Source organism: Lytechinus pictus, unplaced genomic scaffold (assembly GCF_037042905.1).
Source record: "Lytechinus pictus isolate F3 Inbred unplaced genomic scaffold, Lp3.0 scaffold_19, whole genome shotgun sequence".
Taxonomy (NCBI): Eukaryota; Metazoa; Echinodermata; class Echinoidea; order Temnopleuroida; family Toxopneustidae; genus Lytechinus; species Lytechinus pictus.
In genome coordinates, this window is record NW_026974140.1 from 10410061 (window position 1) to 10467747 (window position 57687).

A 57687-nucleotide genomic window follows, 5' to 3' on the forward strand; every position below is an offset into this window, starting at 1 on the left:
AGCTCTTTTGAATAGTTACATTATAGTTTCTTACTCTACTTTCCTCCCATATCTCATACAAGCTCAGCTCCAATTTTTCCTTCCTTATTCAGGCGATATAATAATTATTATATATATATATATATATATATTTGTTTTTTCTCCACTCACCTCTTTTAGATTTACCACATTTGCTTATTTACATGTATACTATGGTTTCTTCATAATACACCCCCTCTCTTCTATATTTGCTTTTACCTTTTTAGGCAATTTGCTTCCTCTTTTTCACATATACAAGTTTTTTTTCTTTCCTGCTATATAGTCTTATGTTTTTTCCCGTCACACCTAGCGGATTACCTTATCAGTTACACCATATGTGTATTTATTTATATATTTTTTCATATACATTTTTTTTTTGGATATATTTATATACATATCACTTATAGATACATATTTACACTTACCTTCTTCTCTTAGTTTGTTTAATGCTTTATCATATATACCTATATGCAGTGGCGTACCTAGGATTTTCCACAGGGGGGGCAAAACCGTCCGCCAAAAAATTTGACAAGCAAAAAAAAAAAAAAAAAAAAAGGTCTTCGAACACAAATAGAGGATTTCGTACCAGAAAAAAATTGACAAGCCAAAAAAAAAAAACAAAAAACAAAAAAAAAAAAGCCCGTCAGGGGGGGCAAGGGGGCAAAAAAGGTTTTTCAAGCCCGTCAGGGGGGCAAGGATACGTTTTGGCATGGGTTGTGACTCGTCAGGGGGGGCAGAGTGCCCCCCCTGCCCCCCCCCCGTAGGTACGCTAGTGCCTATATGTCTTTTGCACATTATCAGTTGTTCCCCATTCTTTTTCTTCTTTTTTTTTTTTTTTTTTCCCCCACTCTTATGCACCAGTTTATTAAGCCTTTCTTTGTAACCTGTTTGACCCACCTCTCACTAATTCTCTAGTTATTCATCCCTCTATCACTGTTTTGTTCCAGATCCTGTTTGATGTTGCCTGCCTCATTATCTTAATCCCTCTTGGCCTTACTTACACTAACTTCCCTTTGTGTCTGCCTACTCCTTTTCTTTCATCCCCTTCACTAACCTGATTGGTCTTCTCTACTCACTAATGCCCCTTTTGTCTCCTTGTTTCTAGTGTTGCTGTAGCTTGTTTGTGGTCTATATTATGGTTGTTCCACTTTATATGTTTGTCACTTTGCCTCCGACGAAGATTCTGCTAGGATCGAAAGCTTAGGCCCCTTTTTGACTTTATAATTTACTCCATTGGCTCTCTTTTATTAGATAAGCAGTTTTCAGCAGCTTCTTTTTGCCACTTATGAAAATGATAAGAAATGTTGTGATTTGCGACGGCACGCAAGAGAATTATATCGAAACTGCATTGTGAAATGACTGGGATGGAATAACACTTGTCATAAGAGCCTTGCACGTAAACTTTAATGTTGACCTGAAAATGACCTTTGACCTTACCATGTGACCTCCGACTGCAGCATAACATGCAGGTCCCCCAAGTCCATCTACCATTTAAGTTTTGTTGAAAGGTGACTTACGGTTGCGGAGTTAGGTGTCATAAGAGTCTTGCATGTAAACTTTAACGTTGACCTGAAAATGACCTTTGACCTTATCATGTGACCTCCGAATTCAGCATAACATGCAGGTCCCCCAAGTCCATCTACCATTTAAGTTTTGTTGAAAGGTGACTTACGGTTGCGGAGTTAGGTGTCATAAGAGTCTTGCATGTAAACTTTAATGTTGACCTTTGACCTTACCATGTGACCTCTGACTGCAGCATAACATGTAGGTCCCCCAAGTCCATCTACCATCCAAGTTTGGTTGAAAAGCGACTTACGGTTGCGGAGTTAGGTGTCATAAGAGAGTCTTGCATGTAAACTTTAACGTTGACCTGAAAATGACCTTTGACCTTACCATGTGACCTCCGACTGCAGCATAACATGCAGGTCCCCCAAGTCCATCTACCATCCAAGTTTGGTTGAAAAGCGACTTACGGTTGCGGAGTTAGGTGTCATAAGAGAGTCTTGCATGTAAACTTTAACGTTGACCTGAAAATGACCTTTGACCTTACCATGTGACCTCCGACTGCAGCATAACATGCAGGTCCCCCAAGTCCATCTACCATCCAAGTTTGGTTGAAAAGCAACTTACGATTGCGGAGTTAGGTGTCATAAGAGAGTCTTGCATGTAAACTTTAACGTTGACCTGAAAATGACCTTTGACCTTACCATGTGACCTCCGACTGCAGCATAACATGCAGGTCCCCCAAGTCCATCTACCATCCAAGTTTGGTTGAAAAGCAACTTACGGTTGTGGAGTTATGTGTCATTAGGTTTGTGACGGACGGACGACGGACGACAGACGACGGACGGACGACATTTGGATCCATAAGTCTCGCCTTCACCTTCGGTGGGCGAGACAAAAAAGTTAAAAATGTGAACAAAAATATGCAAATATTGCATAGTCAGACAGTTAAAGAGATTATGAAATTCAAATTGCAAGATATACCTCAAGAATGAAAGGAGTGAAATCTACATATTTTCCCACCCATTCCCCTTAAAATGCAATCAATTCAATGACATGAAAAGTATTCAAGTTTACTTATTGAGCCGCAGATCCAGTACTTTTTTAAGGGGATACATTTCCCCTAAATATTCAATAAGCAAGCCCCTCCCCCCAAGAAAATTTTTACAAAAATTACGGAGTGCAACCGCACCTTCTGCCCCCAATTCCCCCCCCCCCCCTTGACCTCCGCCAGTTCATTATGAGGGTGTAGGGAGAAGGGGATCAGAAAGGGTACTAAAACACTGCCTTTAAATTGTTCATTTGCTCATCTCAAACTGAGGTCAATTTAGGACTTCAGCGCATTGAATCCTGTGTAGCTGACCTCCAGGAATGGCTGTCTAATAACTATCTTAAGATGAATAAGGACAAGACGGAATTCCTTATTGTGGGATCTCGTCAACAACGAGCCAAAGTTACAATAAACCATCTAAGAATTGGCAACTCTTTAATCAAGCCTTCTGATCAAGTGAGAAACCTTGGAGTAGTGTTTGATTCCTCACTTACAATGGAGCAGCATGTCACAGGCACTTCCAAGGCTGCCTGTATCTCTATCCGTAATCTTGGAAGGATCCGCAAGCATGTAACTAAGAAAGTTGCTGAACTCCTTGTTCATGCCTTTGTAACAACCCGACTGGACATTTGCAACTCAATTTTGACTGGTTTGACTCAACATCAACTGCACAGACTTCAGCGTCTGCAGAACATGGCCGCACGTCTTGTATCCCTTCAAAGAAAGAGAGTCCACATTACTCCAATTCTGCGTGACCTACATTGGCTGCCTGTCAACCAGAGAATATCATATAAACTTGGGGTCCTCGTATTTAAAGCGCTTAACGATAAATCTCCACCCTACATATCAGAGCTCTTATCTCAGCATATACCAACACGCAGTCTCAGATCAGCAGATCAAGCATTGCTGACAGAATCTCTCAGCCACACAACTTGGGGTGACAGAGCCTTCTACATCTCTGGACCAAAGCTGTGGAATAGCCTTCCTCAATTTATCAGGAGAGCAGAGACCCAATCAACTTTTGAGTCTTACCTGAAGACTTTTCTGTTCCCCACTCCAACATTATTGCAAGAATAACTCAATTGTAGCATTACTAGGACAGTACTTGAACTGAATGATGATCCTAAGCCAGCGGCGTAACAGGGGTCGGTGGCCAGGGGGCAACCGCGTAGCCAGGATTTCATTTTGGAGGGGGCGGTAAATGCACGCGAAGCGTGCCAACACTTACAGAGCGCGCGAAGCGCGCTCCCTAGGGGGTGGGTGCAGGGAGGGGGAGTTTCCCCCTCCCTTGCGAAGCGCGAAGCTTTTGGTGTTTCATAAATTAAAATGAAAAGGAGCCGTCTCTCTTGTCTCTAGTACGTATATCAGCTCCAATTCAGTTGACTTTATTGTGATTTTGAACCTTGTTTGCAAAAGTGATTGTGAACGCACAAAAAGGAATACAATGGAGGAAGTTAAAATCATAATAACCCCGCGCGAAGCGCGGAAGCTAAAGCGTTTTATCAATTTTTTTGCCATGAAAAGGGTCCCGAGAAAAGGGTATTCTCAAAGATATATTGAATACTTCCCTTGGAAATATTAGATTTGATTACAAACAATTTAGCGACAGTGCATATCTTTAACTCGCAAAATAGAGGAGAAGAAGTGTTTATGCCGGGAGGAAGATATTCCTCCCCGCGCAGATCAATAAAACTCTGAAATTTCAAAGGGCGGACGTTTCATCAAATGCAGATATATCTAATACCCCATCGGCTCTAATTCAATTGATTTCCTAAGATTATTGAACTTCATTACAAGAAAAATAGTGCGCAAAAAGTTGAAACTTCTGTGATTTATTAAGATTATATAAAAAAGGATGCCTAATTTCTTTGACTTGTCCTGAAGCGCTTCATTTTGAATTATAAAGAAACCTAAGTGTCATTCAAAATTTAAAACTGAGGGCGCAAAACAGGACAGGAGATGAATGTGCAGGGAAATAACATGAAGATTGATAGAATTTGAAAAAAAATATTGTACTTTTTTATTTAATACGACACGAATTTTATACATTCCTCTTTTTAAATTAGGAACCTGTTTGCCCCAAATTATGGTTGTTTAGTAATGACCTGAAAAGCGGGAGAAGTTGACTTTATGGAGGCGACGGCAGAAATTGATATAAAGATTTTACCCGCCCGGAGCCGACCCGACCAGAAGTTGCGCGATCAATAAAAAAAAAGATAACTTCATATACTTCGGCCTAACCTTACTCTAATTCCATGCCCTAATCTATACATTTGAACTTTAACTGGCAAGAAACACATATAGCTGAGGTGGAAAAGCAGGGTTAGAGAAAGGGTGGGGGAAACAATTGAGAACTTCAATATTGTCATTTAACCGCGCGCAGCGCGGAAGCAAAATTCATATATAAATTTAAAGCAAGAGTGAAGGAGTTTCTCTTTTGAGAAAAAAAAACAAGAATACAAAGAAAAAAAACCCGACAAAGCTACCTTTCTTCCCTTTCCTCCCTTCCCTTTTCCTTTTTTCCTCCCTTTTTTCCCTTCTTTTTTTTTCTTTTTGGGGACGTTTTGGGGGGGGGCGACCGCCCCCACCGCCCCCCCCCCCCTGGCTACGCACCTGCCAGGGGGGGCAAGAGCCAAAAATTTCCCGGTCATATCATGGTATGAGCAGGTGTAATGAGGTGACTATTTTGAGAAGGCCAGATATTGCGTATCAGGCAGAATTAATTTTTTTTTAAAGTTGCGAGCGAGCGAAGCGAGCGAGCAAAAATTTTGACCTTTTTAATACAAAAATCAAATTTTGTGATATATTTTGACATGATATCCAGAGAATAATATATTTCACTCTTCTCTCTTTAGATTCCTTTTTTGTGGTCTGTACGCCACTGTGAACAGGATTCTTTGCGGCAGTAGCGTGAAGAGTAAAAAAAAAAACCCGAAGGGCGCAGTATAGCACATGTGCTAAAAAGCTGCTTTATATAAGTCCCGAGCGAGCGAAGCGAGCGAGAAAAAATCACCTTTTCCTGAGAATCTAACTTTGAGTTGTTTTTTATTCAGTAAATAAAATCATATCCTACACTGTTCCTTTGCTTTTCTTTTCTCCTTTTTTTGTTGCTCTTGTTTGTAGAACTTTTTGAAGCCATGGCCCAACCCTTCCATACGCTGTGCTGTGCGGTTGGGGTCCGGGGCGGAGCCCCCGGAACTGCTTGATATCAAAGCCATTTAAACCTCGCAGATTGCCGCTATTTTAATCAAATCGCGGGCATATACAGAATGTAGCTTTATTTTACACAACACATTTATTCAACCCAGTTGCGTAATGAACCAAATATTTTGAGGGAGCAAAACATTGCAATGTGGGAAAAATTTGTAAAAAAGTCGCCAGCGTGCAAAGCGAGCTGGAAAAAAAAATGCCTATTGTAATTAAATTCTAATTATGTGATAGATTTTTCCATTATGTTCAGCAAATAACACCTTTTATTGTTTCCATTCATTTCATTATACGTTGTCTCCTATAATTTATTTTATTTCCTTTTGGGTGTGGAACCAAGACTCCCCCCCCCCCCCCCCCCGCCTGTCTGCCAGTGATTGAACGGGGGGCGTTATAGATGAATGTTATAAATGTAGAGCCCCTACTGCGTGGGGTCTGGGGCAAAGCCCCGGTAGCTTATTTGCATAACATTTAGCAAGCTTAAAGCACAATGTTGTATGCAGTCCATTAGCTTTTGACTAATTACATTCTACCTTGTTTCCCGCAATTGTTTTCCATTTTGTCATCTTTTAATTTATTTCCCACTCTGCTATTGCATTACATAGGCCTATTTCGGAATGATTTGCTCTTTCTCATATGTTTTTCTTTCGTACATTTTTCCGCTTTCCTTCCTTTTCCATTTAAAAAAAGTTTTTTTCTTCGTTTTCTTTTCACTTTTCCCTTTCCTTTTCCTCCTTTCCTTTTCCCCTTTCCTTCCCCTTTCCCTTTCTTTCTCCCTCTTTTTTTTTCTTTTTCCCGTTTTTCTTTTATTTTCCCGGTGAAATCCGCCAGGGGGGGCAACTTGCCCCCCCTGCCCCCCCGCCTGTTACGCCACTGTCCTAAGCACTGTTTAAAAACATTGAAATTTGTGAGATATTTCCTATTTTTGAGCAAGCGCCATGAGCGCCCAGCTGAGGCGGATACCGGCGCTATACAAGAACCCATCATCATCATCATTTATTTCAACTAATTTCTGCCATCCATTAACATTTTCAAACTTCCATTACCAAACTTTCACTCCAACCCATTTAATTTCATTTTAATTCATTTTTTCAATTTATCACTAGAGTCATCTAATAACAAATTACTAATGAATTTAATAAGCCAGTTCGTAGTTCCTTTCTGCGCATGATCAAAAGATTCCACGCATGATCAGAGAAAGGTCATTTGTACTAAAGTGATATGGTGGTTTAAAATCTAATGAGATAAGCACCAACTTTGATGTCTTGATTATTCATATATTCTTTTGAATTGTGGTTTTCATTTACATCCACAAAGAACAACAATGCGTCCACGAACGACTGGTATTTCACAATTTGCCAAGTACACTGTGCAACATGCTATGATATGTATTCAAAGTAGGAATGCAACAAATACCTTCATTGGTGTGCTATTCTAGTCACCTGGTCTATTCAATTTCTTCATCCTGCTATGTAAGGCAAGCTTACGTAATATCTTGCTTTGAAATTTGCCTATCATAATGAAAGAAATGAAAGGTCACTTGACCAAAATTGTCCGAGAATTAACTACGAACTGGTCTATTGAACCAAGTATGTATCAATCTATTCATCCTTTAAGGCGACCGCACACCTTACGATTGGTCTGCGACTCAAATTTAGAATAAAACGTAGTAGAATTTGATGCTAATATTGAGACTTGGAATATCTTACTGTGAAATGTTCGAAATCATTGTACAAATACCTATGTTCAAATTTGTGACTATGCTATCATCCTTCTTAGAATAAAAGCTAATTTGATATCTAGTCGTAATGACGTCATAGCAGTCATACCATTGGCTACGATTTGAAACTAATTTGGCCTTCACTCCAAAATAAAGGCTTGCAATCTTTTAAAATGGTTATATTAGTATTCTTTCAATTTTAGCCTCAAATAAAATAATATGTTCCATTCACATTTTCAGAAAATGAGCAAAATGCGATTTGTTCCAAAATAAGATCGCGAACAGTCGTAAGGTGTGCGGTAGCCTTTAGTCATGTATTGTAACATATAAACACTAATAATCTACTTTATATTCATTCCATTATTTCAGAAGATATGTCAGAGTATATACATTTACCAATACAAAGAGGTCTTCCATGGGGCCCAAACTCAGAGTAAGGTAAATAATTAATATGTACTTTATACCATCAGATCTGACTGTCAAACTTCAAATTACTGTAAAGATTGAGAATAATGTAAATGACATTCAATATTTCAATAGAGATGCACTAATATTTCAAAATTCTATAAAACTATGCCACACAGATATTAAAGTCTATTTTTTATTGATATACATGGTAAGTTCAGAGAGTAGAAAAATGATTTGCATTGCTAATTCAGTGATTGTCTTTCACTTTGAACCCCCCCCCCCGGAAAAACAAATAAACATAAATACATGTAAAATGTGAATAAATGTACTGTACATGTGCTCAAAATAATGGGTAAAATAGTTCTCAAATGTGACAGTATTTCCTGAAAATTCCAATAATAAATCCATCCATTTAGATGTATATTTTTAAGTCATTATGCGTTGAGCAGCAAACATTAAAAATAAATAATCAATTATTTCATATAACTTTACTTTAAAGATGGCACCAGATATAACAATTACGCATAGTTACAACATGGTATCGTAGATTGCCTTTCTGCTAATATATAATCAACGTCTGTCTAAATGCATAGAAATGTAATTGAAAATCAAATACAATCATGATTACTTTCAATACGTCAAATAATTTTCCAGAACAGATTATGAAATGCATTCATTTCTTCTAAGTCAAACTTTTCTTTAATAAGTCAAAGAATTCTGATAAAAAACTTCATAATTAGGCAATTCCATAAAATATGTACGTCCGACCCCCTCTATGTGGGACCTTCATGAAATTTTTTGTCTCTGATTTCTTGTTCTTTTGAAAGTCTGTAAAGTTCTCAAAGGACCACAACTTGGTCAGTTTATGAAGTGAAGTAAGACTTGATAAATATGGGGGTCGGACGTACAAAAAGGTTGATCATTTTATGGAATTGCCCAATTGTGTTTGTGACCTGCCAGCTCAAACCCAAATATAAGTCACCAGGGAAGATTCTGTGTAAATAGCCAAAAAAGTAATATGGTCTTCGAGAAACAAAAATTAGAAAATCAGCTTTTATCTGAAGGATTATTATTGTTCTATATACTGACCAATTCAAAGTTGTAAAATTGAATAAAAAAGAAAAAGAAAAGACCTTCTTTGACACCATTTTTCGGACTGTTTGAAAGTTTTGTCTGAACTTGCATAGTGTGCACATCTCATGTTGGAGTGAACCTAAACTGCAAAACTTCTTTTCTCCTTATTTTTTTGAAGCTCTTGCTGAAATTCTTCTGCATTCAATCAGGTACTTATGAGAGTTACTATTGGTCAATTTTGATGTGTTATATATAAGATTGGGATGTGCTTTTTGAAGTTCAATGATAATCTCAACATTCATTTTTGCGACTAATAGTACCTTGGTCACATTTTGCTCTACGGCGACCGTACAGCGATTTGAAAACAGACGTTTTAACATTTTCTGTACCAGCTAAATATTAGGTGGTTTGGATAAAAATGAATAAAACGGCTGTTTTCGACTTGCCGTACGGCCGCCGTAGGGCAAATGTGACTGAGGTATTACTGCTGGTTTTGGAGTGGCTGGTCACATTTGATAAAAAAACTGTGAGAAAGGGGATTTGACTCTGAACTCATCTATGTGTAAAACCAAGGTTAAAGTTTAAAATCAATACATGTATGTTAGTGATACATATCAAAGGCAAATATTGCAACATGGAATGTTTGTAAAAGCAATCATAAAGACTGCAGGGCAAGCTGAACTTTTAAAAAATTTTCTTACTGCTAGACAGGTATCGGTAAATTTACTTGTAAAAATACATATCAGTATGCATACTAAGTAAAAAGTCATAATTACAAGCAACTCTACGAAAGACTGGTGATCATATCTTGTAGTAAACGATAAACACCACATTTTCATTGACATTGATTTAGCACCAAAGAAAGGATCACCAGTCGTTTGTAAAGTCGCTCATAACTATACAAAAAAAAATTAAAGTCAGTTTGTTTGAAGATTTCACACACTTTCTTAACTACATTATGTTCAGATGGCTGCATTTCCAAATCCATTCAGAATTCTTACTAAAAATTTTATTTCTAGTAATTTTAAGTACATGTACATATTGTACACAATTTAATCATCAATCTGCATATGCAAGCTATACAAAGTAATCGGTTGCCCTTTCAGCCAACTTCTAATAGACCACTTGAAAAGAAAAAAACAGAGAGTATAAAGACAACTTTTGAAATTGGTACAGAAAACTTTGTTTGAGGGTGATCATATAAGTGGAATTTTTAGGATTTTACCAACCTTCAATTTTGAGACAATAAAAACAGATCAGAGCCCAATTTTATCAAGAGTTACGATTGATCTGATCAACCTCAAGTATACGGAAATCCATCAACATCATAATTTTTCCTTCAGGAAATTTGCACAATATACTTTGTAAACAAAGAGAAGCACACTGACTTTTCAAGAAATTATGATGTATGAATATAAATTATATAGTAAATATTCAAATTTGAACAAACACGCGATTTAGATGCTGATGTTGCTGGCTTTCCATAGTTGTGGTCGATTGAATCAATCGAAACTCTTGGTAGACAGGGGTCTGATAACAAGTCTGAATCCTGTATCCATGGCGATAAAATGCTATGCAGAGCAATTCAATGTGGGGTTTATTTCTACAAGTGATGGTGTCACAAATCAATGTATTATTGGCCTGGTTCTAAATGTTAGGAACCAGGACAAAATACAAGTTGACTTCAATGGGGCTAATTATGTATTCATGAGGTCTATTTAAGTCCCCCATGGACTTTTTGGAAGTGGGCAGTTTTCATCATGCCCTGCCAAGGTATGGTATAAAAAAAAAAACGCTGAAATGCAAAAAAAAAAAGATTTTTGTGACGTTTTCTCTTCGGTACTCTATTGTATACAATTAATCATAAAGATCTGCCCCATAATCAAGCGCTAATTATCAGTTGATAAAAGCTTGCCAATAAGGTTCGTACTTGGAAAAAAGATATAAAGAAATAAATTTTTAAAATTAGTGATTTGTGCACCGAGCAGAACAGAAGTGGTGCATTCAAACAAGAAAATATAGAACACATCAACATGAGGCAATTCGATTCCCCATAAAACTTCCTCTGGTGGGTGTTTCATAAAGCTGTTTGTTAGTTAAGATCGACTTTAAGAACGACTGGTGATCCTTTCTTGTAGTAAGTGGTATATTTATTGGCAATGGTTAAGCGCGTAAGAAAGGTTCACCAGTCGTTCTTGAAGTCGCTCTTAACTTACCACAAGCTTTATGAAACGGCCCCCTGGATATATTTCTACACATCATGAATTGACTGTGATAAATAAACTTGTAGTACATTTTCAACAGTAAAAATACAAATTCATCTTCAAATGAATAATCATAAATTCATTGTTCATTTCATTTGAGATACTGGATATGGAACAATAAGAATACTTCATTCTTTGGATAAGCCTAGAGTATGAAAAGCTAGAAAACACATAAAAATATAAGCACAGCAAGCACCAGTATTTAACAATCCTTAAGTTTATGCAATAATACTATACTGCATAGACACTAAAAAAAAACTCTACTCATTTACAAAACACACTACATAAACTTTTACAAAACAAAGGTATTTTCCACACAGATATCAGTTAGAAATTGATTTTTAAAAGTAGAAAAATAAGCTAGAATGTCCCTGTTTTGCTTTTTAAAAAATTAAGTAGAAATGTCACAAAAAGTAGGAGTAACTTTTGGTTGAAAAGAGCCGTCCACATTATAAAAAAAACAAGGTAGATTAAAAATTGCAGCAGTTTACACTAAACAATAAGTTAGACTTCTATAAAACCAAATGTACAAATAAAACAATTCTACAAGGTCTATAAACAAAATGACAGATGACAGAAATGAGCATTTTCACTCTCTGAAAAAAGGCTAAATTACAGTAAATCCTTCTTTAGCCAACTTTCATTTAAGTCAAATAACCACTTCGGAGCAATTTGCCCAAATCACATACTGCACCCCCCCCCCCCCCTTAATAGTATGTTATGTTACCAGTACCAGAGTTATCTTTAAGGTACTCCATAATTCCTTACAAAAGAGATTCATCTAAACCATTTAGATCCAAATTACCCTTTAAATGTACAACTATTCAACAAGAATGGGTGTCTGCTAATTGAAGTAAAGATGCATTCACATTCATCAATAGGCATGTCCACACAGGTAGGAATCATAACTATTATACATAGTCTCCAAGGTGGTATCATACCCTACACTCTGTTCTACCATAGCATTATGCTCCATGACACCTGTAGACATTGTGTGAATGCAGTTTTCATTCAATCTTACAGCAGGTCTATCATCGTTTTCTGAATGTCCATTCATACCATGACCGTTACGGTATTCGCTAGATTCCTCAGTGACCATTTCTATGGAGCTAGATTCATCATATCCTGATTGCATAGGCTTTCTAGAGTACACGGGTTGGCAGCACGGTACCACGGTACCATAGTCCTGTGCCAGTTCCTGGTCCAGCTCTTTAGATCCGTTCATGGAACCACCATTAGAATAGGTACCGTTCACACCATTTTGTATATGATGTCCTGCAACAGTACTACAGGTTCCCACTCCAAGGCTTGTCATAGGGTTACACATAAGGGATGACGGTGGATGTTCATGCTCTGTGCAAACAAATATCACAAGACATGGGAAAAACAAACCACAGACCAGTTCAAATAACATAACAAGAATGACATGCAAATCACAGGAATTACAAGACAATAAAACATGCATGCACAAAAATGGGCAATAAATATTACTTAAAAAACAGAACGGTACAACTTTTTGAGGTCTAGAGTTCATATTAATTAGTATCAAGGTTGTACATCAAAGGCAAGTAGGCAACAGGGGGAAAAATTAACGGGAATCAGGGTGGTTTTGTTCTAGAAATGCTAAAAGAGCCCTTGTCATATAAATACTGTACATTCGGCGTGTTTCTACAGAGAATCATTATAAAAAGTGGTTTATCTTTGGAAAAACTGTATCACCCTTTATAAACCAACCTGTTTCTACAGAGCGAATAATCCAATTAACTCCCATTTCGTGTCGCAAATACCGCATCAATAGGAAATCTGGAAATTCAACCTATGACCTCGCAATGCATTGGGGTAAGTCAGCTGGCGAGATCGAAAAAGCCAAATACACCACGAAATTGCACTTTTAGGTTCACGGAATTGCACTTTTAGGTTCACGCACTTCTGCCAGACACGATACGCTTTTTCGCTGTGTGTTTCTATAGAAAATTTCAACACGGCAAGGTGGTTATGAGAAACCGTATTTTCCACTCGTCAGTGGAAGTGCCCCCCCCCCCCCTTCCCGGGTTTTAATTCTACAATGCATGGTGGGTGGGCTTAAAATTGAGGGGGACAGCATAAGGGAAATCTACACCCCAATTCCCATTTTCCTACATCTTAATTTTATATTTTACTTTATGATTCTTTTTCTAACTCAAGAAATTTGATAAACAAACAAACCCACAGTAATGAGGGGCAGTGGGTGTCCAAATGAACAGAATACTTTGTCACACACTACCAACACTTTGCACACTGTTGCAGAAATCTAAGAGCACTCCATTTTTGGAAAACATACAAATGTCAGGTACAGAAAATTATTCCATGACATTTGCTTCCGCGATACTGTACCTTTATAAATTCCACACACTTATCAAAACCCTGGATTTACTACATTACATACCCTACCCTAAAACTACCCTACTGCAACCCTAACCCTACATCTTAGACAAAATAAAGCCAGGAGCAATTTGTCACAGGAGCAAATATCATGTCACCTATCAAAATGAATGAACATTAAAATAATAATGGAATATTTTACAGGTCCTAGAATTGCTGACAATCTATTGTAATCTTAATATACATTTGAAACTGTATTTAACAGGGAAAACATTGAGATTGAATCAGAAATAGAATTTTCAAATAAAGAAGTAATTAACTTTAAAGAATCTAGGAGTACAGTTTGTTAGAGATAGTGGCCATTAAGAGCCCTACACTTCAGAACCGGTGTTGGTACATAGCATTCCATCCAATAATCCCTAGTCCTGTTATCTGGATGACTTGTTGGAGTAATGCTTGAATCACTGCCACAAGATTTGACAGGAAGTTGATGACCAAGTGTTTGCTGACCTCCAACCGCTTCAGAACACATGTTCTCAGTATGTTCATCTGACTTATCTCTTATTACAGACTGGGTACCCTGAAGACAACAAGATGGAAGGCTGGAGTCCTTTTCAATCGCCATGTCTTCACTGGTTTCAGGATGACTAGAATAACTGTTCATATGATGGTGTAAAGTTGATGATCCCACTGCTGCCACCTGGGTGATGTCAGGACCGTCGGTGCCCATCACCTGGTCTAGTTGTTTTGCAGAATGGTTGCTTCCGGCATGTGATACTCCTGTGAGAGTACATTGGAAACTAAGTATAAAAAACGTCTTCTGTCAAAGTCAGAGACTAGTCGGCTTTCATAGACGATTCAACACCATCCGGGTGTCTATATATAACAGGTGTTGTAAATCAGCCAGAATGGAATACTTTTAAGACCACATACGAAGTTTGCATATTCCCCCTCTCAAGTGGTACAGGCATTATTTCATTTCCATAGCAGAGTAAACCAAAGAATGTCTCTAAGTTGGGTAACTGTGGAAGTTATTCAGCTGTGTTCCAGAGTGTATGCACATGAAAAAAACAAAGGTTTTTCAGTGCTTTTCACTAATCTAGAATTATAATCTACTCTTCATGGAAAGAATGATAATCATAATAAGTGAATTGATTTTTTACTTATATGGTGCGGTCTTTGCCGAACATAATTTCAGCATATATGGTGTGTAAAACATGCAAGCCCAGTAAAATTTCCAAACTGCATTATTACTTGTACATGGACAGTTGGACACACTTCAAGAAAATACATCTAGATTGTACATGTACGACCCTCACCACAAGTGTAGTGGTGAGGGTCATTACACTCAAGTATGGTTAAAAACAGAATGGCAGTATTTTAATTTACATGTACATCTCAAACATCATATCCCTGGCTGGCTCTTTATGAATCTGAACACGAAAACAAATACATCCTGACAACAATAAGACTTCTGCATTCATGTGACAATATACAGACCATGTTTCTATTTAAAATGACATGAGAAGAATACACTCTATTAAATTATATGGACAATCAGGTGGCCTTAAACCAAGAATAATGTTTAAAGCCAAAATGCAAGAGGCACTTAAAGAATTTAATAATTCATTTCAGGGCTAGGCTACCCTTTGTCCAAAGGTTTGGAATTCATGCCAACTCTGTTAAAATAGCTGGGAAAATTCAAGGAATCTTCATTTGCACAAGAACACATTCCAAGTGTTCATAACTCATGCATAGACAGCTTTATGAAACAGACAAATGGAGAATCAATATCAACTCATCAAGTACATGTAGCTGTGCACAGCTGTAAAAAGACAAATTTGAGCATTCATCACTGCAATAATAACCTTCACCTATACTTATGAGCAAATACAGATGGAGTATATTAGAAATAGCTAAACAAATACACACTGTTTGCATGCAATTGATGATAATGATGAATTGGGTCAACACAGAAGATTCAATGTTAAATTAGATACTAGCTAGCTGGTATTTGGTGGTTTCAAGTTGACCTTTCATTATTCTCGTTGGACCAATTTTTTATCAGCACAGCATCAAAACAAAAATAAGGCTGGTGTAGGGACAAAGACAAGTCCCACTTGTACTGTCTTCACAGTGGTTTTCAAATTTATCCCAGTGCTGTCGTGAGATGGCGTCACCGCCATAAACCAGCTATTTTATAAATGCAGTCACATTAAGAGTTCAAAAAAAATACATGCAGCAGGATTGTGACCCAGTGATTGAACCGGATATAACCAGAAACCACTGGGCCCAAGCATCCATACTGAGGGCAACACTGATAGTCTTGGGACAGTCCCGGGACTAAAGCGGTGTTATAGGCCACTGTGAAGACGGTATTGATGTCAAGCAATCAATATTCTGATTTGGAATATTCTTTGAACTCAGATTAGGTGCTGGAAGGAAATAAAAGATGTGATTCCAAATCCAGCATCAGCACTGGCTAAGCCAACATCAGTCTTGAAATCACACATTGTGGCATGCTGGATAGAAATTCCTTAATCAAGATGCATGTTGGTCCTCTAGATGAGCTGCGAGAAGCAGCGAGATGTGCAATTGTTTTACAGTGTAAGTAGGTGAAAGGTTCATATACACACCAAGTATGTGAATTGTGCATTGCAATTATAAAATCCAGACAACTGAACCCTAATGTTGCCATACATGTACATCACATTCAGGCACATTCAAATAATTGGAATATAAATTTCATATAAATCAAATAATACTGTCAACAAGTGCCAACAACACATGACTATTGGTGTAATACTCAAAAAATAAATACGCATAACACACTTCAAATAAAAAACATACAAAATTTAGTACAGATATTGCACAAGTTGTGATGAGCAGTGTCAGTATTATAGAAAAAGAAACAAGGAATGTGTGAGATAGAAAGAAAGATAGATTATAATTTACAAGTGCAGTTGATAGAAATCATACAGGAAAATCATGGCAGGGTTGATTGACAAAAAAATATATTAGTGTTAAGACTTAACTTAAGTGTTTGTACAATTCTTAATCTTTTCCTTGAAGAATTGCTTGGAGTCCTATAAGACTTCTGATTTAAATGAGTAAAATAAGCCTGTTCACAGTAGTAAACTGTACAGGAACAGTAAAATGTCATTTGAGATAAACCATGAAGGTGGTTCTCAAATTCACTGACATAGGCATTTGTGAATTCACGATTATTCATGTAGGCCTACTCCTAACAAAATATTGTTTTCATCACATCCAAGCTGAAGAGTAAAAAAATCTTCATAATCCCTGTATTTGGCAGTAGCCCAAACAACAGTGTAATGTGCCACAAGCAGACAATAAAACAAACAGATTTCCAATTTTTTCTTAGAATTTGGCTTATAAAACACTGTTAACTTGTTATGTGAAAGTGAATACAAAATCTTTCATACACATACAGTATGTCTATGGCTGCATGATCTAAACGTAGATTTGACTACTAAACAGCTGCAAAATATAGTGCATAGCTGTGCATTATCTCTTTGGAATCTTGGTGCCATGAGAACATATTTAGTTTATAAAATGCAGTAAATAAAGTTTGATTCTCTATTAAATAAATTCCTGGAATTATTTCACTTTCGTTCAGAATGTAGACAAAATGAGAAGAAGGAATATAGTAAAAATAATAGGGAGGAAAATGAGAATACGAATAAAAGAATGGAGGAGTAGAAGATAAATAGTAGAAAGTGAAGATGAAAAGGAGGAGACAGTCTTATTTGCTGATCACTTGCTAAAACAAAATCGAGTTTAATGATCATTGCTCTCATGATCAATTTGATCACATTTATAAGTGACAACTTTACATGTGTGTTCCATTCCAGAGGGGATGTGCGGATAAACAATAAAAAACATTCCTGCCCACACACAGTCATATACAGAATGGTTGAAACTTCCAGTGGTCTTCTTTGGGGATTCTTTTTGGAAGTACAGCAACAGAGGGCAGCAGAGCTTTATCTTCGGCCATCCCACATGAAGCAAACTTGCTCACGTCTTCTGCTTCCATCTCATCTTCTTCCAGTGTTTTGATAGCAAGACTTTCATCGCCATGAAGCTTGGTCAGATCAGGTGCAGGTAGGGTTTGAGTTGGATCATACTGCATTAAGGGTGCTGTGACGTCGCCGTGTAACTGGGCAGCTGTGTCCATAGTTGACAGGCAGATTGAACAAATAAGGGAGGAGCAAGATTGAACCTTTAACTCCTTTGCAAATGTAATATTGCAGAACTCCAATGTGCTGTTCATACAGGAACAGTCAACCCTACTCATAAACTCGTCTGCACTTAAAAAAAAAACACTTTCATTCATCTGAAAAATCTAAATCTGAATTACTGTCTTTTCTTACTTTCGAACACTGTCTCTAAGAAAAGATAAAACACACTACACATTTCCCTATTCACATTTCAAAAAGAGAAAAATTACAAGATTTTTTTTACTTCCGCAAGATAAAACAACTACATGTACAACAGAGAGAGCGGGTGGTGGAGGTCATCTGGATCTCTAAATAGTTTGTAAATCAAGTTTAACTTGTCAGTATAACAGGCTAAACAAAGTGTTATTTCTTATCCGAAATACTCCACAGTCTAATAGTGATCCAAACAGCAGCTCAAGGGCCCTAATCGGAGTCAAGGGGACAGAGACCCCCCCCTCTTATTTCAAATATGAGACCCTTTCATAATTAATCCCTAAACTGCTATTACTTATGAAAACAATCAATTTACAATTTGTAAACAAATTTTTGGCATTACTCCTATGTGTTTAAGATCGCATGCTCCATCTGTAATGAAAATCATAAGTCAGAAAAAAATTGGAACCAGTGGGATTCGAACCTGCCATCTACTGCTTCCCAGGCAGTGAAAAATCAATGAACCGGAAAGCAGTAGATGGCAGGTTCGAATCCCACTGGTTCCAATTTTTTTTTCTGACTTTATGATTTTCATTACAGATCGAGCATGCAATCTTAAACACACAGGAGTAATGCCGAATTTTTTTTACAAATTATAATTTCCTCCTATTAAAGCCTCTTTATTTACAATCAAATTACAATAAGTATATATTTACATTACAAAGCTATTCCTCTGAGTCTGATCTAATAGTTTCAAATCATACCTAAACCATATAGTTTTTAATAGATGCTGGCATGCACCACTTTGTCTCCATCTAATTACACGTATATTTCATGACAAGACTGAACACAGTAACTGATAGGTTTCCTAACACTTTGAACCCTGAATTCTTTGGGACGGTCGTGACCCTCACCCTGAATTATTTACAGATGTCAAGCTAATCGGCAAAATGAAAAAATACTTGACATTTGAAATAAATGGTCTCCTATTCTCATGATTTGAGCCCAGCCATTCAAGCGGCACCTTAGGCCGCTGGTACCCGGCCTGCCTTGGCTGATGTTGTGTAGCTTCCTGAACTAGCGATTATCTCAAATTTTGTCTCAAAATCACTGCTTTGTTGGAAGTTAAATTCACCAATAGTTTACGCATAGTCCGTATATGACTCGCAGTGTATTATCGCATGAGCCTCCTTGGATGAGTAGTATATTTTGCCCATTATCTAAGGCTAAAACCTCACAACTGAAAGCCATTTATCAAAGAAATTATAAACCGAAGTTATCAACCAAATATCTCCAAGATAGTGTCATTCTTAAAAGGTCACCCGACATCCAAAACCCTAGCTTTTTCGAGTCACATAATTTGAAGCCAGAACTCCGGCTTTTAGGGTTCAAAGGGTTAAAAGGGATGTTGTCGAGGACTACCTTGTCCCAAGTCATGTGTAAAAACGTCTATGGGAGAAAGTTTTCTTAAGCAGCTACATGACTCGATACCATCCGGCCTCGACTACATCTCGTTTCTGAATGCATATATACCCACCATTTTCAACCTTCGGTCTCTTGGCTGAGTCCGGCTCCGATTCCTCACCGGGTTGCATTCTCTTACGTCTTCCATTCATACAGGTTATGTGATCAGTCATATGATTGGTCAGGTGACTGTCACCACCAGCCCTGAAGTACTCTATACACCGAGATTGCTGATTCTGAATGGCTAGGTCCATGACGGTAGCTCCTATACTACTTCGAAGACTTCACAAACAATATAGAGAAAAAAAGAAAATAGGACCACTTTGTCATTTCACCATTTATCAATAGATGTATATTTTGAGCTGGAAGAAATGTATAACATATAGAATCCATCAAATCAGATCTATTCAATCCAGGGGAAAAATTACATGAGATCTGGGTGATTTTGCAACCAAATTGCTAAAAAAAAAAGCCCTAAAAAATCTCCTATCACTGCAATTTTAAAGCTTTTAAGCCGTCGGTCCTCTGGTTGCTTGCTTACAAGCATTCATGCTTTCTTAGCAATCAGGTAAAAAAATCACCACCAATCAATCCACGCTTATCATACAAATTCATACAGGTTTTGAAAAGTAGTCCCCAAAAAATAAGAAAACTAACATTATTTTGGCCTGATGCACTAAATTGAAAGACACAAATCCAGTCAATAGTACTTAGAAAAGTGTAAATTTAGATCAAATTGATGAGTTCAACATATGGCTAGCATATTTGTTCGCATGAAAATGTAGATTTCTTGTGGAATTATTGGATCAATATTGCTGAATGTGCTTGCCTTCTGAAATCATGTTGCATCTTCCATCAAAGTCCGAAATTCAAATTTGAACTGTATCATAGTTACACCCACATAGAAAAGTGTTACAATTAACTGAATCAATAAAAAAAAATGGGGGGTAGGGATTGTGCAGAAAACCAATACAGAAAAATAATGGAAAGGCAAACAGTTAGAGGCAAAAGATGCTACCTTCATATTCTTATGGGTGGGGCTTAAAAGCTTACTTGTTGTTTCTACTTCTACTCCTTACTCCTTTATAAAACTACTTCTACTACAAGTACTAATACATGTATTATTACTACTACTACTACTGCTGCTGCTGCTGCTGCTGCTGCTGCTTCTGCTGCTGCTGCTGCTGCTACTACTACTACTACTACTACTACTACTACTACTACTACTACTACTATTACTACTACTACTACTACTACTACTACTACTACTACTACTACTACTACTACTACTACTACTACTACTACTACTACTACTGCTACTACTACTACTACTACTACTACTACTACTACTACTTCTACTCCTACTACTGCTACTATTACTACAACTACTACTACTACTACTACTACTACTACTACTACTACTACTACTACTACTACTACTACTACTACTACTACTACTACTACTACTACTACTACTACTACTACTACTACTACTACTACTACTACTACTACTACTACTACTACTACTACTACTACTACTACTACTACTACTACTACTACTACTACTTTTACTACTACTACTACTTCTACTCCTACTACTGCTACTATTACTACAACTACTACTAGTACTACTACTACTACTACTTCTGCTACAACTACTACTACTACTACTACTACTACTACTACTACTACTACTACTATTACTACTACTACTGCTGCTGCTGCTGCTGCTGCTGCTTCTACTACTTATATTGATGCAATTCCTAAAACTCCTACTTATATTTCTAATTTTGACAGCTGCTAAGAATGCTAGAGAAATTTTGTACATTTATATTGCACAATTTCTATTTGTACATACTCAACTGCGCATTACAATTAAAAAAAAAGATAAACTAGTTAAGATAAATACATGTATGATTAAGTTCCAATAATTAGTGGAAAAGGGAAGCCTACTATCTCTACAAAGTATACAACAAAAAAGTGACTTATTTGATACTCTCTTGAAAAAGGTAGATTTTAGTTTAGTTTTGAAGAAGGTCTTTACTAAGTAACTTGCATGAGGTATAATCATGTTCAGTATCAGCTCACACAATCAGATAAAAGAAGGGATTAGAGCCTTAGAGGAAGATTGTAATTACCTTAAATCAGCACCATGTTGCCTGAGTATATGTAGACATTCAACACTACCACATCGTACAGCCTTATGAGCTGCTGTCTCTCCCATATGATCCTATATCAAACAAAACAAAACTTAAAATTCTTCCACAAACCATCATGTTTTTCTTGAACACTAAATCATTCCTCAAAACATGTCTTTCACTACATTTCAAAACCTCCAAGCAAAATCCTTGAAATAAAATTCCTATTGAAACTTTCAACTGAAACATATATCAATTGTATTCTTCATTTTTTTACTCCTAATCTCCTATAGATAGTGTAATATTTTTCATAATGAATCAAAGGACATAATGCTTTAATCCTTAAATTCATCAATAATATAAAATGTATTCTACAAACATTTAAAGGCCAAGTACAGCTTCACTTAAAGTAAACTTACTAAAAGTCTTTATCAATTGTAAATCTTGACAGCACTCACTTTGTAAATCAAGACAAATTACCTAAAATGTACTTTAACAAAACTAATTTCAAAATAGCTAGCTACATAATATTAAATTCATTGTTAGCCAACAGCATTCAACTGGTTGGCAGGGAGTTATACCTGTGCATTGATGGAGACGTCATTTTGAGTGAGCCATGTCAGGCAAGCCATCTGTCCCTCTAAAGCCGCTACATGAGCTAGAGTTAGCCCTGTTCCATGGGTAGCAATATCACATGGTAGACCAGCTTTCACCAACATCTCTAAACACTCGACCTAAAACAATAAGTAGCAAGGAAATGTACCGTTATTGTCAATATTGTTTAGTTGTGTGAGAGACGAGAGTTGACATAAAAACAGTGGATGTATACTGAATGTACATTAGACAATACTTGATAGATCAGGGCCCGTCTTACAAAGAGTTATGATTGATCCAATCAATCGTGTCTCTATGGAAATCCATCAGTGTCATAATTTTTTCTACAGTAAATTTGCAAAATGTCCTTTGTAAACAAAGGAGAACACACCAAATTGTTAAGAAATTGATGAATTTTTACGAATACACATCATATCTACATGTATGTAGAAAAAAAATTGAACATGCATTTTAGATGTAGACATTGCTGGCTTTCCATAATTGTGATTGATCGGATCAACCTCAACTTGATGGAAATCCATCAATGTCATTATTTTTTGTACAGGAAATTTGCACAAAGTCCTTTTCAAACATAGAGAGCACACTTATTATTTTCAAGAAGAATATGGATGTATGAATATATAGCATCTAGGCTCTATCTAGAAAATATTTTGAACAAACATGCAGTTAAGATGTTCACGTTGTTGGCTGTCCATAGTTGTGGTTGATTTGGTCAATCGCAACTCTGTATAAAGACGGGTCCCTCATAATAGTCCACTTCATCAGATGAAACTTGCACACTCTGTCAACCACACATCTCTCTTCACTCTTACTTTAGGTTCAGTAATAGCAACACTGTAACACACATGCAAAGGTCAGGGTTGGGCTCAATTACAAGGTAATTAATCAATTATGTAATTAATTAAATTTTTTTACTTTTAATCACATTCAATTACTTTACAATAAACTTATTTAATTTATTATTCAATTTCATGACCTTTTTCATGTCAACTGCTTCAGCATCAAAGAGTGTAATGGGCAGAATCCATGCTCTAACTAAACCTTCATCTTGTCAGTTTCTCTGTAACTTAGAATTATGTTGAAATAGAAGGTGCGCAGACAAGGGGGAATGCGCAAACTTGGGGGGACTTGCCATATATCTACATCTAAATTCATTAATTTTCTCTCTTCTCTACTATTGTGCACAAAAAAATACTGAATGCAAATTTGTGACGTCGAGCAGTATGACCAGATTTCACAAAATGAAATACAGGACAATCGACAAAAAGATCAACAAAGAAGGCTACACAGTGTTAGACTTGTGAAAAAAAATATAAAGAATTGGAAGGGAGGGTGAACGAAATAATGAAGGAGAGAAAGAAAAGACAAAAGAAAAGAGATGAATTCAGAAGAAAGAAAGAAAAAGGGGAAAATGAAGGAAAAAATAAACAAAGAATAAAAGAAAGTAAGAAAAAAGGAGGAAAGAAAGATGAAGGAAAGAAAAATGTTTCTTTCATTCTTTGAAAGAAACAAAGAAAGCGGAAAAATAGGGAGGGGAGGAAGGAAGGAAGGATGGACGGAAGGAAAGAATAAGGGAAAAGAATAAGAAGGAAAAATAAAATAAAGAATGAAAGAAGGGATAAAAGATCGAGAGGGAGGAAAGAATGAAAAAAAAATAATAATGGAAGGAGAGAAATAACAAACAAGAGGAAGGGAGAAGGAAGCAAAGAAAAGTTTAAGGAAAGAAAGCATGAAGGAAATAAAAAAAGGAGATTTGACAAAGAAGATCTAACATTGATCCCATTAAGTAAGAGTCTACATGCAAAAGCCAAAAGATATGATAAAATTTATGAGTCATGACATGGGTCTAAGTCTAACATTAGGCTCTAGTCTAATTGATCTAAGTTGGCAGTCATATTAAATTTTGTCATATCTTTTAGCCTGTAGGTAGACTCAACTTCAATTACCGGTACTTCTTTTTTGTTTAGTTTCATCTCTTTATGCATTCCCATATAGTTATATGGCAAGTTCCCCCAAGTCTTCGCAGTCCCCCTTGCATTGTCTCTGCACACGCGTATCTGCGCGATTCTAGTAAAAAGAAGATACGCAACGAACACAAACTTTACACATGCAACACATAGACAGATATTCATTGAAAAGTCTGACTCAAAATGGAGGAAAAATAATAAATTTGGGGCATTTCATGTGACGGCCTCAAAATGCAGCCTTTCTCATCAAAATATCCGAATCATGTGCAAAGTGAATGGGTGCCACAGCGCAGACGTGGGGTACCATTTTTTTTTCAATCTGAAAATGACTGCCCGATGTTTTTTCAAAGAAAATCCTTCATTTCTTTCACATTTTTATGAGATATTTGGTACACTTTCTCATAGTCATAATAATATAAGGAACATTATCAAATGAAAGATTTTGTGAAATGAAAAGAAATTCATGTTAAATCTTAACTCAAATCGTTAGGTGCGCAGATATGGGGACCACCATCATTAAAGACATTATTTATGGATTTAGATCTATTCAATAAAACAATAATTAATTAATCTAAGTTATTCTAACGCGTTAGATCTAGTATTCTATTTCTAGATCTAGACTAGACAGCTGGCAGCCGTCTGTTTCGAGTTTTTTAACATTTTTTTATTTTTTAAATTTTTCCTCATACACATTTGGTGAGTGAAGCCAACGGAGTTCAGCTGAACAACCAACATAAGTCATACTCATAACATAACAACAGGACCGAAGCTTTTGGTCTAGATCTAGACTAGAGTAGACCCTATCCTATAATCCTGCCTATCGATCCCGATATTATCAGCATGTTTATTTTAATTTGATATCACCATCAGATCGTTGTGTAATTGATGCAGTTGAATTGAATTTCCATTCCTTTGTTTAATGCCAAACGATCATTCGTACCTTTCCGTTGTGAGCAGCCCAGTGTGCGGGTGTCCAACCGAAGAGAGGATCCTGAATGGAAGCATCGCACACAGACATCACTGCCTCGCCGAGCAGGCCCGCCAGAGAACAGAGATCCCCATCACGACATGCACGGTGAAGAGGAAACGATTGAAGCAGATCTTCAGCGCCACATAAATCTCTCTTGAATTCGGTCTCCATCACCTTCGTCGCAAGATTATTCTAGCTTATTCAAAAGAATGGATGTTGGCCTTTCTCCTTTCTCCGTGCTAATCTTGACTTGAGTTGAGGACTCAAAGTCAAAGAGGCATCTTCTGAAGTGAAAAGATGGTTTCAGTCCAGGGTATTCCCCTTGTCTCTCACGCCTGGCATCCTTTGTTGTTTTGTAAATAAAATTGAGAGCGCGCCAACTTACAATTACAGAACGCAGATGGCGCCAAGCATGATTTTGAAGTCGAGCTGTGATCCTCAGAAAAATCGGATTTGAATCAATAAAGAAAAATCAGACAAGCATAATGCTGAAAATTTCATCAAAATCGGATGTAAAATAAGAAAGTTATGAAATTTTTAAGTTTTGCATTTTTCACAAAAAAGTTTTATGCACAATTTAGTCACATGCAAATAAGAAAATCGATGATGTCCCTCACTCACTCTTGTTTTTTATTGTTTGAATCATACAATATTTCAATTTTTACAGATTTGACAATAAGGACCAACTTGACTGAGCCATAAAATGTTAAACAATTGTGATTCCACATGTTCAGCGAAATAAAACTTTGTTTCACATGATATTGAGGAGAAAAATAGAATATTTCATGTAATAAGATACAAAAGAAATAGTGAGTGAATGATGTCATCAGTTCCCTCATTTGCATACCGACCAGGAAGTGCATAATAACTATTTTTTGAAATTACATCCGATTTTGATGAAATTTTCAGTGTTGTGTTTGTTGAATGTTTCTCTTTTTATTCAAATAAACTTTTTGTTGGGGTGGACTTTACCTTTAATGATGCCTTCATCACCGTAAAAAATACAGGGGCCTGTGGACCCCCCCCCCCCCCTGCCCCACTTTTCAATAAACGTGTACAAACACTTTAAAAATGAAAACCCAAGGCCTTTGGCATGTAGGGGAGAGCGGGGCGAATCCGCACCCTTTTTTCGCGCTCTTCTAGAATCGTCATTTCTTTAGAAGGAAGGTCGTGCTTTAGGATGTATAAACATGATAAAGATATTTTCGGCGAGGACATGCATACGGTTTTGGCAAAAATGGGCTGTAAAGAAAATTTTCGCTGCAGGGCGAACCTGCCCCACCCTGGGGCAAGTTCGCCCATAGGGAAAAAACAGTGATATATGAAACAAAATGATGTGTTCAAAGACACCAAACATTTTTTTCATATTGGAACAACAACGACTTCTAGTTCGATAATCTATTAAAAGTAATCATGATTGAGCACATATACCGTAGTTGCATGTCATTTTTATAAGGATATTTTTGTAGGCCTATGGGTCTATATGTAGATAAAAGTGGGGCGGACCTCAATGGTGTAACTACGGGGGGCATGGGGGCACGTGTCCCCCCCCCCCTATCGGCTGGCATAAAAAACGGAGAAAAGGGAGAAAAAGAGGGAGAAGGGAAGAGAAACGTAGTGGGAAAGAAGAAATTATTGTATATTATAATATTATATTATATATATTATGTTATATTACTTAAGAAATTGTTTTTTTTTCATAACTTTATATAATTTGCTCAGGGCCTATGTGTTTATCATTCCTGGTGCTCGCATTGTCTGAGCGAGAAATATAATCTTGTTGTACTAAAAACATCCTGTTTTCAAGTCATTATACTGACATCAAATATATTTCCTCGCACTTCGAGTTATTATTGTTTTATGTAGTGACAGATGCTTCTGTTTCATGACTACGTAAAGTGTTTGCCCCATTTTAAGGTCTGCATATAAAAAATGTCCTGTTTGTGCTAACGTTCGCATTAGTGGATTGGTGATATATGTCTGCTCTTTATGAATTTCTAAAATCAGTCTTTAAAATGTCTCCTTTTCTGAGTCTAAATATTATATAAAATCAGCTCGCGCTTGCATCGTTTAGTTATTTGATTAGTGAGATGCATATGATAATCATTATTACAACTACAAAAAGTGTTTCATGTGTTTAGATGTTTCTAACAAAATCAGCCAACGCTTTGCACTCAAATAAGATGACTATGGTGAGATATGTATACTCTTATTTGATTCCTAATTCGCGCTAGCATTATTTGATCAGTGAAATACATATCCGTTTAATGGCACAATCCTTAAAATTTCTCTATTTAAGGTCAGTATACCTGGTAATTGAGTGCGCTTCGCGCGCTCACTAAGTGACTTAAAAATTTTGCTGGTGCCCCCCCCCCCCCCGATGCCGTGACCCACGGTACGCCAATGGCGAACATGCCTTGTCGCTAAAGGAGCGAACTAGCCCCCTGGCAGCCATTTTCTTTTCTCTTGTACAACATATTTTGAAGTATCAAAGGCATATTTCAGTAAGCAAATATCACACCTTTCTAACAAAAACAAATATTATAACTGCATTCATGAGTGTCTAAACAAAAAATACAAGAAATTTGAAAAATTTATTTTTTGCGAAATGGACGAGTCGACGTAATTTTCTGGAATTCCGAACAGATGACCTCTCGTCAAGGTATGTTGCTACCTTTGGGCATGTTAACATTACATCATCAACAAAACCTACATCCAGTCACATCAAAGTGGAAAATCACGTGGTGGGCGGACTTGCCTCGGGGGCAGATTAGCCCGCTCTCCCTTACACTGATCTAAACTTATCTGAATGGAATAATTATCTTCAAATCAGTGATCGCATAAAAGAAAAACTCTGGCATTTTTTTGTCTTTCTGTTAAGTGTCAATGGCGTAAATTTGTAAAAGTTTTGTTCATTTTAATGGCAAAAGTTTTATGCAACAGGCCCCTGTTTTTTTTAACAAGCAACATGCAAGGTCACTCCTCCCCCACTGGCGTACCTAGGATTTTCGTCAGGGGGGGGGGGGCAAAAAGGTCTTTCAAGCTCGTCAGGGGGGGCAGGGATACATGCATGGGTGGTGGCTTTGCATGGGTGGTGGCTCGTCAGGGGGGGGGGCAGACTGCCCCTCTGCCCCCCCCCCGTAGGTACGCTATAGTGCCTCCCCCTCTCCATCGTTCCGCAGCCCTCTATACTGATAATGACCGGTTAATCGCAACTTTCTTTTCTTTTACACAATATCTCATGCATCAATAGGTCATTGCAGTTATTTATCTAGGCCTTTATAGTGACCCCTTATTTTCCTAATTAATATTTGCATAATTTTCTAAACACATCCCTTGGGAGACGTTTTTCGACACCATTCAATCACCCAAGTTCTGAAAATTTGCTCGCTCGCATATTGATATATGGTCAGATCAACTGCAATTGTGTAATTGATATCACACAAAATCATGAAAACGAATATGACTGATCGTGAAAGGCTTTATAACTATCATAGTGAATAAATGAATGGAAGTACGTTTTATGCATCCCGTGTATTTATAGCCCTTCTTGAACTTGGGGCGCTCCCAGAATTTGAAGTCTTCAGCAAGATATCGTCCCGCCCCCTGAGTCCACCCCCTAACCGGATTGACGCCCCTGGCTTATTGGTATGTATCCAATAGTGCACTGGCGGATCCCGGGGGGGGCACAGCCGGCCCGTGCCCCCCCCCCCCCCCCTGAGAGTCACAATTAAAATTTGTAATGTAAAAATGCCGTTTAAAACAGAAGTGTGTCCCCCCCCCCTTTGAAAGTGAAAACCTTTTTTTTTTGCTTGTCAAATTTTTCCTCGGCAAAATGGGCCCCACCCCCCCCCCCCCCCCGAAAATCCTGGATCCGCCACTGCAATAGTGAAAAGAAGAAGTTGTCCTAGATGAATATTGCCCGTAAGATTATTGTCAAATAATATTGACCTATACAGAGTGCTATAATGAAATTGATCTCGTTAGAAAATAGTTCTCTGGACATGGTATACAGGAACCTTACAAGCTGCCGAGTCTAACTTCAAGTTACCTATAGAATGATAACCCAAAATGCACTTGAATGAGGTATATAAAAAATGAAATGACAGTATAAATATTCTTTAATCGTCGAAAACATTTATATTGATATGGAATTGATATGGGAAATAAAGGAAACACAATAAGCGGTTGGTAAATTGTTTTGTGAAGGTTAATTATGATGTGGCGCCAGAATATTTTTTTTTCATGAGAGGGGGGACACGTCGTATTTTTTTCCTCAATTGACTTAATGGGGCAACATAAATAAACGAGTTTGTACCTCTCTTTTACCTTCTATTCTTTGCAAGATTTCATATTATAAATTTATATCTGCCTAAACGCTATTCGTGAACTTTACTTGAGATATTTCCCCCACGAAGCCAGGCAAAACTCGACTATCCCATAAAGTGTAGTGGCCAATTCGGTGTTTTTTTTCGTATCATTAGCTCACTCTCTCGATAACTTTTTTTATTTCCGTAAAAAAAAAAGCATTTTGTTGGATAAAGATAGATACAGACAAAGATTGAAATGTTCAGCTCCGTTGTTCCATGCTTTTGTGAATACATCAAAAAGAGAGGGAAAAACACAGGCAGATTATTTTGTTTTTATCCGGCAACTGAATATTTTATTGTTCATGTAAAAGCGCAAAGATTATCCTGTACAATACATTTCTGTTGTATTGGAATTGTGATAGACTCATTTTCGGTGATTTATCAAAGCTAAAACATTTGTAATATATCCATCCAGTCAGTCTTTAAAATGTATATCACCATTATGAGCAGAGTTTTGATTTGAAGAAATATTAATAGTTGCGCTGTTTTTATTCTCAAGCGATATACTGATTTTCAGCCTCAGAGACCTAACTGAGATTCATCCAGGGATTTGTTGATCCATCCCGGGATCCATCCTCATCTTGTCAGACCACTAGACGTAATATACCCCCACATGACCCCCCAAACTGACCAATCACCGCACTAGAAATCGATGCTCCTCCGAAACACCCAGCGTTGCGCATTATAATATCGAGAAGATGGTAAATTGAAGCTGCTCAAGCATGATACATGTCCCGCTTTGATACCGACATGACTCCTTTTCCATTCACTGTAACATGAACTTCAGGGTCACCATAGAACTGATGTATGTTTATTGTACGAATGTCGTTTGTACTTCGCGACGGAGTGTGTAATCGCGGACATACCGACCGGTAGACTGACAAACTAATATCGCATCTTTCCAAACGATCTCGTTTTTAAAGCGGGAAATTCCAGCAGCCTACCTTGACTTCTTGCCAGCCTGGTCGCGCCTGCATCAATAAAAATACTACTGGTGTTGATATATATCCACGTGGCACCATATCGGGACTATCCCAGGATTCATTCATTAAATGCTATCACTGAAAAGAGTTGGGACATAAATCAAACAGAAATGGAAGTCGATGGACCCACCCTCAAGACCGCTGACATCGTAGTCATCGTTATCCATTTCATTGTCGTCCTTGCCCTAGGTATCTGGGTAAGTAAACATTGTCGTCGTCGTAGTTGTATAGTATAGTAGCAGTATAGCAGCAGTAGTAGAAGTAGTACGTAGTAGAAGTAGTACGTAGTAGTAGTAGTAGTATAGTAGTAGTAGTAGTAGTATAGTATAGTAGCGGGAGTAGTAGTAGTAATACTATAGTAGTAGTAGTAGTAGTAGTAGTAGTAGTAGCAGTAGCAGTAGTAGTAGTAGTAGTAGTAGTAGTAGAAGTAGTAGTAGTATAGTAGTAGTAGTAGAAGTAGTAATATATAGTAGTAGTAGTAGTATAGAAGTAGTAGTAGCAGTAGTAGTAGCAATAGTAGTAGTAGTAGTAGTAGTAGTAGTAGTAGTAGTAGTAGTAGTAGTAGTAGTAGTAGTAGTAGAAGTAGTGGTAGTAGTAATAGTAGTAGTAGTAGTAGTAGTAGTAGTAGTAGTAGTAGTAGTAGTAGTAGTAGTAGTAGTAGTAGTAATAGTAGCAGTATATAGTATAGTGTAGTGTATTGTGTATATAGTATAGTATATAGTAGAAAGTGTTGTTAAGAAGAAGAAGATCGAAAAAAAAGAAGAGGAGGAGGAGTAGAAGAAGAAGAAGAAGAGGAGGAGAAGAAGAAGAAGAAAAGAAGAAGAATGATAAGAAGAAGACGAAGAAGAAGAGGAGGAAGAGAAGAAGAAGAAGAAGAAGAAAAGAAGAAGAAGAAGAATGAAATCATAGTCATGTCATAGAAAAGGAGAGGAAGAAGAAGAAAATAAGAAGAGGCGCGGAAGAAAATGAAAAAGAGGGGGGAAGCGGATAACGCGATCGAGGAGCGGAGTTCAATATTAAGCAGATCAAACTCAGAGTAAAATTTACAGTTTATCCTATAGCCGCGTATTCTTCGATAAGAAACATCATATTTAGATAACATCATTATAGTTTTACTCACTTTTTAAAACATATTTCAATTATTATGCAACCACGTGAATAAAACCCAAAGAGTTAGTACAATAATGAAGAGACTAGTGTGTACAGGGACCGAATGTGATTCATGTGAAAGTCATTAGAAAGTCGGTTTTCTTTGACTTCAAAATCTAAAAGTGTTTCTTTGCTTCCCGGATTAGCATATACTGGACAACGCCCACTGCACACCTACAAGCTTTCTATTGAAACCAACTACCACTCTTTGCTACAATTACTGTGCAAAAGAGTTTAGCCACGAGCCGTCAAGTGTTTCTGTAGATTTATAAAAGCAGAAACCGCCAGTATGCTTTGAATATTTTGCAGTGATTACTTGAACTAATAATTGCATTCCCATTATACAAGGAATGGTGTGTTATGATCGAGTCACACCAACGAAACCAACTACAAACCGACCGATGGTATTCCATTGAAAATAACGTAATTAAATGTCCTTGATCGGTCTAGTCTGGTCTGGCCGGCTGATCATGATCAATTTATAATTATCACAAAATAATAATACCTAATTTTCATAAAGCGCTTTTCCCAGAATGGCTCAAAGCGCGTTACAGCATAATTACCCCGGTCATTGGATTCATTTCAATCCCGCACAAAAAAGTGCACAAATTCCACTCCCTGGGGAGCATTCCTTGCATTCATCGCAGCCTCATTATGGCGCTGGCAAAATCAAACATACAATATCTTTCGCATCCTACCGAGTACCCATTTTGCACCTGGGTCGAGAGTGGCAAAGTGTGGATTAACGCCTTGCCAAAGGACGCTATAGAACGCGGTGGGATTCGAACACACGACCCTCTGTTTACAAGGCGAGAGTCAGAACCACTACACCACGGCTCTTCCATATCATGTGGAATATCTGTGGTTTTAATTTGTTCATTGGTAAATTCATGCCGCACTAATTTATTAAATGAATGACCGTGTGTTAATTATTGATTTACCATAAGGCATGACAAGATTAATCCCCATTAATCGTACTTGATGTCTGTTGATTTTCCGTAAGGTAGGAAATAATTAATGGTACTTGAAAATTATTTTGAATGCATTAAACCAAATACGTTGCTTAGGCGATCGAGTACGTGTCAGGTTTTGTACGAGTTTGATCTGAGAAACTACTACGTTTTTGTGTTCATTAATAAATTGTTTGTAATCACAGTGACGTGATCAATATGAAATTACATGATTTGATAACATCGAGATCTTCACACCGAACAGTGCCATTTATTCTTATTAAATTCGCCATTTGTTGAAGGTTGTATCAATTATAAATATCCTTTTTTGTTAGTGATGAAAGTTCAATTCAGATACTAGGGAGAGGCCCTAGAGGGTAAAGGGTGAATTAAAATAGACCGATGCGTGGCATGTATTAAAAATGATAATTCAATTATGTGCAAGGTGGTTTGGCATTCACAATAAAAACCCACGCTGTAGGAGAGAGAGAGGGAGAGAGAAAAGAGAGAGGGAAAACGATCAAGGAGGTGCAGGGAGCTCTGAACATCCAGATCAATATCTGCATTGGGGGGATCGTTCCTGAACTTCATTCCAAGTTATTAAGTTATTACAATGAATGATACTGATAATCTGTGATGTGTGAATACATTAATACGATCGACATACAAGCATTATCTACATGAACGAAGTACTGTACATAAAACAAATGTAGGAAACCTTGGATGCAAAATGTGTCTATAGATAAGGGTCTCTCTTTTATACGTACTAACGTATTTAAATTCCTTATACACGTGACGACATAATTTATAAATGATACATGAAAATATAGAATTATACATGGAAGCATTTTCCCATCAAAATACATCATACAATTATGACAAAGTTAATACAATTCCCTTTACATCAAACCCCCCCCCAAAAAAAAAAATCATCTTTGTTTTCTTTTTGGATATAAGAAACATTGAATACACTTGAGCATATTACGCCTGATTATAATTACATATATTGTTTCAAATGCAACAGCCCAAAAGCAAATTAAGAGAAGAATATGTCAAATTATCTTACATAAAGCCCACCCCCCTAGTAACTGCGAATATACCCCTTCCCTTCTCTACACTATACCCCTCCCCTTATATACACAAATACCAAAAACAGACCACATTCAAAGAAAACAAATCTTTATTCTGGAATCTGGACACACATATATATATATATATATTTAACACAAACTTTGCACTACACGCACATCACACATCACTGCTCGACACACACATGCTAATGGAAGGTGTTATTTTTCCATGTCACTGAGTTTTAATGTACAAATATTGAGGGGGTTGTAAATTTTTTTACAAATTGCTCTTGCATCCTATTCATGTATAATCAAACGGAACGATCTGACCATAATCATGTCCATGGCCACAGACCACACTAACACACAAACAACATGTAGGCCCTTCCCACCCCCAACTATACACCTAGTCTGCAGGCACAGGCCCTCATTGAAACTTTGATCAGCAAAATGGGACTCCACGCAAAGACTAGCACATACAAAACTTTCTGTGAGGGCCTTCAGTACACAAGGCATGAGAACACAGTAAAAACGCTGTTTAGGATTTTATACAACGCTGTTTACTATATGAACATAACAGTAGTTGTTTAACAGTTTAAACAATCATGTTTACTTTATTGAAGATAAGATATTGAAAATTAAACTTTGTTGTTTAAGATTTTAAACACTTGTTTAAACTGTTTAAACAATTACTGTAAGGTTCATATAGTAAACAGCGTTGTATAAACATTTTAAACAGCGTTTTTACTGTGTAGGCTGCACATTCAGACCCTTAACTCGAGTGAAGGGTTTGCACAGCAGACTAGTCTACACCCACTTTGCTCACTTTCTATTTGATCTCTTATATTAAGACTTCTCATCCCACTTGGTCTAATCCTAGATCGTCTATAATCATTTGGTCTATGATTAGATTAAAATATAGTGACCGAGAAAAAAAAAAGAAATATGATATTGTGTTATGATTATGTAATAACATAACATAAATTAGATTTTGTTCTTTAAAGGTCAAACTTTTCCCTCGCTCGCAATTTTTTAGAAATCGCCCCATACACTACGTCGTACCCCCTCAAATTCATTATACGCCACAGAATCAGTACAATGTACATACAATGTATTGTTCAATGGCAAAAGACCTGTGGCGGGAATAAAACTCCAGAATTTGGAACTTCACCTTGATACATACACACTAATAGAACAAGTAAAACTCCAAGATTGCCCAGAACACCTCCACTTAATTCGATATCCTTTGCCTTCCGATCTTCATTTTCCCTTTTTATTTGCACCGAATTTATTTTGTTTTTATTTTACAGTATGGAAGCAATAATATGACACCGGACTAGTTTGAACGCCCATTTTATGACAATTTTTTAGATCATCTAAGTAGCGAGTCTGGTTGATGAAATCAGGGAAGTGGGAGGTACCCTGGTGAAATTATCAACCCTTTCTTTCATTTTGTCCAATGATAACAATACCTCTTTGAATTCAGATATACATATAGGAAATGATCTTATATACCAACACGAATACGTTTTCCTTCACTATTTAGTCTGGGACGTCGCAAGAAACTCACAACGTCTATGGCCCGTATTCTGAAGTCGGGTTTAAGTTTAACTCAGGTTTAAAATTGTGGTTTAAGTATGGGAAGCCAAAAGTATCAAATTTGTTATTAAGTTGTATGTTTCTTATGTTTACTGTGCTCTTTCCTGATTCATCGATGGTGAAGCCAATAATCTTTTTATACTTCCTAGACAATTATGAATGATTTGAGAGCCAAATGAGCTGAAGTATGATATCTCTACTGTTAGTGATTTATGTAACAATTGGCTCGCCATACTGAAACCACAACTTTAAACCTGAGTTTAAGTTAAACCCGACTTCAGAATACGGGCTTATGGGTGCAATTTTTTTTTTTTTTTCAAAGGGTTGAATCTTAATGGTTATTAGACATTCCTGGAACTCCCGAGGTCTCATAATTTAGTTGAATGTCCTTATCAAATAAGTGCTCCCAAGGTAGGTTGATAAAAGACCGAGTGGTCTTCATCCGCTACTTCTATATTCCGTTTGGTTTCATCTCATAATTAGGGAATTTAGCACCGCGACTCACAACAGATTCAAGAACATATCGTATTGAAAAAGATGGCCGGGAGATCCCGGGGGGGGGGGCACTTACATTGACGAGTGGATACAATGCGCGACCAAAAACACGTTGATGTCTTTTTTAAGATAGGGCACGTTACATACGTAACGTAATAAGGGTGTCAAATAAAACACTAAAGTATTGAAAAAAGGGTATCTATTTCGCTAGGAAAGCTACGTGTTTAGGGTCAGATTTGCGAGGGTATAAAAAATCAAGACTAAAGGATGTACTTTTGACCTAGGAGTCAACACTACGTGTTTAGAGTACGATTTGAGCGAGTTGGGCTGTACTAAACCCAATGATGTAGGTAAAGGTAAAACCGACGACCGACGTCCGTGACATAACATTGAAATATCGTTGTACTTGTTTAGGGGTATATTCAGGGAATACTTGCCAATAGTATCGTTTTGTTTCCAATACTTGTTAAGGGTAGGATTTCACACGCCAATACTTGTTAAGGGGTACATTTTTAGAATATGGAAAATACGTGTTTAGGGTGCTTTTTGAGATCTCATGGTCGCGCATGGTATCCACTCGTGAATGGAAGTGCCCCCCCCCCCGGGCGGGGGATCTTGGTTGTAAATTGATAAATTGGAACAGCAGCTTTCGTCCTAAGTTTCGGAGCTAAGGAAATTGATAAAGTGTAGTTTGTCCAGAGTTCAAGAAGAAAGCGCTGTTTTGCTTTACCAATTTTTTTTCTCGACTGATCTTTGTCATCAAAGGCATTTGACAATACATTTTCTATGTTCTTGAATGCATCTAAGTGCGAAAATCCCTAACGTCTCAACATGGTTCTTGTGCATCTAAATTTCCTTCAGCTACTAACAATTCGGTCTAAATATTGGTCCTTTTGATATTTTTATCTAATTTATGTGTTTTATATTTTCTCCTCTCTTTTCAATATCTGAATGTAGTCAGCATGTAAGGCGAATAGGGGGACAACCACGGGATATTTCCTGGCGGGAAAGAGTATGAGCTGGTGGCTGGTAAGTTTCATAATTATGACGATGTTGATTTTCGTAATTATATATACATAATTATATAGAGAGAGTAGTATTGATAATCATTATCATCACAAAGATTATGGTGACGATGAAAATGATGATGATAACGAATATTATAATAATAATAATGGTAATAATACATAAGAGACATCGAAATACCAGGCAGTTAGAGTCATTTGATGAGATGCAGAATTCTAGGACTAAAGAGAATCAAAATCTATTTCTCATCATGGCAACCGCCCCAAAAACAACAAACACAAAACAAACCTGCAAACAACATTGTCATATCGTTTAATTCGTACGTCTTCATTTCTGACTTTTCGATGGAGATTTACGTCTCCTTTGGTATATTAGTAATATGTATGGAACATTTCAAATTCCAAAGTCACTTTCTTGACTATGGCATCTATTCGAGTTAGCATAATTTATGAGAGATCTTAATCATAACACAGCGCCCATACCAATGACGGTAAACTCCATGTCTCAGTGAGATGGGAAAACACTATCCCGTTACATATCTAAAAATATCGCAATAGAGGCGCATCGCTCTACGTCAATGGGTCAGTAATCACGGACATCTTCCTTTCTACTTAATTTTTTCCCTCTCCCCCAAATCTCTCCTTTCTCTTTCTTTCTGTCCCTCTCTCTCTCTCTCTCTCTCTCTCTCCCTCTCAATGTCTATCTGCCCCGCTCCCCCTTCTTTGTAATCATCTTCTCCTTCTGTAAAAGAAACAAGCTTGAAACCTTCATGCAGCTTTTAACAAAATGTGTAATCAAGTCTCTACCTCTATCTCACAAACGCACACGCCCTCACACACTTTCTCTTCCTTATTTCATGTCAATACATTTGCTCGTTTGTGATTGATTGCGCATACCCCTTGTACTTCATCCCAATCTAAATTCCTTCTCTCGTGGATGTCCTCATTTTAGAAGGGACATGAAGGAGCAGTATAATTTACTGAACTATCTCCCTCTCTGACAAGGTTAACATGATTGATTAACCAACAATATCACTTTTCCGTTTCATTGATGCAATTCGTCTTCCATTTTATTTTTCATTCTCTTCATCCCCTCGGCATTTCTATAAATAGGGCTCTGTCACATCCTGTCGTTTGACAAAAGATCGAGTCGCATATCTCGAAAATGACAAAATTTCTAGTCACACAAGTCATATCCCACTCAAAATTGGAAAAATGTTGCATGTTATGTCACTCAACAATACAGAAATTGGAGTTGGTTATGAAATATGTGATTGGCTGGAGAAAATAAAATATGTAAATGTACGCATCCCTTTGACCAGATGTTATGTTAATACATTAATATAATTTTAAGTGACATTTGTCTTGTAAATTATTGTAAATTTACTCAGGTTGGTCTGTCTCTATACGTAAGCAATATCGGTAGCATCCATTTTATTGGACTCAGTGGAACCGCAGCAAATAACGGCATAGCTGTCATCTCATATGAGTTTTCTGTAAGTTCATATTTCCATTTAATGTACTCTTTAAATAAAGGTTTAGTAGTAAAATAACCGATTGTGTTGTTGATTATGTGTCCGACCCGCCAAATTAGTCAAACTTTATTAAAATTACGTCTCAAGACCTTATTCAATCATCTTAACACTGTTTTGTTCGGATATTTACAATCTCATAGGTTATTTTGAAGAGTCATTTACAAAATTGTTATTTAATTTTTTTATAACTCCTTAATACGACCAAAAAATTGTCCACATTTCCTCAGAATGCAGAAAAGTCAATTTCTTTATACTCAGTACACTTTTTTTTACAAAATCTACAAATGGAAAAACATTCTACTGTATCGGCCTACCATCTTTTGCTATTCGTAGATAATATTTCCATTGTGTGGGGAAAACAATATGAGAAAAAGTGACGAGGTTTTTTTTTAAAGAAATTTACAGCAATCTTTTTTTAGAGTAGCAGGTACTTAGTTTCTTGACTTAAAGGGATGGTCCGGGCTGAAAATATTTATATCTTAATACATAGAGGAGAATTTACTGAGCAAACTGCCGAAAATCAAAATCGGATCACAAATAATAAAGTTATTGAAGTTTAAAGTTTATCAATATTTTGTGAAAACAGTCGTCGTGAATATTCATTAGATGAGCTAATGATGTCACATCTCCACTTTCCGTTTTCTTATTTTATTACATAAAATCATAATTTTTTCATTATTTCATACTTTTGTGAATAATAATGTCTCCCTTATAATGAAATAAGTTACAGCAATAAATATCTAATGCACTAAATCAGTTGTCAATCCAATTTTTCTAGTTCTTGGAGGAAAAAAATTGAATAAACCTAATTTCATATAATAAAATACAAAAGAACAAGTGGGGATGTGACATCATCAGCCCACCTAATGAATATTCATGACGACTGTTTTCACAAAGTATTGCTAAACTTTAAAATTCAATAACTTTGTTATTTGTTATCCGATTTTGATGAAATTTTCGGCATTTTGCTCAGTGAATTCTACTCTATTTATTAAGCTATAAATACTTTCAGCCCGGACCATCCCTTTAACCTAAAGTCTCTAGTTATGATGACAAATATTGTAAATGTGCAATAGGAGAAAACACACACAACCCGCAGACACCTGCTAGCATTTCAAAATTTGTCATCTGACAAATTGAAGGATCTACCGTCTATTCTTGATTGTGATTGGCTGGGAAGCACATTATACGTCTGATTATACTTCATGGGATTTAACATCCGACAAGTCCTTTCATGAACCCCCCCCCCCCCCCCATAGTCGTTCAGGGTGATCTATACGCATATACACACCAATAACTTTGCCTTTGAAGTGCAATCGGCTAGACGACATGGCGAGATATTTTACCATGTCGACTTATAATATAGCCTTATTACCTGTATGTCGACATGGTGAGATGTGTTATCTCGCCAAGTCGAATTATAAAAAGCAATAACATGGCGAGATGATATCTCAGCATGTTGACATATTACTTTATAAAAGTCGACTTCGCAAGAAAACGTATCTCTCCATGTCGACTTGACGAGATAACACATCTCACCATGTCGACATAATGAGGCTATTAAGTCGACATGGTAAAATATCTCGCCATGTCGTCAAGTCGATTGCACTTCAAAGGCTCGGTAGGCATTTTTCAGGCTCCGTAAATAACCACACAGCGGCTTGTGTAACCTTGTCAAATAGCTATATTATTATGGTCGCCTAATAACTTCTGAATGATCCAAGAAGGGATTGTGGATAAATGTAGGGGCTTCATAGTACTTTATGTATTCTTTCTTGAAAAGCGAGGTCCTACCGACCTACCAAAACCATATACATGTATTGACTATATTGATTCCTTTTTTCTTATTTTGGTCGTTAATCTTATTTCAGGGTCTTTTCTGTTTATTGTTACTGGGATACATCTTTATGCCGATCTACATAGCATGTGGGGTAAGCATTGAGTGATACTTGGAGGAGGTATAATTATGTTGATGATTATGCTGAGGAGTTAGATGATGATGGCGATGATTATGATTCTGATGATGAAGAGGATGATGGTGATGATGATGATGGTGATGATGGTGGTGGTGATGATGATGATGATGATGGTGGTGATGATGATGATGGTGGTGATGATGGTGGTGATGATGATGATGATGATGATGATGATGATGATGATGATGATGGTGATGATGGTGATGATGATGATGGTGATGAAGAGGATGATGATGATGATGGTGATGATGGTGATGATGATGATGATGATGATGATGATGATGATGATGATGATGATGATGGTGGTGATGATGATGATGGTGATGATGGTGATGATGATGATGATGATGATGATGATGGTGGTGATGATGATGATGATGATGATGATGTCTGGCCATTATAATGAAGATAATGCTGAAAATAGGGATTGTATATGACGTTGATCATGATCGTCTCATATATATTTTGCATTCTTGATCAATGGAAATTCTAGAGCATGATGATCAATTTAAGGATGATCGGTAGCATAGACTGCTTAATATGCAACAAAAATAGCCTTTCATTTCCCCTTTTGAAACATTGATGTGCCAGAGTTAGATATTAAAGTTTGACATGCCAAGAAGGCAAAGTAATTACTGTACTACCTTTTATTGACATTTTTTTCTTCTATATAGAAAAAAAATTAGGTACTTTTTTTTATAGCAAACTTGATTATTAAGTTTGACATGACGTATCGCTCCCTTGCAGGTTATCACTGTTCCTGAATATCTTCAGCTTCGATTCGGTGGCTCTCGATTGAGAATATGTTTATCAGTCGTATCGATCGTCTTCACAATTGTTACAACTCTCGCGGTAAGTCACACTCTTTTGAGATTTATAGGGATTTTGTACAGTTTTTAATTGGCAGTATAATAAGTTATTGAAATCAGTCTATCTGATTGAATGATAGCATGTTAGTAATTGAAAATCGATGGTATTCGTTTCATAAAAGAGTCCCTAGTTAAAGTGATATTGAGTGAGGGAGCACATATAACTTAAATTGTTCAGTCACGAGAGTGAATCTTCAAATATTCCTGACGATGATGTTCTATTATTCATCATGTTTATGAAATCGTCTGCTCTTGCAAAATCTCACTTAGAAGTCAGTATACCAAAACACTGAATAAAATTAATTCCATGGATACAATAATGCCCCCGGCCCCGAAAAAGGACAAGCCAAAACATTAAAATATTGGTCCAGGTGACCAAGGCCCCTCGCACTCCCAGCCCCCCCCCCCCCCCCCCGTGGATCTGCCGCCTGGATATAGATAGAGTGCATACGCTGCATCATAAAATGCTATATTAGGGCAAGCTAGAATCTTATTTGTAATGTGCTTTTAAAGGACATCGTCCAGATATATTGAATAGATTATTAAATCTCTCTATATATTTTATTTTAGTCTGAGATGTATGCTGGTATTGTGATCATACAGCAAGTACTTGGTTGGAATCTGTATTTATCTCTAATCCTCTTACTTGCGATGACCGTTGCTTATACCATGGCTGGTGGTCTTACTGCGGTCATCTACACTGATGCTTTACAATCATTTATCATGATCATTGGAGGCTTCATTCTTTTCTTTATCGGTTAGTTTCAACTCAAACTTGTAACTAAATTTAGCATGTTGATATTATCAGTTTTCAGCTAGAAATAATCATATAATTCAGCTGAACAATATTAAGCACAAAATAATTGTTTGAAGTTAACAAATTCAGCTCTCACTTATTACTTCAAGTTATATATCCCAACTGAATATCGTACGAATTGTAGACATACCTCCAGCTTGTTCATCGCTCAATGTTGGATAATGTTAGGTAAAGTCTGGAAATGGTTTTCTTCCCATGTCTACCATATGTAACACAACGAAATGAAAGTGCTTCTTTGGGTTTCTTGTAAACTTAGGTAAAACTGTTTCCCGGGGGGGCACTTCCATTCACGAGTGGATACCATGCGCGACCATGGGGTCTCGAAAAGCACCCTAAACACGTAATTTCCATATTCTGAAAATGCACCCCTTAACAAGTATTGGCGTGTGAAACCCTACCCTTAACAAGTATTGGAAACAAAACGATACTCTTGGCAAATATTCCCTGAAATGAACCCCTAAACAAGTACAGGAATGTTTATTGTTACGGGTCCTTCGGTCGTCGGCTTTACCTTATTTGGTTTAGTACGACCTCACCTTCTACACCTCGCGCAAATCGGACTCTAAACACGAAGTGTTGGGGCAAAATGGACATCCTTTATAAAACGTTTTAATTTTGTTTTATCATTCCCGCAAATTCGACCCTAAACACGTAATTTTCCTACCGAAATAGACACCCTTTTTTCATTATTTTTGTGTTTTTGACACCCTTATCACATTACGTACGTAACGTGCCCTATCGTGAAAAGGACATCCTTTTTACGTGTTTTTTTGGTCGCGCATGGTATCCACTCGTCAATGTAAGTGCCCCCCCCCCCCCCGGGAACTGTTTAAGTGGTTTAGGGTGCCAGAAAGTTTATCTCGGGATCTATCGAGAATTTCCATGAAGTCACAATTTTTGGAATGATCCAGGTAATACCTGTAATTTTGTTATTTCACGACAAGTATCGCTTAAAATAATTTGTTAGTCGATTGCTTCGTTCTCTTACAGAAACAGGATAGATTCACAACGGCGTATCCAGGCGCTTGCAAGCGAAGGGGCTGACCTGACGTCTTGATTTCTAAAAATAGATTTGTATAAAATATAGGAAACATAATACTAAATGGTAGAAAGAGGTGGAAAGGGGAGGAAGGGGGTCAATACTGATCCCCTATACTATTTTTAAATTCAATAAAATTAAAGATTGCTCTTCTTGAATGGCTCATTCTTTTAATACCTTTCCTCGCGTTTTATTCTCACATTTTAGCTATGGTGGAAATAGGTGGTTTTGGGGGTCTTTATCAAGCCTACATGCACGCCATTCCCAATTCTACCCTTGAAGAAATGGCTCTTAACCCTCACAATGCTAGCAGCTGTGGTATACCAACAGAGAACGCATGGCATATCTTCCGGGCTGCTGATGCGGGCGATTACCCGTGGCCTGGCGTCATTGGGATCTTCTTACTTTCGGCTCAGTATTTTTGTACTAATCAAGTAGGTATCTTTTTTGTTCATGGTATAATGTATATATTGCACAACCTGAAATATGTATAAAAATAGTGTGGATGGCCCTATCTCGTTAGAGTTCGTAGTATCAACTGGAAATAAAAGATAGCGAAGGAAAAGTTGTGCAAATGTATTTTTTCGGGGGAGGAGAGGGGGCCGGATAAAAAATAGTTTTTATGTCTTATTCTATAAAACTTAGATAATTGTTGACTTGAGCATGGTGGAGTAGGATTTTTTATCATCTGGAAAGGATAACAATGAAAGAAAAGAAAAGAAAAAAAAGAACTGAAAATGATTGTAAATGTTAAATCGTTTTAAGCGTTCAATCCAGCCAGAGAAGACGTAATAATCGAAAGAGAAAAGGAGTGTGTGTGTTCATGTGCGTGTGAGTGATCGTGAGGTGTGCGTGTGGCGGGGTGGGTGTATTTATATCAAGATAAGAACTTATTATAGATAAAAACATATTACTTTCTGGACTGGAGTCTACATGGGAAGGACGTTGGTGCTGTGAGTGTCACAATTAACAAGAGGGTATGTTTGTAGGTGTGAGTGTGGGTGTGTGGTGAGTGTCGCTGGAGGCTAAGTGTGGGTGTACTGTTTTGATTTGTGTGTGGGAATAGATAAATCATGCAAGTGTATCTTTTTCGGTCAAGTAATCAGGTGTGTGCGTATGTGAGCTAGGTAAATTCATATGAGCGTGTGAGTGACGATGTGCGTGGGTGTGTGTGTAAGGTACGTGCGGTACAATCACTGATCTCTCCACTTAGTGGAGAGATCAGTTGGTACAATCCCTCGCACAACGCGTTTTTATCTTCATTACTCCCATAACACCAAGTAAATGAAAATGATGAAGCCAACATGACACCAGCATGTGCACGGGGTGCACTTAAGTGTGTGGGTGAGCTGGGGGGAGCGCTATAACAATAATGCAGACGCTTTGTCAAATTTTGCTGATCGCTATAGCTCTTAAAAGTTAGATAGAAAATCATAAAAGTAAAAAGTGAAGCGTTGAATTCTTCATAATTAGAACTAATATTGACTGAGAAACATTTCAGGGAGTGTTTCATGAAGCTGATCGCATTTAAGAGCGACTCTAAGAACGCAGATCCTTTCTTATAGGCACTAAATAATCACCAATGAGCATGGTGAATATATTTTACCACAAGAAATAATCACCAGTCGTTCTAAAATTCGCTCTTAACTTACGAACAGCTTTATGAAACGGCCCACAGTTCTTTCGTGATTCTGATTGTTCTTCTTTCTTCCGACTTTTTCAGTTTCTTGTACAGCGATCAATGTCTACCAAGAATTTCACTCAAACCAAAGGCGGTGCCGTGTTTGCAAGCTACCTCAAAGTCTTACCTCTTCTTCTCATGATCTATCCGGGTATGGTCAGCCGAGCTTTATGGCCTGGTATGTATATTATACTTTGTCGGCTTAATATTTCATGACAAAAGTAGCATTAAGCAATTGAGCATCATATTTTAATTAGTATTATATTCACCATGGCGCCATCTTCATTCTAATCATTATCATGATAATTAATATATTGGTATGTATGAGAGATGGGGCCCGTTTCATCAAGAGTTACAACTCTTGTGACTGTGCCATTGCCATTATGACAACTACCATCATGGTAACCTAGATTTTGATTGGCTGCTGAGCCCTGTTGCCATGGTAGTTGCCATAACGGCAAATTTACAACAGTTTTAACTCTTTATGAAATGGGCCCCAGATGTATTATATAATTAATCACTTGTTGGAATATGTAAACTTACCTCATGTTTAGTAGAAAATTATACCATTTGTCTTCTGTAATGTATTTTGGTTTGAGTGAAATTCTTTTACATTGAAATAAATTTTAAAAGAAAAAAAAAATAAAATGAATACAAAAATAAACAAAGATATTGGGAGAGAAATCAGGAAAAGGACATAACCTGTGAGACATATGGCTTGAAATTTTGAGACATTGCAGGACAGGTGTGTTCTCCGGGGGGAGGGGGCCACCTCCATTGACGAGTGGATACCATGCGCGACCATGAGGTCTCGAAAAGCACCCTAAACACGTATTTTCCATTTTCTGAAAATGCACCCCTAAACAAGTATTGGCTTGTGAAACCCTACCCTTAACAAGTATTGGAAACAAAACGATACTCTTGGCAAGTTCCCTAAATTGACCCCCTAAGCAAGTACAGCGATATTTTTATTGTTATGTCACGGACGTCGGTCGTCGGTTTTACCTTCACCTACATCATTGGGTTTAGGGTACAGCCCCACCTCTCACATCTCACGCAAATCGTACTCTAAATACGTAGTGTTGACTCTCGGGGCAAAAGTACATCCTTTATAAAACATTTAGTCTTAATTTTTACACCCTCGCAAATTTGACCCTAAACACGTAGCTTTCATAGCAAAAATAGATACCCTTTTTTCATTATTTTAGTGTTTTGACACCCTTATCACGTTACGTGCGTAACGTGCCCTATCTTGAAAAAGGACATCCTTTTTACGTGCTTTTTTTGGTCGCGCATGGTATCCACTCGTCAATGTAAGTGCCCCCCCCCCCCCGAGTGTGTTCTTCACTACTCTTCCTTGTTCATTTTGCTATAACATTCAACCCTTGTGATTTTGGTGCAGACAAAACAAGACATCTGCAGCCTTTAATGAGTCAAGCTTTAACTTTTTATTTAAACGCCCATAACAAATATTACTTGTACTACCATAATTCTATCAATTTATTGATTATAAAATTAAGAAATGTTTTAAAAGTCCATTTTAAAATAAATTTTCGATTTCTTTTGTGTTATATTTTTAGATGAAGTCGCATGCATTGACCCTGACTCTTGTGTAGAAGTTTGTGGAAATCCAAATGGATGTACAGACATTGCTTATCCACGACTGGTATTAAGACTCATGCCTACAGGTAATTGATTTATATAAATTCCACAAATATAATTGGAATAGTATACATATGCAGATATTATTTGTTTAATAATACATATCAAAGAACTAAAAATGGCAAGGATAACAACGAATCTCTTAAAAATAGAATTGAATTTACTTACTGTAAATCATTCATGGATTGGTATTTTTAAAGCACATTATTGCTGATAATGAGTCCATGATCTCTTGCAATTATAATCAGATGAACCATTATCAATATACATTTGATTTAGTATTTTAGTTGCGATATTTCGATATTTGTTTGAAATACAGACTTTTTATATTACATTTTGACAAGTTTTGTGTTAATGGATGCAGTAGGAAACCAAAAAAAATTGATCAGGATTTTGTCAATTAATTTCGTTCTAATAAGGGTTGAAAAGAATTTTTTTTAAACATAAAGAAACCCCTATGTTTTGACTCATGTCAGTAAGCTATACAGCCTAGACTGTACGAGTGCAGTCCTATGATATAGAAAGATGCTTTGTAATATTTCTGAATTTCATGAAAATTTCTATTTGATTAGTTTTTATACTGCAATACATTACATATAAGATTTTAAATCAATTTCCGAAACCTAATTTTGAGGAATCAATTTAAAATACACATTATAGGTAAAACGGTACTCATTAAAAAGCAATAATATTGATTGCATTTATTCTTTCATTCCAAAATTTAACAAAAGTTACAATGTATAGTAAAACACAAAAAATACAATATACAGAAATGAAAAAAGGGAACCCACTGGAAAGCAAAGCTTGTTAGTATGGGTTCCCTGCAATAAATAGTTAATTAAAGTATATTTTTGATCAATGAAATTCAATTCGTAAATTAAAAAGGTTTGTACAATGAAAAAGAATACTAGTGGGGTCAAGCTTTTTATGCCTACTCACTATGTTACAATTAACAAAAAAATATTACATTATACCCCTGCTGTGTAAAAAAAAAACCCTGAGTTCAGCAGCCTGTTGCATAAAACCCCCTACCCGAGAAAACTCCGGCAAAAACCGAAAACCAAGGCCAGTCTGACCTCTGCCACCGACTTCAACATAGGGCAAAAACTCAGGTAAAATACTCCTGAGTCCTCCCAGGCAAAAAGCCCCATGCAACAGGCCCCAGGAGTGTGTGAACAGACAATCACTTGGACAAGACAGGACGAATACTAAAAACAAAACAAAGACAAAGACAAAAAAGGCACACACACACAAACAAAACAGGACAGAACAGGACAAGACAGCAAAAAAAGAAAAGGAAAAGAAACAAAACAAAACACACTACAAAACATAGACAAACAGGAAGATTAGAAAAGCAATAGAACTAGACATTAATATGATAGGAAGAGAGAGAGAGAAAAGAAATGTGAGAGGAGAGGGGGAAAGAGAAGAAGGAAGAAAATAAGAAGGGAAGAAGAACAAAAGAAGTGGTAGCGCGGCTTACACAGAATTGTTTGAGTTCTGGGGTTTATTCCCAAGGATAATAATTTTCTTTAACCCTCGACTGAAACTTAAATGTGTTGGTTTGTAACGTAATGATTCTATAAGGGAGTTCCAAAGTTTGATACCTGTAAAAATAAATGTTTTATTCAAAGGGATGGTTCTAGCTCTTGGTAGATGAAAGAGCCCGGCGGACCTAGTAGGATAATGATGAATATCGACATTTTTAGTAAACATGGAATAAAAAATATTTGGAAGTTCATTTTTATCTAAACTATACATGAGTTTTCCGAGCTTGTATCGATACAAGTCACCAATCTTCAAAATATTATATTTATAGAAAAGTTCGTCAGTGTGTGAACGAAAATCTGCATGACAAATAATACAAATAGCCTTTTTCTGCAAAAGTAAAATTCTTTTCAGGAGGCAGTCAGCACAATTCCCCCATGCTGTTTTACCGTAGTTTAAATGAGGCAGGATCAAAGTTGAATACAAATTAAATAGTATATGAGTGGGAAAGAAAATTTTTACTTTGTTTATGATACCAATATTTCTCGAAATAATTTTACAAATGTGATCTACGTGTTCTTTCCAGGAAAAATTATTATCAATAGTTACCCCAAGAAATTTAGTACTGCCGACTCTTTGTAAATTAGTATTTTCGAAAATAATATTACCTGGAAGTTCATCTATGATATTACTAAAGAGCATATAATTTGTTTTTTTGGAGATTAAGGGATAGTTTATTAGCTCTGATCCATTCAGATACATGTACTAGTTCGTGATTAATGGTGGCAAGCAAATGGCGTGGATCCTTATGGGAGAAAAAAATATTAGAATCGTCAGCAAACAGAATAAAGGATAAATTATTGGAGGACTTACAAAAATCATTTATGTATATAAGAAAAAGTAGGGGACCCAAAATAGAGCCTTGCGGAACCCCACAAGTAACAAGTTTTGTTTCGGAGTTAAAGTTTTCGACATTTTCTATTGTCTAGGTAGTTCCTGAACCACTCCAAGGCTATTCCCCTGACTCCATAGTAATTAAGTTTGTGTAATAAAATTTCATGATTAATGGTATCAAAAGCCTTGGAGAAGTCCAGAAACACCCCAACAGTATGTTGAAACTTGTCGATTCCGCTGGCAATCTTATCAACTATTGTTAATAATGCATGTGTAGTATTATGATTTTCACGAAAACCAAATTGCAAGGGATAAAATAAATCATGCAAATTAAAGAATTTCGTCGTACGAACAAATATCAATTTTTCAAGTACTTTAGACAAACAGGTCAGCAGTGATATGGGTCGATAATTACCTAACGCAGTACTGTCACCTTTTTTTAAATACAGGTATAACTCGAGCTAGTTTCAGAGATGAAGGAACAATCCCAGTAGACATACATAAATTATAGATATATGCCAAGGGTTTAACAATGGTATTACAATTCTTTTTTTAACAAAATGTTATTGATGCCATCATGCCCCGAGCTTTGCTTATTTTTTAAGCCATGAATTATATCCGCAATTTCTGCCTCATCTGTAGGAGAAAAATATATTGAATTTGGGTTGGGGTCATGAAGAAAATCAGTAAAGTGTTTTGTAGAGTCTGGAATGAGTCCGGCAAGATTTGGGCCTATACTGGAAAAATAATCATTGAAAGTGTTGGCCAAAGTAAGTGGATTTTCTATAATTTCGCCATCAACATTTATTTTTGAAACAATAGATTTTTTTAATTTACCATGCAAAACATTCTTAATTATTTTCCAGGTATTTTGTATATCATTTTTGAATAATTGAAACTGATTACAAAAATACTTTTTTTTACTTTTCTTAAGTATACCAGTAAGAATGTTCTTGTAATCTTTGTACTTTTTCTTGTTCTTATCACATGGTTTGACAATTGATTTCAAATAAAGATTGTTCTTCCTGATAATGGATCGTAAAATACCCTTGGAGACCCATGGGGACCTTGGAATCTTTTTGTAGTTAGATCTTTTTTCGGATTAAAGGAAAACAATGATCCATCTTTGAAGATGTTATGCTCATGAATGATTCAAAGGCATCATTTGCATTTTCTATAGTGTAGATTCCAGACCAGTCTGTGTTTTCTAGCTCTTGCATAAAGTGTTCTATATTGTTTTCAGAAAAATCACGTTGTATGTGAAAAGAAACCAAATTCGCCGATAAATCATTATTGAGTTGGAAATGGAGGAATATTGAAAAATGGTCAGATAGATCGGAAAGAATTATGCCAGATGACAGCGCAAGTCGTACATTCGTTAACACTGGATGCATTTTCTAGACAAATGGAACAGTTTCTAGACCCCCGTATACTTATAGACCCTGTGTTTATGAAACCATGGACACGCAACTAGGAGATATTTCTCCATTTTCATTTACCTTTCTTTGCTTGTCAGGATTGAAAGGGTTGATGTTCGGGGCTATGCTTGCCGCCTTGATGAGTACACTGACGTCAGTGTTTAATAGTTTAAGTACTCTCTTCACCATGGATATATGGACCAAGATTAGACCTGTTGCCAAGGATACAGAACTCTTAATCGTTGGACGGTAATATTCTGATATTGCAGATATGACTTAATATTTTTTTCCAGGAGAAATTTCTTTAAATGTCTAAATATGATATACATAACCGTCTCCATAAAAAGACATGTATATAGAGCATTTTCACTTAGATTGAATCTGGAGAAAATGTGGGGACATCCTTATGCACTTATTATGATCCACACTGACATCATTTTAAATGATCCACTTCATATTGATTAACATTTTGTCATATCTGTTATTTACAATATCTGTATGCAGATAAATAATTCTTATGTTGTCTGATTATCTTGAAATACATTTTCAAGATGAATCCTGTGAGAGGGCCGGAAAATGAATTATATTCGCTCGAATTTTGAAGTAATAATTTACATCAAATATATCACGGTGCAGCTGATGTTCATTCCTATGAAGTTTCCACTTTATTTTAATGTCTAGTGCACGTATTTGTTGTTCTTTACTGGATGTTTTCTAGCTATATTATACCCAGTGCGCGTATTCTTTGTCCTTTAGAGGATTATTTTTGTTTTCTTCTTCTTATCATTATTATCATTATTATCATTACTATTATTATTATCATTATTATCATTATTATTACTATTATTATTGTTATCATTATCATTATTATTACTTTGTTCGCTATGTTAACGAGATATTAGTTGTGGTTATCAGAGCCATATGGCTCCTCTCTTATTCACCCTTCGAAAAAAAATAGTTTTTTTATGCTTCCTTTGATTTTGATGTCTTTAAAATTATATTGGTTTTTTTTTACAATGATCTGTTTAGTGCCTGTACAGGTGTGATGGCCATCATTGCTATCTTGTGGCTCCCTCTTATTCAAGCCTCAGGGACCGGACAACTCTTCGTCTACATCCAAGCTATGACGTCATATTTAACCCCTCCCATCTTTGCAGTCTTTGTAGGGGGCATGTTTTGGGAACGAGTTACTGAAAAGGTACAACAGATTGCAAAGAGAATTCTATTCTGTCTTTAAATTCTTACCTACATATTTTATTGATTGTTACTTCTATTATGTCAACTCTTTTTTATTCCACTCATCAATTTTAATCATTAAGATTTCACCTAGCAGGTGTTATGGTTAGTTATTATATTACTAATCATATTCTCCATCTTGTATCATTATGTTCCCTCTTAATCTTGACAATGACAGGGCATTCTTTGGTCTGCCAAAGGGTGTGTAGGTTGGTTATAATAATTATATTCTCAATTTTTGGGTTATCATTGTTGACAGTTTGGGTGCATTCTCTGGTCTGCTAGCAGGCTGGTTATTGTATCAATTATCATTTTCTCCATCTTTTATCATATTCTACAATTTGTTTGGGGTGGGGGTAAATCTTTGGTCTGCTCGTGGAAGTAATGGTTGGTTATGATATTAATTATCATTTTCTCATAATATCTATTTAAATTGTTGACAGGGGACATTCTTTGGTCTGCTAGCGCCGGGGAGTAGTGGTTGGTTATGATATTAATTATCATATTTTAATTTTTTTTTTTATTAATAATCATTGTTGACAGGGTGCATTTTTTGGTCTGCTAGCGGGAGTAGTAGTGGGTATCATCCGTATGATCCTGGACTACACATTCATTGCGCCAGGATGTGGCCAGATAGACAACAGACCAAGCATTGTCTCTAACTTCCACTACCTTAACTTTGCCACTGTACTCTTCACCATCACTCTCATCGTCATTGTCATAATTAGTCTCTTTACTGAACCAATTCAAAGTGAAAAGGTATGTCTTTATTGGTTGGTCAATTACCAATCTGGGAGCTCTGCCCCCTCCTAGCCTGCATACAGGAAACTGTGACATTTGTCTGAAAGTCAATCGAAAAGTGTGTAAAATAAATTGTAACCCACCCCCACCGGTCAAGGAGGGGGATTATTAGAGTGATGGCCTTTTTCCTTTTGTGATTATAGTGATGACCTTTTATTCCTTTACATATTTTTTTTGCTTGAGTTTTACAAAGAAAAAAGTTTGCACTTTTTAGTGCTCCCTCCCCTAATCCTGAATCTGCAACTTGTTAATGAAAACATATCTACTAGGATATTGTTGATCAGATAACTTCTGGAAATTAAAACAAACTGAGAATGTATAGGCTTGATTAAACAGTTGAATATTAAAATAATATAAAGAATGAGTCACACGCATACCAATTGTAATAATAATACAAATTATAGACCTTATATTCAAATATCAGTATTCAAGCCTTTGTTATCTTCTGTTTCTTTCTGAAGCAATTCCAAGCAAAAATACATTTTCTGAAAGAATATTGATAAACATATATAGGGCTGAACGAACAATGATGAATAATGAATAATAAAAAGTGAGATGGGCATACATATAATTCCAAGACTGTATAAAGTATAACCATATTCCATTTTCTACATTTTGTTTTTTATATAAAACATTTGGTAAAAATCGAATAAAATGTTTTGTAAAAAGCAGTTTAATATTCCATCCTCCTAACTAGGATACTCTTCATTATCACTTATCAAAGTATTACTTGTATTATTTTTGCTGCTCCCTACAGCTGGTACGTTTAACATGGTGGACAAGGCACAGCAAATTACCCAGACAACCAATGGATGACTCCTATAAGCCTGTAGACACACCACCAAGTGGTGATCAACTAGAACTTGAAGATGGTAATCATGCTTTTTTCTTTTTTTATTTTGATAAAGGTAATTTTGAAAAATAGCTAAAACTTCTAAATCTACTTTTTTTAATCATTAAAATGATGATTGATCATTAGAATGATCAATGATTATACTTCTTGTTAGTACGATTTCGTTTTATCTAGTAATTGCTATATACTAACAAATATGAAAATTTCCTTCTACACTACCGTAACTGAATAATCTTTCTGCATATTTTGTCAACAATCAAAAGATAAAAAACCTAATTCTTCTATCAACTGCCAGAGAAAAAGAATTTATTACTGCATGTTTTTCAAAAGTTAATCACAATTGCAAGATCTAAATTGAGTTTTCCCATCAACCACCGGAGAAAAGGAACTTAATACTAAATGCTTTTTCAAAATTCAATCACAATCACCAGATATAAATTTAATACTCCCATTCTCCACTGGGGGCGTTTCATAAAGCTGTTCGTAAGATAAGAGCGACTTTAAGAAAGACTGGTGATCCTTTCTTACGTGCTTAACCATCGCCAATGAATATACCATTTACCACAAGAAAGGATCACCAGTCGTTCTTAAAGTCGCTCTTAACTTACGAACAGCTTTATGAAACGGCCACCTGGAGAGGAAAAGTTTGATTTTGGACTGAAGTGTATTGCACTGTGTAATATCTTGTATGAGTGTGTTACACTATGTATTATCTTCAGCATAATCCCAATTTTTTGCTTTGTGTGATTAAAAAAAGAGAGGACCCATTTCAAATTATAGAGCCATTGCTTAATTCGATTTCCTATATGAGTGTAGTCTTTTTCAAATGAACAACTCAACTTTTTTAAATTCCCACGTTCATGGAATTAACAAGCCATAATTACATATCCTTTTAAATACAGTGAAAGTGAATGATCCATCATGTGCACGCCGAGCCTGTGGTATACTATGTGGAATTACCTTAGGCAAGGCAGCTGATCAACCCACTGAGGAAGAGATCAAAAGAATGACATCACTTGAGGAGACCCCCTTCTGGTATCGTGTCATGCTTGCTAATCTCATCATAGCTATAGGATTCGGAATATTTCTCTTTGGGTTCTTCGGTTGACGACTTATTTTGTTTCTTAACCTGTAAACAATCCATGATGCTCAATACAAAGTATTTTATGGACAATCAACAGTGACAGGGTATTAGATATTACAAGTGTTGTTTAAAATCCTTTGTAAATATATATGATCCAATGTACGGTGAATTCTCCTCAATTGTCGCTCTAGCAGTCTTTGTGCAACCTGGCAGCAATTTTATTCCTAAGAATTTACTTCCTGTCAGAATTGAGTTTATTTAGTCAAACCCTACACATTATGATCATTCATAAACATAGATCGTAAAGCTATTAAGTACTTAGCAACGACATTGGCAACAACTCCAGCATTTTGTTAGCAGTATGCAATGGGATAATGATGGCAAGATGGCGAATTGAAATTCCAATATAGGCAGTAAACTTGATATGAAAATGTTATCTTGTTTGATAAAAGTTGAGGCGAGACTTTGAACAAAATACAAGTCAAAGTCTATAGCCTAATTCAAAGACTCCAAAACGACTTATTTGTAGTACGGAAAGATAAAAAGGCCAAAAAGTCGTAGGAAAAAAAATTGTGGTCTGATACCAATGAAATGAGGGAACAGCTTGTGCTATATAGGCATTGTAAAAATATAATGTGTAGACAGGGTGAAAGTTAAACCACAGGGTTATAGATATGCAATACAATATAAACACCTTGAGTACTGGTAGGGAGCAGATGTATATGATGATGCATGTGTGTTTTCTTGTTTAGAAGTGAGACTCTTGTGCAAGAAGTTTGCAGTGATTATCCTTTTGATGGAATATATTAGAATATGTGAATGATTTTTATTTAATTGGCATATGAATGGGAACTTAATATTTCTAACATTATGAAATATTTTATTCTACTTCATTTCTTTGTTCCCCCCCCCCCCCAAAAAAAAAAGGGCAATATTTTAGAAATTGAATGTATTCAAATCATAGCCTGTAACAGGGGGCATTAATTTTGAGATAGATTGCTAGAAAGTATATCTTTTTCTTCTTTATGTATATTTGTTTCATACAAACAATTTTGATATACAGTATTAGTATAATGCTGGTGTTTTTCAACTAGTAAACTGATTTTAGATACTGTGAAATCTCTTTTTAGTCTGGTGTTTTTGCTGTTGATAATTTCCATCATAAAAAAAAGAAACTCAAAGGAAGATGAAAATATAGAAACTAATTTATGAAATCAAATATTTGTCAGTAAAATAAATATAATTATTGACTCTCTTCAAATCAAAATTAAAAACATATCTCTTTAGTTAAGAAAATTTGCTGTGTAGATTTAGGTACAGAGCTCTGAACAAGCGCAGCTGAATATATTCATATAAAAGCTTATATTTATTATAAATAAATAAAGTTCTTTAATATAGCACATATAATTTTGCTTCATATATTTTACGCGAGAAAGGCCCCAGAAATAGAAATAATAAACATTTATTAATTCTTAAAAATGAAGTGGGAACTTTTGTCGCAATCTGTAATTATATTTAGAGCTCTGATAAATACTGGTTAGACCTAATTAAGTTGGTCAAATATTAAAACCTACGGTTGGATGAAAGAAAGACAATCTAGATGCTGAATGATTGTCATGTTTTTTTCAAAAAAGAATCAGTACCCGTAATATTATGATATTTTGATATTAATGAATGTAAATAAAGTTTAAAAAATTGGTATCAAAACCTAAAAAGTGCATTTTCTTTTTATTAGGTATTCATGCATTGTTGAAGAGTCTACAAGGCACCAATTCCCTTCACCAAAAAAATTAAAAAAACAAACAAACCCTCAAATATCTTCTTCTCCCCCTTCCCCCCCCCCCTGACAAAGCTTTTTTTTCTGTATGGAACATTCCCATATTAAAAAATAATAGAAAGCATAGGAAAGTGCACTCTAGGATACTTTGAACATAGGCAGATAGACAGTTTGCAAAAGTTGATATATTTTTCTTACTCTATATTCACCGAAATGGTTGTAGTGCCTTTTTGAAATATTTTTCCATGTAATCAAGTAAATGGGGGAAGGTTAAGAAAAAGATGGTATCATAGATTAATCTAACAGAGCATGCAGGGTAATTTGAACCAGCGACTGTGCCAATCGTGACAAAAACAGCAACACCTATTCAAATGTATTATTTACTAGTAGAATAATCTGACACATTTATTAATTCATAATGAATTACACTAATTTATGAATTTCAATGTTTTAACAAAACATAAGCATAAACAAAGCCACAAAACTGAATCTTGTTTTAATTCTCTCTGAGAATATGATCAAATTTTTTAAATTAATTTTTTTATCCATTGTATTGTATTGTTTTTCTTTTTTAGCTACTGTATTCAAATGAAATTTGTCAAAGAAATTGATTCAATAACAGCAAAACATTGATAGATTCAAAACAATGAAAAGTGAAAATGACACATTTCTGAATAGTTACTGAAAACATTGTGTTGGATTTATACATGAAATCACATTTTTGAGCAATTTGTGGTCCATAATTTCAGAACTGCTTGCCAAAACAAAGCCAATTTGGTCTCAAAAGATGCCAAGATTCGAAAGCAAAAAGTAATGAAGCATTAATGTTTCCCTTGTTTAAAATATGCAGGAATGGAGGGAGATTTAACCCCACCCCCCCCCCCAATCATTGGTGCAAACCTTCACTTTCGAGTTAAAAGAAGTCTGAATGCACAGCCTACAATGACCTGTGTATGGAAGGCCAAATTGAAAGAGCAAGTCTTATATGTGCTAGTCATTAACATATGGAGCAGCTGCTCGTATATGACCCCACAAATCCAAAAATTATAACTCTGATAACTTTCTTCATCTTTAAAGGATATTCCTCAAACCTTCACCAATTTTTTTTTTCGACTATATTTACAACAAACTTTTCTTCAGGGTGAACTTCCCCTCTATTAATGTTGATTCACTCTAACATGACATAGAACTCAAACAATTTAATGTAAATAAAAGTCTACACTATAATTTATTGATATTCTATTTAATGAAGAATTTGAAGGCATCACTGATTTTTTCTGATATAAAATATCAGTTATGATTAAAAATAACTAATGACATATTTACATTTGATGTCATACATCAAACACAGAAAACAGATACAGGGAATCGGAATATAAAAACATGCGAATAAACTTGGTATTAAAGACACATCACAATTAATGGGATATTCATACATTTAGAAATAAAGTCTATAAAGGTTTTTTTTAGATATTTATTTCATATTTGTCCAAATAGTGTAGTAGGTTGCAGTAGTGGTTAGTCAGGAGACTTTATATTCTTGGGTCCCGTCTTACAAAGAGTTATGATTGATCCGATCAACAACTACTGAAAGCCAGCAACGCCAACATTTAAACTGCCTGTTTATTCAAAATGTTTTCTAGATGATGTATTGTATACTCCTACATTAATTGTTAAACTCACAATTCACTGGGCTCCTCTTTGTTTTAATGACATTGTGTGCTAATTTCCTGAAGAAACAATTATGCCACTGATGGATTTC

At 36.2% G+C, this 57687-nt stretch overlaps 2 protein-coding genes across 5 annotated transcripts; one reads left to right on the forward strand and one right to left on the reverse strand.

The window, feature by feature from the left end:
* Positions 1–8086: 8086 nt before the first annotated feature.
* LOC129260925 (ankyrin repeat domain-containing protein 10-like) lies at positions 8087–25511 on the reverse strand. 3 transcript variants are annotated; one of them, XM_064114291.1, is made up of 5 exons: positions 25125–25509; positions 22184–22336; positions 21603–21694; positions 19538–19746; positions 8087–12598 (listed from the first exon to the last, which is right to left on the reverse strand). In XM_064114291.1, exons 1-5 carry the CDS (start codon positions 25323–25325, stop codon positions 12120–12122), a joined length of 1134 nt encoding a protein of 377 aa, XP_063970361.1. In that variant the 5' UTR covers positions 25326–25509; the 3' UTR covers positions 8087–12119. The 3 variants fall into 3 exon arrangements, with proteins under 3 accessions (XP_063970361.1, XP_054754906.1, XP_054754907.2); XM_054898931.2 differs by having other exon boundaries at positions 10192–14386; positions 25125–25511; XM_054898932.2 differs by lacking the exon at positions 8087–12598 and adding an exon at positions 14658–17794 and having other exon boundaries at positions 25125–25501.
* A 4652-nt stretch (positions 25512–30163) lies between these two features.
* LOC129260924 (sodium/glucose cotransporter 4-like) lies at positions 30164–55267 on the forward strand. Of its 2 annotated transcripts, XM_054898930.2 has the most exons (14): positions 30164–30704; positions 36728–36799; positions 38187–38291; positions 40202–40261; positions 41054–41158; positions 41746–41932; positions 43239–43465; positions 44755–44890; positions 46293–46400; positions 50273–50423; positions 51204–51372; positions 51954–52169; positions 52969–53083; positions 53967–55267. In XM_054898930.2, the coding sequence occupies exons 1-14, from the start codon at positions 30618–30620 to the stop codon at positions 54170–54172; spliced, it is 1944 nt and encodes a 647-aa protein (XP_054754905.2). In that variant the 5' UTR covers positions 30164–30617; the 3' UTR covers positions 54173–55267. The 2 variants fall into 2 exon arrangements, with proteins under 2 accessions (XP_054754905.2, XP_063970688.1); XM_064114618.1 differs by lacking the exon at positions 51954–52169 and having other exon boundaries at positions 30228–30704.
* The last annotated feature ends 2420 nt before the right edge of the window (positions 55268–57687 follow it).

Excerpts from the sequence above, each read along its gene's own strand:
- LOC129260924 (XM_054898930.2), top strand. The coding sequence starts at position 30,618 with ATGGAAGTCGATGGACCCACCCTCAAGACCGCTGACATCGTAGTCATC. Across the intron at positions 36,800-38,186 it reads AGAGTATGAGCTGGTGGCTG|GTTGGTCTGTCTCTATACGT; the intron begins GTAAGTTTCATA and ends AAATTTACTCAG. Across the intron at positions 44,891-46,292 it reads CAGCCGAGCTTTATGGCCTG|ATGAAGTCGCATGCATTGAC; the intron begins GTATGTATATTA and ends TTATATTTTTAG.
- LOC129260925 (XM_064114291.1), bottom strand. The coding sequence starts at position 25,325 with ATGGAGACCGAATTCAAGAGAGATTTATGTGGCGCTGAAGATCTGCTT. Across the intron at positions 22,337-25,124 it reads GGGCTGCTCACAACGGAAAG|GTCGAGTGTTTAGAGATGTT; the intron begins GTACGAATGATC and ends TTATTGTTTTAG. Across the intron at positions 19,747-21,602 it reads CAACATGGTGCTGATTTAAG|TCTTCGAAGTAGTATAGGAG; the intron begins GTAATTACAATC and ends TTGTTTGTGAAG.